At 41.2% G+C, this 72,089-nt stretch overlaps 1 protein-coding gene across 2 annotated transcripts; it reads right to left on the bottom strand.

Moving 5' to 3' along the window:
- Positions 1-17,657: 17,657 nt before the first annotated feature.
- Positions 17,658-68,279, bottom strand: LOC121285063 (ras-related protein M-Ras). Of its 2 annotated transcripts, none has more exons than XM_041201186.1 (6): positions 67,655-68,279; positions 56,722-56,927; positions 39,217-39,370; positions 28,337-28,436; positions 23,597-23,676; positions 17,658-21,032 (listed from the first exon to the last, which is right to left on the bottom strand). In XM_041201186.1, exons 2-6 carry the CDS (start codon positions 56,912-56,914, stop codon positions 20,936-20,938), a joined length of 624 nt encoding a protein of 207 aa, XP_041057120.1. In that variant the 5' UTR covers positions 56,915-56,927; positions 67,655-68,279; the 3' UTR covers positions 17,658-20,935. The 2 variants fall into 2 exon arrangements, with proteins under 2 accessions (XP_041057120.1, XP_041057121.1); XM_041201187.1 differs by lacking the exon at positions 67,655-68,279 and adding an exon at positions 58,081-58,173.
- Positions 68,280-72,089: the final 3,810 nt, after the last annotated feature.

Raw genomic sequence — 72,089 nt, 5'->3', positions numbered from 1 at the left:
CCTGCAGGGTCTGTCCCACTGGTGGTGATGCTGGTGTCTGGGACATTATCTGTAATATATGATTCCATGACGATGACAATGTCAGGCTGTTACTTGACTATTCTTTGAGACAGCTCTACAAATTTTGGCACAAACCCCCAGATGTTAGTATGGAGGACTTTGCAGGGTTGACAGGGCAGGGTTTGCCATTGTTATTTGCAGTGCCTAGGTTGATGCCAGGTGATCCGTCCGGTTTCGTTCATTTTTAATAATGCCTTCTAGCATTTTCCCAATGATAGATGTTAGATGAAATGCCCTTTAATTTAGTTTTTCTGTCTCCATCCTTTTTTAAATAGTGGTGTTACATTTGCGGTTTTCCAATCTACTGGGACCTTTCGAAAAGCTAGGGAACTTTGGAACATTATAACCAATGCAACCACTATGTCTGCAGTCATGTCCTTTAAGACCCAATAGTGAAGACCATCAGGCTGATGAGACTTGCCAGCCTTTAGTCCCATTAGCTTTCCTAGTACTTTTTCTCTCGTGATTATGATTGTTTTAAGTTACTCCCTCCTTTTTGCCTCTTGATTTTCTTAATATTTTTGGGATGCTTCCTGAATCTGCTACTGTGAATACAGATACAAAATACTTGTTCAAAGTCTCTGCCAATTCCTCGTTTCCCTTCATTAATTCTCCAGTCTCACCAACTAAGGGACAAACACTTACTTTAGCTACTCTCTTCCTTTTTATATACTTGTTGAAGCTTTTACTGTCTGTTTTACATTTCTTCCTAGTTTTCTCTCATACTCCAATTTCTCACTCTTTATTTTTTAGTCACCCTTTGCTAGTTTCTAAAATTTTTCCAATATTCTGACTGATCACTAACTTTGGCAGCAGTATACATCTTTTCTTTCAATTTGATATTATCATCAACTTCCTTAGTTAGCCATGGATGATGCATCCTTCTTGTAGTGTCTTTCTTTCTCAATGAAATATATCTTTGTTGACGTTGCATTCCGTCATTTTCTGTTGCGCTGTTGGTACTGGATCGCAATTTCTCAGATTTTGCAGGAGTGATGATGGCAAAACTGTCAATGTTTACTGTTCTTACTCCTCTGAAACTGACAGCAAATTCTGGAGTCTGCACATGTGTAACATAATGTGGAAATCCAGAGGTTGCTACTGGTGATTCTATGCTTCTCCAGAGGATGGTCTGTTGAGGCCCCCTCCTTCCCCATCATATTCCAATATGATTGTATTATCCAAAGCCACAGGTTAGTGATTCAAATGACTCAACAACACAGGAGGAGTTACTACCTCAACAAAAGCTTATGAAAATCAAGGGCCCATTGAAATTTTCCAAACTTTAGTCACAAACAAAGATAATGGTTGGTATGGAGATCGATGTCTTCACTTTCAAAGTAAGCTTGTTAGAGCACAGGCATGACAGTCAAATTCATCACATTGTGACAGACAAAAAGGCCAGAAAAGATGAAGCAATTTTACTCTGTGATGAATATGATGAATAGCTGAATCGGTGGCTTCCATGCCACCCACGCAATATTAACCAACATGGTGACGGCAACAGAAACTTCAGCTTGGAGAATGAATATTTTGGTTGGAAAATCTGTTGTATCAGTAAAGTTTGTTTCTGTTGCTTTTGATGCGGTTGCATTTGCAACCGCTAAAAAACAATGGAGCCTCTGTGTTCTGGCTGGACACAACAAGCCTGATTAGAGGTGAAGTCCCTGCTTCATGTTGGGAGTCTGAACCTCACAGTGATTTCAGTTTTGATTGCTCTCTTGTTTCAGGTGTGGGAAATCCCTGTGGAGAAGATAATTATTTCTTTTTTGAATGTGGCTGCAAGCCTGTCAGATTCCAAAGTATCACAAGAATAAAGCCTAAAATAAGACACAGCTTCATAGTTAGACCCAAATGCTTCCAGCCAACATAATTAAAATTGAAGTTTGTCAAACAATAACAGTACTTTAAATTACATGTTGGGTCATTACATTGCATCCCAGGAGAAGAAAAAGGAAACTGTATTTCTATTCCATTATCTCCTTCAGAAAATTACAGAGAAGCACTTTTCTAAAAACAAATCGAGGAAGAAGGTCTAAATATAGTTGCACTTTTTTTGCCACGTTGCATCTAATGTGAAGAGAGGTCAAGGCATAATCATAAATCTGTCAACATCTTGGTATGCATTGTACTCAGTGGAGCTATTAGTGCACATGAAGAGGGAGAACACAGTTAATCTGGAGCTCAGTGCTCACCCACATCATAGTAACAGCAAAGATGGAAAGCATTGTGAGCTTTCCATTCACCTATATCCACTTCATAAAGTAACTGCTTTGCATCATGCTTTATTTAGTGCCAATGCCAGAAGGAAGGATTGACAATTAAACCTTCATCAAAGATAATATGCCACATGGCGTGATTTTTGTAGAAATAGAACCATCCTTAGATAGGAAAGACTCAACAATAAGGCACAGGCTCAATGGGCCAAATGGCTTTCTTCTGTGTTGCATATATAGCATCTCGAATTTCTGAAGAGTAGGTGAATTTCAATGGGTTGCATTGTTTTTACACCAATGGGAAAAGATTCGTGCCTGCCGGTGGTACAGAAAGGCACTCACATATAAGTTTCCCCTGTCCACTCATTTCCATATCCTTTGGAGTAGTGATTTTTGTAAATCCTCTGTCAACGGGTTTAATCTTCTAGACTACATGCAAGTTAGAGTGCAGCTTTTAAAAATCAGTTTTGACTCAACACTGCAGCAATTCTTTGAGGGACAAATAGAAGGAGTAGTGTTTGGCTCATTCGCCTGACTTCCAAGTCAACCTCACTGCGAGTCTCATCAACCGTTTTTTGAAACTTTTCAGGAATGCCAACTACAGGAGTAGGCAGCACTGGTACAGCTGTAATTTCACTCAATAAGACTTGTAAATCACCCTCAACAACAACAAAAACAACAACAACATGTATATATAGAGCGCCTTAAATGGAATAAGATATTTCAAGGCACTTTACAGGTGCGCTATAAAGCAAAATTTGACACAAAGCCACAGAGCAGGTGACCAACAGCTTGGTGAAAAAGGTCATGTTTTAAGGAGCATTGTAAAGAAGGAAAGAGAGGTACCGAGGCAGAGAGGTTTAAGGAAAAATGTTTTGCTTAGGGCCTTAGCAGCTGAAGGCACTACCACCAATGGTGGACCAATTAAAACCGGGGATGCTCAAGAGGTTGGAATTAGAAGAGTACAGATAACTCGGAGGCTTGTGGACCTGGAAGAGATTTGGAGATAAAGGGGGGCAAGAAAAAAGAGGGATTTAAAAACAAGGATGAGAACTCTAAAATAAAATAAATAAAATAATACTGTTGCACCAGTAACCAATGTGTGTCAGCAGGCAGAGGGATGATGGATGAGTGGGACTTGGTGTAAATGCAAACAGGGGCAATAAGGTTTTGAATGTCAACTTTACAGAGGGTAGAATGTGGGAGGCTGGACAAGAGTGCATTAGAATTGTCAATTCTTGAGATAACAAAGGTATGGATGATGGACTCAGCAGTTGATCAGTTGAGGCAGGAGTGGTGTGGGGTAATGATGCAGTGGTGGAAATAAGCGGTGTTAATAATGGTGTAGATATGTGGTCAGAAGCTCATCTCATGGTCAATATGACACCAGTATTGTGACAGTGTGGTTCAATCTCAGACTGTTGTCAGGGAGATGGAGCTGGTAACTAGAGGATTAAGTTGAAATGGGGACTGAGGACAATAGTCTTGGTTTTCTCAATATTTACTTGTAGGAAATATCTGCTCATCCAGCACTAGATGTGTGACAAGCAGTCTAATAATGTAGTAACATTGGAGGGGTCAAGAGCTGTGAGGTAGAGCTGGGGTGTCATCAATGTACATGTTAAAACTAACACAGTGATTTGGATGGTCATGCTGAGGGGCAGTATGTAGATTCAAGGAAATTAATATCAGCCGACACAGACAGCTGGCTGATCATCTGGGGTGATCGGTGTGATTAACTGGCTGCCTGTGGCAGCAAATCTGCCAAAAATATTACTGTGCCATATGGAGGGAGCTGGCATTGCCATGAGTGCCAACCTTCTCACCGGCAGAACTTCAGAGAGTGCAATGAGAAGTCCAATTACCTCATTAAGGGAGGCTTGGAAAATAATCTGTTTCGGAATCACAGAAGGAAGTCGGGTTGGAAGGGGAGCGGGTTATGAGTGGTGAGAGATACAGGAAGTGGCCGGAGATGGTTTTGACACTGATTGAGACTATGGCTGTACCCTGGCTGCCGTAGATGACATGTTTAAAGAAAGTGGGCATGAATGTAGATAGGAGAGTTTATATGAAGGGAGGGCTTTAAGGAAGACAGGAGAGCAGTGCATTCAGAGGAGAGAATGGAAGCGGAGCTGAGAAACAGATTGGAATCCTTGATGAAGAGTTTTGCTTAGCGCAGAGTCTGAGGAAAGAAAAGAGGGAGGATACTGAGAAAATCAGATAGATCTTGGGAAGGCAGGGAACAATGAGGATTCTAAAGAGACAAGAGAGATGGAAAAAGGTAAACAAGATATGACTTGGTGATAAGGATCATGCAGCAATGGCATTGATTTTGAGCAGGGTAAATGCTGGGAAACATAGCAGGGCAGGGAGGTTTTGGTAAGGGCAAGACTTAATCACTTGTGACTCATATTTCAGTCAAAGCATGGATGCCAATGCAATCGCTCACAATAAGGTCGATGGCAAGAGTCTTCTTCATGAGTGAGTGAACATCATGGAAGAAAATACAGAGCAGGCTGTGACTGTTGATCTACTAACAGAGCCTCAGGGGGAATTAGTGAGTGGTCCGAGAGGGATGAGAAACAGATTGGTGAGGTTATCCCCCAGTAAGCACACTGGATGGGAAGGCCTGCAAGAGAGGATGATAGATCAACCAGGCCTGCTGCTCATAAGGAGATATCGACACATGTGCCTTGTTTAGCTTTTTGGAATCTGCCAAGAGAGGAACAGAGGATAATTCTGGGCTTGCATGAGGAATTCAAATTTAGGACTTTGGCAGAAAGTAGAAAGGTAATTCAACAGAGATAGTTTATGGTGGGGATTAGTGAGAACAAAGAGGGAAGGCTGGAAGGGCTGAGGGGAAGTGGAGCCCACCTTGAACTAGTCAGATATTGCTAGTGGTGGGAACAGAACTTGGGATAGCAAGAGACTGCCAAATGGAAACACAGACATAGTCCCTTCATTCAGGAAGTGGAGGATGGCAACTGCAAGATTAATAAGCCTCAGGAAGATCTGGAGACTTGAAGGTTTTTTATCCCACCAACAATGAATAGTAACAATATGGAATAGACTCATCGCTAAAGTAGTTAATGCTGCACCAAATCATACCTTTAAAAAATGAGCCAGATAACTATTAATTAGGAATGGGTTAAAAGTTAGACAGCTAGGTACAGATGGAACCAAATATTGTATGGAACATGACGTTTCCCAACTGAAATATTCTGGGTTTATTTAGCAATCCTATAGTCTCATGAGGAAACATGTCACCAGTCAAGTCAGGCTCCCTACAAGCAGCACAGAATTGGTGAATTGACTCGACCATGCCAGGGAAGGCGACTGGTTAAGGTGATTAATGCAGGTTGTAAGGGTGGTCAGGTACCATCAGAGGGAGAAATTTGTCCAGAATAGATGAAATGAGAAAGGTGCAATCCACAAGAGTGTAGATTGTACAAGGCCTGTGGAAGAAATCAGCTTGATAGGCTCAAGTTCTTTTCTCATGCCTTTGCTTTCCTTTGTTTCTCAATGGGAGCACATCAGGAAGGGGGAGGGGAGAGTCAAACCTCAGCTACTATCACTGATTTTATGGTTGTCTGTGAAGCAAAAAGGTTATAGGAAATCTCAAAGGACATATTAAATACTACATTACAGTCTAGGCTACAGTCTAAGTAGCTCCATTGATGGTGCCCATAACACTAACCTTTTAAATGCACAGTTTCAAGTTTGTTGCTACCTTTCAAAGGCTCATGTTACATTATGCTTCAACTCACCCATTCCACAGAAAACCATAAGAAAGATTATTATCATAGCAGAGTAAGACATGCCTTTGAAATTGTAACGTGTTCGTTAATCATAAGCTGCTGTGTTTTCTTGTTTGACAGCCGTGATAGGGTAGAACACTGCTCTATGGGCTTTGCGCATCAGTTTAATGATTGCAAATTATGATGGCATTGCAAAATTGTCAAACAATTGTGCCCCTGGGAACATGAGATCTGTACTTTGGAGGTACCTTTGAGGATTCCATAATATGCCAGGCTGACAAACTCCAGGAGTCTAAGAGCAAAGATTGCTAAAACCCAATTGTTCAAATTTGAAGATACATTAACACTGAATGACTCAATTAATAGGAACACTTCAAACACATAAACCAAACAGTTCACTCTGATGTGGGATTTTGTCCCCACTCTTTGACTGCAAAGTCAATTTTTAAAGACTCTTTAACAGGTTCACAGAAATATAACCTCGGGATTCTCTGACCTCAGGGGCCACATATAAAATTTTAAATTCTTGTTTCTATTAATGTGTGTATCTGTCAAGTTGCTGATACTAACAGACCTTGGTGTTCCAATTTCAGGTTTGTTTGGCAATGAAATTACAGCAGTGGTTCTACAAGCAAGAAATAAAGCCTGATCCCAATCTACTTGTACAAACACTGGCTTTGCTCATGTTGCCATGGAGACACAGCTGCCCAACTGGCTCCAGTTTTTGGAAACTGTTCGTTCAGAACATTTTGTTTGACATTGCCACTGAATATTTAGCAGCTTGTGTTCTTCTGCACCAATTCTGTTAACCTTTTCTTTTCGAAAATCTGTCCACTAAAGCAAATAGACTTACCAAAAACATTACCTATCATTGTAACAGTCACTTTCAGTGTCATTGACGCAAGAGATTATATAAGAAACTGACCTCAAATTGGAGCTGTGGGATTGCGAATGGCAGAGAAGCATCAAGGGATGAGAAAGTAATTTTAGTTTTTCACTATGTAATACTTTCTCTGAAGGAATATTTCAAGATAAGGCTCACCAAATCTGTCTTAGAGAATTTGTTCAAAAACATCTTTCTTTTGTATCTAATTGTTTTTTTATATATATAAAACACATTTAATGACTGATCTCCAAATTAAGGCAGCCATCATGTCATTACAACAACAACTTCTATTTATATAGCACCTTTAATGTAGAAGAAAACATTCCAAGACATTTTACAGGAGTGATATCTGATATAAGTTAACATTGAACCGAACAAGGAGACAATTGGCTAGGTGGCCAAAAGCTTGTTCAGAGTGGTAGGTTTTAAGCAACATTTTAATGAAGGAGAGTGATATAGGGGTGGTGAGGTTTAGAGAGGGAATTCCAGGCCCTGGGGCCCAGATGGGTAAAGGCATAGATGCCAAAGATGGAGTGAAGGAAGTGGGGTGCACAAAATGCCAGAGCTGGACAGTTCTTGCAGCATTGTAGCACTGGGGGAGGTTACAGAGATAGGGAGGGATGCAGTCTATTGATCTTAAACTTGAACATTTCAGCAGATCTAGCATCCACAGACTTTTGGAAGAGCTCCAGATTTTCACTGTCCCTGGTGTGAGAAAGTGCTTCCAGATTTCACTCTTGAATAGCCCAGGCCTAATTTTAAGATTATGTCCTCTTGTACTGGATTGTCCTACCAAAGTGGTTACCTGCCTTATCAAATCTTTTCATTATCTTAAACACCTTGAGTTTAGAAGGTTGCTTGGCTATCTAATCAAGGGTTTGTAACTCTTTCGAGTACAAACACATCTCCATCTGTTCCTATTCAGATGAAGTTACATTGTTTCATAGTTTGCCATGGTGAGATTTGAACTCTTGATCTTGGGATTACAAGCCCAGTACCATAACCACTTGGCTATTTAGGCCATCAAGGGTTTGTAGGCCAGGTTTATGCAATGTCCTCATAATTACTTTAAGGTCCAGTGAACTTCTGTCCCACAATGGCCTAGGAACTAACCAAAGCTGGGGCTGTTGGAAAATGATTCAAGACAGTGGCCCTTAAAAGGCACATTACATTTGTGGTGCTTCAAAACTAGCTAACAGTCATTTCAATTTCAAACACCTCTGCTGGTCTTTGCAATAGTGCCATTGGGTCTGTTATGCCAACCTGGGAAGGCAGATTGGACCTGGGTTCAATGTTTTATTGTCCAAAGCCTGTTCCCCTTTAAGAGAGTCATACTACATGAAGCTTCTATTGTGTTTATTCAAATGGACTTTGAAGGCAAAAAGCGCAATCTAAACATGGACATGTTGTGATGATTTCAGTAATTTGTAGGTAATCTGGAACCCTAATGAGGCTTGGGCCCCAGAGGATAAACACTGGGATCATGTCAACCGCCCTTTTACACCCCTCCGAATTTAAAACAGATGGCTGATCCAATCCAGCCACTTTTCTTTTTAGGTGTATGAGGTTAAAATGACTCCATTGGTTTTGGTTGAGATGGTTCATGGTCTACATGTAACCACACTAGCAGCTCAGGCCTGCAGTGGATTATGTGATGGGAGACCCCATCCCACTAATTTAAATAGGCTTACTGACGTGAAGATTGCCCAGGGAGCTTGCATATGCCATTAATGCAGTTCGTTCAGAACATCCAAAGTAGTATCCATTCTTATAGTTTTACACAGTATATTTAAATACCAGAAGCAACCATAACAAATGAAGCTCAGTATAGGCCAGAGAAAAAAAAAATCCCCAAAATAGAAGACAATCCAGTGGAACCAATTCACACACAAAATGTATTCACATGCAATGGATAGCACCATTTTTCTTTAAGAAGGCACCTCCTGGGCTGGGCGGGTCCCAGGATTTATCTATATGCCCAGTTTTTCATTGGAGGGTTATCAGCTCTGGTTGGAGGTTCACAGATATATGTAAAAATTACCATGGGCACCATTTAATATATTTTTCTGGATTCCAGGAACACAGCCTCCTCTCACCATCTGACCCAAAATTGAGCATTGCAAAAGACTGAGCGCAATGACTGGACGCATGAGGCCACATGTCCCATTGTGTGGTCCTCACCTGCCACCAGCAAAGCCCTTCTTTGGTTTTGGTTTACCCTTGTTACCCATCCCTGCCCACCCCCTCCCCACCTCACACAAGTGTACACCAACACTGTAAGGTCTCTTTCCAAATTTCCTTGTTCCAATTCAATTATATTCATTGTCAACTCTAACTTTTTTGACCCGTGTATTAGTGAGTATTAGAATTAATCTGTTCATTGCATAACAATGCAATTCTTTCCACAAATCTTGACCTCTGTTTCGAATTCTTTCCCTAGTGTTGTGTCATCATGAAATTTGACTTTTGCTTAATTAATCCTGGTCACATATGTGTACGGATTAGAAGCAACAGGAGTCTTCTTTAAGCTATTCCCTGTGGAACTTTATTAACTCTTTCCTTACCTTTCATATCTGTGAGGTCTCTTGGTTTCCTACTATGTAGTCTATGTTTAATCTAGTTTCACACTGTAACCTGGATTCTCATGAAATTTTGTCTAAGCACAAGGCTTTCATGCTGATTCTCGTCAAAAGCTTTCTGAAAGTCAAAAATAAACTCTTGTCATAAGGTGGTCCACTATCTAGCTCATCTGTAATGTCCTCAAAGGTTTGACTGGCAAAATTTATCCCCTGTAAATGCACATTGATTATGTTTGCTTTTCATCATTTGTTTTCCAGAGAACCAGCTCTATGTAAATACTCCCTGATCCTCAATAGTTTTGAAGGAAAACTCCATGAAAATTATCCATTCTCACATCCACGCTCTGATCAATCTCAAAGGCAGCAACACACATGATAACCTGATCCAGACCCCATTGCTCTGGTCCACTGTGTAAAATGTATTATTTTTAGAAACAGTCTATTAAAAAAAGTTCTATTTATATACATGTGAGAATATAAGTATGGATGTATTAACAGCTTTATCAGCATCGGGCTGCATCACAAAGTGAATAATTTAAGAGGTGGCAGCTCCAGTTAATCCACGCATGAGGATTTGAATGCTGAGTCTAGGTTATGGCACTGGGTCTTTGCATTAACATGGGCAGAAGAATGGATAAACCTGCTCTAAAGCTGGAAAAATAAAGAACACAACAAAATAGAAATTTAGGTCATGACCCATTTGAAAATAGCTCATCTGAAAAATCAATTCCCATTCTCTGGAGATAGAAGCAGATATTAAGAGGGTGTGGGCTCAGGTGTGCATGAGATTGAACATGCTAACACTTACACCCCCACATTGAGGCAGGGGGTCAGGAGTTTAATTGATTAAGGTTTAGCTTTACATAATATTCATGTCTTCAGTGTCTTAAAACACAAGCCGATGAGGTTATGCTTGGCCATTTTCAACCACATACCAGAAGCAGTAATTCCATTAACCTTCTCCATTGTTCAACTCTCCAGGGAAGGCAGATTTACTGTTTCACATTGGGTTATCAAATACTGGCTCTGCAACTACTAGCTTGTACTGCCTTTATCTACAGCATCCTTATAGTTACAAATAGATTCATCTTTAAAACTTGATGTGTCCATTTGTCTTGTTCCCATTACTATGTAGACAGTTCTTCGCACTCTGGGAACAGCACTTTGTAAAGATCTTTGTTTAGAGGGGGAGAATGTAGATATCGCCATTGCCAGATTTTATTACAGACCTTCAACGATTGTTAAAGGAGATTTTGGGTTGTACATACATTGGGCCCCCGTGATTCATTTATATAATTTTAGCCAGCCTTGCATAAACCTCAGCTGATCAGCCAATCGATAAGACACAATTGTAAGGCTCACCCATCACTATCAACCCAGTGCTTCTAATCCTTTAGGACAGTTAAGCACAAATCAGCAGTCCGCCCACATTTTCAACCCCTTGCTTGAAAAAAATACAGGGTAAAATGTTTAGCTCGGCGGGTGGGTGCGCACCTGACCCGACTGAGCGTAAAATGATGCGCGATGACTTTAGGCGTGCGTCCCAATGTCATCATGCACTCGCCTGATATTTCGGTTGCGTTCCCACCGACAATTAAAAGGCCTATTAAGGCCATTTAAAAGTTCATTAAAAGAAATGTTTCGCTGCCCATCCAACCTTATGGTTGGTGGGCAGGCGAAAAGGCCAAGTGGCCTTTGCACTTTTTAGGAAACCTCATCCACCGACGTGATGAAGTTTCCAAAAGTGAATAAAAATCAAATGAAAACTTTATTTTTCATTAATAACACGTCTCTACTCATGTGACAGACAGAGTCACATGAGGGAACATGTTTCATCTCATTTTTTAATAATCGGTTCATCTCCCTGAGGCAGCTGAGCGCTGCCACTCGTGTTTCATATTGGGCAGGCCTTAATTGGCTCGCCAGCGCAAAATTGCCTTCTGGGCCTGATCGCAGGTGGCGGTCGGCTTCCCAATTGCCCCCCGTCCCCGCCAAGCCCACACGCCAAGGGCAAAACCCTGCCCATATACACGGTTTTGGTAGGTTAAAAATGTAATGCAATTCTAACCCTTTGCAGTTCAATTTAGTTCTTTCAAAGATCAAACTTTCACTTATTTATGGGAGCCAGCCATGTCACAGTTGGATTGTTGGATATTAACTTGTAAGGCAATGTTAACATTTCAGCAGCAGCAATCCACAGGATGTCCAAACCTCATTTATGGCAAGGCTGAAGTGAACTCAACAGAAAGGTGAAGCTCCTATGGTTTTTATACAATGTTTCTGAGAACTGGCCTTCCTTTGATTGTTTAAAAAATATAAATCTGCCACCTTTTTTTTAAAAAAAAGCTGGTTCTTTAATACAGACTTGTAAAGCATTTGGTTTCTGCTGCCAGTCTACTGACCATGAAAAGGTGGTTGTCAAAGTCCTTGGGGATCTGGCGTTTTTCCTGTGCATTTTTGACTTGTTATGGAGGAAGCCTTTATTCAAAAACTCTGGAATAACAGCCCCAATCAAAACATAGGTTCCAAGAATCATTTTGCTTGAACATAGAGGCATCTGCTCTCCGAGTAAACATTTGGATCGAGGAACTTATCAGCTTTAGAAGATGTGACTAAGCTGAGCAGTTCAGTAAATTTTGAAATTGCGGAGATGTCCGTTAAATATGCATTGTAGCCTGCCTTGCATAGATTAGGACTGCTTGTTATTTTAATTCTTTTGAAACAAGTGGGAGTTGCATTTTCTATAGTTCTTTATTAGATCTTAGAATTATTACATCAATACACTGCATACACTATTACTTTGGAGTGAAATCACTGTTGGTACGTTACAAAATTTTCACAGAAATCATCAAGATACATAATTGGTTAATCTGTCTTTGGTGGTGTTGGGAAGAGAAAGAAATGTTGCCTACTAATTTTCTTAATATTGATTCCAGTGGATCAGTGTCCAGGCAAGTGGGACCTTTAATTTCTCATCTAAAGACTGACATCTCCAGCATTTCCTGAAGAGTTAATTTAGATTATAAACCAACTCTTCCAGTCTCCAGATGGTCAGAGACTGGACGTACAACTGAAGACGCGTGTCACGATCCTGTGAAGCTCCTGACCAACGTGGGAATTGCTTGGGAAGTTTCAACTTTCCATGGGCTATTACCCTGCTTCCCTGGATCCTCTGCGAATGTCTCCGACTCTAAGCTAGAGTCAGAGGGTGGAATTTTACAGCCCTGTCGTGGCAGGGGCAGGGCCAGAAAATGCAGCAAGCTGTTCAAAAGTCCACTGACTTCGGTGGAACTGGAAAAACCCACCAGCGGGGGGGGGTGGGGGGGGGGTGCGTAATATTCTGCCCAGAGACTTCGGACAGTTCTGCGGTACTTAGCTGCGTTCTTACCCAGGAAACGTTAGACAGATTAAAACCTAGTCTAACACCTGGGTAAGTACACAACTGATACATTTCCACCCCCCCCCCCCCAACCAACAACAAGACCACTGGACTACCCTCCCAAGTCTACCCAATTGGTGCCATAAAAAGGGGGCATGTCCAAGTTCCCCAAGGGACGCTGCACTACACATTCCTGTGACAGCTGATATCGGAAGAACCGTGCAACATTATCAAGTTGGGGAAACTTTGAGTGCAGCGGCAGTCAGACAATCATTGTCACAGCTCGGAAGATCCAGGCCTGTGTGCTCAAGTCCTGGAGTGGGACCAGACCTACAACCTTCCAGCCTAAGGCAAGAATGTGCCCAAGAAAATTAATAGTCAGTAATTTTTATATGATCCATCATTAAAGAATTTTGATGTAAACATCAAAACAGTGGTTTCCCAGAAGGGGGAAAAAATACAGTAAAAAAGAATACTGGTCCGAACTGTTCTTTCCTTCTCAGTTGGTCTCAACTGGAGTACGGTGTCCATTTCTGGGCACAACACAATAGGGAGGATGTCAAGGCTTTAGAGAGGGCACGGAAAAGATTTATGAGCATGATTCCAGAAACGTGGTACATTAGTTACACAGTTAGATTGGAGAATTTGGGGTCATTCTCCTTCAAGAGGGTTGGCAGGAGATTTAAGCAAAAAACTGCGGATGCTGGAACTCCAAAACAAAGGTAAAAATACCTGGAAAACTCAGGAGGTCCGGCAGCATCTGCTGAGAGGAACACAGTTAACGTTTCGAGTTAATTATACTTAATTACTTAGTTCTGTGGAAGCGTCATCGGACTCGAAACGTTAACTGTGCTCCTCTCCGCAGATGCTGCCAGACCTGCAGAGTTTTTCCAAGTATTTTTATTTTCGTTTTGACAGGAGATTTGATGGGGATGTTTAAATCATGAAGGGCCTAGACAGAGTGAGAAGACAGAAACTGTTCCTATTGGCAGAAAGGTCGAAAACCAGAGGGCATCAAGTTAAGTTGCATGGCAAAAGAACCAACGGTGACATGAGGAAAACCATTTTCATGCAGTGAGTGTTAGGAAGTGGAATGTACTGCATGAGAGTGGAGGCACCTTCAATTGTGGCTTTCAAGAGGGAATTTAATAAGCACCTGAACAGCTAACGTTTACAGCACTACAGGGAAAGGGCAAGGGATTGGGGCTAGCTTAGTTGCTCTTGCAGGGAGCCAACATGGACATGACAGACTGAACAGCCTCCTTCCGTGCTGTAACTATTCTATGAACATTTGTACAAGGAGGTAACATTAGAATATTAGCATGAATTTTCCAAGTTTGCTCTACCGATAGGGAAGCCTTGCCCCTTGCTGCCCCTCCACCTATTTTGAATCATTGTCTTTGTGTGCACTACATAGTGGAAACAACATTGAAGCACCTTTTTTTTAAAAAAGCAAAAGGATATTCTGACAGAATCTAAACAGTAGTAAATAGGTTTAAAAAAAAATCGCTGAACAAATGTACACAAATATAGATTTATTTAAATATATATTTGCTTAGAGTGCACGCTGAGAAAAATGAAACGGTGATCCTGCAATATATTTTGAAAGTGGTGCAGGAATACTGCCTAAGCTAATGAATTAATTATATTGGACCTGCTGCAGAAAATCAGTTGACAGCGCACGCCCTTTTTGGAAAAGCTGCTGAGAGCTCCAGACAACAGGAGACATGAGGTTGTTAGTCATGTTCTATGGTCTATTTAGACACATGAAGGAGGGGTGCATTCCATTCAGATACCACACTGGTGCTTAAATGCTCTGCGAACAAAGACTTTAGATTCCTACTGCCTTACCCAAGAGGAATCCAGTGAACAGAAACCTTTGAACCATCAATCGCACAACATGGTCTCAAGTGTTGTTCATTTTAAGATTTGTATTTAAGCTGTAAAGCAAGATTAGGATATTAATTCATTTCAACTAATCAGGCCTCCTTGTATCAGCCATGAGGGAGGTACAGTTTCATGATGATCTTCCTCCACATCTGAAATTGCAGTCAGTGCAGAGAACTTATCCTCAGTATTTAACTGTCCATGTCTCCTTAAATTCTTCCTCCATTTGACCTTTCCACTATTAGCTAGCAAGAGCATGTGAAGGTCATAGATTTGAATAGCTTCCAATTACATCACTATTCCATGCTCAGCAGACTGTTGGTATGTCATTTTTAACTCAATTAACTATAATTTAAAAAACAAACAGTAAAGCATCTTGATGCAAAAATGCTAATTATCTTAACAAGCAAAGTCCATTCCTGCTCTGGTAATGGATCCATACTCTCAATGCAGTACATTCTGCTAAATGAACTAAAAAGCTCCCATTAACCTCAGAGAATTTAAGATTTCACATTCACTGACTCACCAACATTTACAAATCTTTAGCAGATGATGAAAAGTATTTGCCAGTCTCGTGCTATTTTATTTCAATGCCAACATGAAAGCTACTTAATGAGAAACTGGTGAGAAAAAAAAAAGAGCATTTTGCATGACTAAAAGCAAATGCTGGCAGGTATGGGAGAAAATGCCAGACAGGAAGGAATTTCCTACTTAACGTCACTTGCAGTTAAAGCTGAAGCTCAAAAGGGAACAGTGCACCATAGCTGAAGTGGGTCGATGATACAGTCAAAATTGCTACAGTTGTAACAACAATCTGGGAACTATGTTTTTGTTACCCAACTCTGCCCATTGTAGCCGAAACAGCAGCTGCACAGTCCTACACTTGGAACCTGGGCTAGTTTCCCAGGCCATCTGCAACAGAGTAACAGATGTGATAGAGTCAGCCGTCTACATTGGCACTTTGCCTGAACTACGGAGGGCATTGCTGGGTAACAATGGCAATAGGCCAAACAAAAAAGTAGAATCATCTGCAGACTAAGCAATAAGCAGTTCAACTTTTTAATTCATTTTTTAAAAAAAAAATATTCTCACAAGAGTGAAATATCTACTTTCAAGCTAAACAATGAGGTGTTACTCTCTCACTTGCTCAGCAGTTGAGTGAAGGCAGACCTGCCACGTGCCACTAAAAGTGGATCTTTTCCAGCCACAGCAGAGACTTGGTGCCAGAAGAAACAGAATGAAAGACAAACAACTGAACTTTGTGTTTATTACACTCCAGGGTGTGGGTCTTGACTTTGCATGATAGTGGAAAACAGGCGATAAGAGTCAGCACCCTATTGTGTCTTGATTTATTCCCATCGATCCCTAGATATGACAGGTCGACATGAGCAAGACATGGGCAGAATTCTCAGAAAAACATAAACGCTTTAGCCAACTGTCTTAGGACACGGTCTAAGAACAAGGGGCAGGCCGTTTAAGATGGAGGCGAGGGGGAATTGTATCACTCATGAGGGTGGTGAATCCTTGGATTTCTCAATGCCAGAGAGCTGTGGAAGCTCAATCATGAATCATGTTCAAAACGGAATCAATAGATTTTGGGATACTAATGAAACCAAGGGCAGGATTTTCCCGTTGGCAAGCGGGAGGCGGGGCCTACTCGCCAACGAGTAAAATGACGTGCGGTGACATTGTGCGGAGCATCTGACATCACCGCGCCCCATTTAAATTTTCTGGTAGGTGGGGCTCAGCAAATTCAGCTGCGCGCCCACTGACATGTCAATGGCCAATTGAGGCTATTGTCAGAGCAATTAAACTAATTAGTGGACCTGGCAGACCAGGAGCCCCGGAGGGAATTAGAAAAAGCATGAAAACTCATCCATGGGCAGGATGAGGTTCCATGTAGGTTTTAAAAAATTCTAAGGTTTCTGTAAAAATTATGGACATGCGCCAACTCATGTGACAGTATCACATGAGGGGACGTGCTAGGGAAATTTTATTTTTCTATTTTCAGCTTTTTTACATTTAGAGCCGATCTCCAAGGCTGCACTTAGCCTCAGGGAGATGAGTGCGCTCTTTTGTACGCAAGCGCGAAAGAGTGCACTCTTGATTTGGGATTCCCCCTCCCCCACCTGCACAGGAAGCGCATAGTGCTTCTGTGTGGACATCACGCTAGGCAGGCCTTATGTTGAGTTCAGAAGGATGTAAAGTATCCAAGAAAGATGGGCTGCTGTCACCTGAGCTTCATTTGAACAGTGCAGGAGGCCGAGGTCAGTGGGGGAAGTGTGTGGAAATTAAACTGATCAATGACCAGAACCTCAGGGTCACACGTGGAGACTGAAAAGCGATGTTCCACAAAGCAGTTACCCAATTGGGATTTAATCTCCTCAATGTAGAGAAGATGCACTGTGGTCAGTGAATAGACCATACTAAATAGCAAGAAGTAAAACACTGTGCCTCTTGGAAAAAATTGGCCTGCCTACGTAAAATGGCGCCGCGCCCCTGATTGGGGGTGCCGATCAGAAGCGTGCCTGCCCTTCAACTTCGCCCCCGATGGGGAGAAAATCCTGGCCCAAAGGATTTGGGGAGCTTGTGGAAAAATGGTATATAGGTAGATGATCAACCATGATCTGTTTAAATGCCAGAGTAGGCTCAATGGGCTGAATAGCTTACTCCTGCTCCTATGTCTCCAGCATATACCAACAGCAGAACTTCAGTCCCGGACAGTTTAGACAATTAGTTTGGTATTATGATTAAATTCACATAGATGATGCGAAGAAAAATATCCCATGTCAAAACCCAAGAACAGGTTTGACAGAAATGAGATTTGGTTGATTCAGTCTACTCATAACTGCTCATGTAAGTTACTCAAAACAATTTCACAGATACCAGTTCTCCAGTTAGAATTTTATTAAAATATTACATCGCTTGTTTAAAACCTTTTTTTTTGCAATGAAGGTCACAATATTCAATATACCACACACAAGACTTCTAAGTCTCCAATGAACTTGGAAGTACAGCAGTAGCCAATAAATTCAGATGGCTGTTGTCTTCATACCTGTTCAAATTCATCTTACGAATGAATGCACACGATGCCATGGTTAACCTTTAAATGTCACTTTTCACTAGAACGACAATCCGCTACGAGGAACAGTTATGGCAGTGGAGTCAAAGAGTTGGAAACATGACCTTCTGTGGGTTTTTCCACTAGTGTGGTACTCAAACAGTTAAGGTGCAAGTCCAAAATTCCAAGCCCTTTTTCCTCTCTGGTACCAGATACTGAAGGGGTGTCGTCATCCCTTTAAACTGTTATGTAAACAATTTAATGAATGGATATAGATACCAAATTGCACTTTAAAAAGGTACTGATGTTCTGAAGACATCACTGTGTCACTTACTGAATTCACTGGTATACTGCAACCAACAATTAGTTGGTGCCAACAATTCATGTCACTTGGTAACTATGCAGCAATTACAAAATACAAGGAAAAGCTTGGTTGTGATCACGCAATCTGCAGGCAACTCTTCCAATCCTACTATGTAATACAGGGACTGTGTTAATAAAGATATGCCACAACATCATGAATCTTAATAAATTATTCTGGCAGAAATATGCCAACTGAGCAGAAAGATCCAATTACCGTATTTAGAGTTGTACAGCAAGTCAACTCTACTGTGCCCCAACAACACAGCTCTACCCTAACATCAAAACAGTGTTATGTAAGCCATCATTTTGTATTCCCCACAGCAACCTGTGGGCTCTTGGAGTGAGATTGCCAATGGTTACTAAGCTAGGGCTAGTTTTGTGCTGATGGTTAGTCTGTTTAAACTTATTTCAAATCAAAATCCTGCCAGCCAACATGAAGCAAACTTCTTGTCGGTCTGGGCTGGATTTGAACTGTCAGAGATTAAAGGCCAGCATGGTGATTGTGCAGTGATTGCACTCGCACCTCTGTCTAAAGGTCATTGGGACATGACCTACGTCAGTGACCTGAGCACATAAGCTCAGCTGACAGCCCAGTGCAGTACTGTGGGACAGCTGCACTGTCAGTTATGCAAACCTTCAGATGAAATGTTGAGCAGAGTATGTCCTTTCTGGTGGATGTAAAAGATCCTATGCAATCAGAGCAGGGGCGTTCTCATTGCCCATAGTTATCCCACTATATCATTAACAGATTAGCTTGTCATTTACCTACTTTCTCTGGTGTCCTCTCTGAGCACAAATTGGCTGCCATGTTTATTTACAACAGTGACTACACTTCAAAATGCTTCATCGACAGAAGCACTCTGGGGCACCTCCCACTTTTGCATTTTCATGTCTGTCCTTTTATGGGCATTAGTGGACAGTCAGTCATATAGCAATTAGTGTGTACTCTTGTGCAAGGCATAGAAACGGTTGTTCAGCTAAAAGCAGTTAAATGTAAAATTAGATTGCAGCAGTGTGAATTTTCCCAGCTCTCAACTGGCAGAATCTTCAGGTGGTAAGGGCTGGGCCTGGAAATGAAACCGAATCCATGTGATAAAACTGCCAGAGTTTTATAAAAAGGGCAACAACACTTGTAATTCTATATTTTCTCAGGCCAAATTCAGTAGCAATTGCATGATTTCCCAATTGGACATCAATGACTTCAAGGGAAGAAGCTGGACATCACTGGAGTGATGGCAGCCACTGGTAGAAGTTTCATACAGCCCTGGTTACATAACATTAATGTAGTGACATCTCGAGTAATGCCCTAAGCCGTTAGTAAAGTCACTAACAATTGTAACAGAATATTCAGTGTGATGGGTCAACAAACGTTCATTGGAAAAAAAAATGACCAAAGCATGGACCTAAATAGTGTGAAAGCCATAAGATGTTGAAAAGGCCTCAAAAGACTAAGTTAGCACTTTCCATTTCACTTGGAGGCCACTGTAAAGATCTCAGAGGGCGAGTTGGCTTTTCCATGTGTAAGCTAGCTCCTGCACGTTTCTTGACATGCATCCAATGTCAGACTTCCCTGCTAATATTGCAGCAATTGAAACAGAACTTCAAACACAATTTGCCTCCCATCCGTGCATTACCCACTTTATGGTGGATAATTCCACCTTGTCTGTTGTCATGAGCTGAGCTCAGCTCCAGCTGCTCAAGTTGGAAACAAGTCTGTGGCTTGCTGCTCCTTTTCTCTGGCTATAGTAAACTGCATGCCAGAGGGAAACACACGAGAACAAAGATTATTTTCTGTCGTTTGCTTGCTTTCTTGGGAAAGGGAACATTTTCCTCTTGATCAGTTTGAACAATATCCTTTTCACATGTCTGGTACCAGAAAAGGTGCCATTTATACAAACACTTCCTTTAAACAAATTAAATTGCAGTGCAGTTTTAACAGAGAGTATAAAATGGGCTTGTAAACCCAACAAAAGTGCAGATATTTTAAACAATTACATAAAGAAAAATCAAGACAAAAGAGCTGTTTCAAACCCCTCCTCTTCTGTGAAGGTCTTCCATTTTGCATTGAGTAGTTGCAGACTATGGGCCATTGTGCAGCCACAATTGAATGGGTCAAGTAATGTGAAGCTTTTCTTTATATTTAAAAAAAAACTGGATGGGGTTGGGGGAAGAGAAAAAGAGAACTGCAGTTGTTCAATTTATGGACTGTAAGTCTGCTGTGTGCCAAGTTTGAAGCAGTGTCCAGGAGACAACTGCAGATGGATTTAATTCTCTCATTCACATTCCAATCCCCTTTCCTTTCTCCACCAGGCGGTTTTTGTGACTTCGCCCTGAATCTTGGAAAATGAGGCAAGGTGCCACATCGCGCGTGGAGTTGGACACATGACAGCTCAGTTCAGTGCAGCAGTTTAGCTTGATGCACACCATAAAGTGAAAAGGTGAAAAAAAACGTTAAAAGTTAAAAAATGAAAGTGGCTTAATCTCTGCCAAATTCAGTTCGAGTGAAGTCAGACGAGGTGCCTTTGCATTTCACAAGATGGGTCCTTATCCAGAGTGCAAACCTGTCCCACGGAGGGGGAGAGTGTTCCCCCACAGCCACCCTGTCGCATACATAACACTGCTACAGTTTACTGCACACAGTCTGAAAGGTCCTTGTGTAGCACACAGGCAGTACATAGCTTAGCATTGGCTTCAATGTTCCTATTGAATTGAACAATAGCAGCTTTCAAGTAGGCAGAGAGTTTGGTCACATGACTGAGCATTGCAGTTTGTTAGAGCCAGCTGTCCTGTCTCCACGCCATTTTGCTTTCTTCTTTTTCTGGCTTTTCTCTGGTATTTGTTGCCTGTTTGGAATTAGATACAAAAGAAAAAGCACATCTTGAGTTAATGCCCAGCCTTTGCCAACTGTTTCATTATTCTCATACCTCAGATCAATGGGCTCCTTTGTTCTCTTATTGGGGAGAAGTGGGTTGGGGGAAGAGGGTGGGGGGGAAGGGGGTGGGATGGTGCATGGTAGGGGGAATACAAGAAAATTTGGCTCCTGCTCTTATTAAATGTCAGAGAAGGGTGATATGTAACAAGTCTAATAAAAGATCTAGGAGAAACTTCTTTACCTAGAGTGCGGTTAGAATATGGAACCACATGGAGTAATCAAGAAAATTTCAATATACATTGTAAAAATGTATCTGTTCATGGGATGTGGGTGTCACTGGCTAGGCCAGTGTTTATTTCCCATCCCCAACTGAAGGTGGTGGTGAACTGCCTTCTTGAACAGCTGCAGCCTATGGTGGTGTTGGTATACCCACAGTGCTGTTAGGGAGGGAGTTCAAGGATTTTGACCCAGTGATTGTGAAGGAACGGCAACATAATTCCAGGTGAGAATGATGTGTGGCTTGGTGGGGAACTTGCAGGTGGTGTTCCTATGCATCTATTGCCCTTGTCCTTCTAGCTGGTGGAGTTCGTAGGTTTGGAAGGTGATGTCGAAGGAGCCATTATAAGTTGCTGCAGTGCACCTTTCAGGTGGTATACACTGCTGCTACCGACAGTCAGTGATGGAGGGAGTGGATGTTTGTGGATGGGGTGCCAATTAAGCAGGCTGCTTTGTCCTGGATGGTGTTGAGCTTCTCAAGTGTTGTTGGAGCTGCACGCAAGCAGGCAAGTGGGGAATATTCCACCACACTCTTGACTTGTACCTTGTAGATAGTGGACAGGCTTTGGGGGGTCAGGTGGTGAGTTACTGTCCACAGAATTCCCAGCCTCTGACCTTCTCTTGTAGCCACAGTATCCATATGGCTGGTCCAGTTCAGTTTCTGGTCAAAGGTAACGCCCAGGATGTTGATAGTGGGGGGTTCAGTGATGGTAATGTCATTGAATGTTAAGGGGCGATGGTCAGATTCTTTCTTGTTGGAGATGGGGGGTTCAGTGATGGTAATGTCATTGAATGTTAAGGGGCGATGGTCAGATTCTTTCTTGTTGGAGATGGTCATTGCCTGGCACTTGTGCAGTGTGGCATGAATGTTACTTGCCATTTATCAGGCCAAGCCTGAACGTAGTCCAGGTCTTGCTGTATATGGACACTGACTGCATCGGTATCCGGAGGAATTGCAAATCATGCTGAACATTACGCAATTGCCCGCAAACATCCCCATTTCTGACCGTATGATAGAGGGAAGGCCATTGATGAAACAGCTGAAGATGGTTGGGCCTAGAACACTACCCTAAGGAACTCCAGCAGAGATGTACTGGGACTGAGATGATTGCCCCCCAACAACCACAACCATCTTCCTTTGTGTGCTAGGTAAGACTGTAACCAGTGGAGGGTGTTCCCTGATTCCCACTGGCTCCAGGTTTGCTAGGGTCCCACTGGCTCTAGGTTTGCTAGGGCTCCTTGATGCCCCATTTAAAAGGATGAATGAGGGAGAAAGCAATAGGAAGATGTGCAAGGAGAGTTAAATGAAGCAGATGGGAGGAGGTTCATATGAAGCATTAACAGTGGCACAGGCCTGTTGGGCCAAATGGCCCCCATTCTGTACCGTAAAATCCATGCAATAGAGTAATCAGGGTGTGGCAGAGGAATTACTCCATGCCTGATTGCTCTACTTTTTTTTGGGAATCAAATGGCCAAGTCAAACAATGAAAGTTTTCATCACCATAGCAACAACTTTTAAAAAAAAAAGTTAAACTTCACTGTCTTCAAATGTTTTTACTTTCAAGTGCCCAATGATAGTAGACAGCGTTCCCAGTTTTATATTGTGTATAAAAATGAGGGGTTGAGATGGGCCGACCCTATTTACTCTATTTACCTTAGCGGGGGCGGGGGGGTCAAAAACCAGGGGGTAATGGGTTTAATGCAATTGGTAGAAGGTTTAGAGGTGAGGTGAGGAAACATTTTTTTCCAGCCAGAGGATGGTAGGGACCTGAAACTCACTGACTAAAAAAAAGTGGTAGAGGCAGAAAGTCTCACCACACTTAAAGTGTACTTGCATGTCTGCTTGAAGAGCTGGAATCTGCAGGGTTACAGGCCTACTGCAGGAAGGTGAGATTAGGCTGGGTGGTTCTTTGTCAACTGGCATGATGGGACATTTGGCCTCTTTGTGTCGTAAACTTTGGACGATTTCTATGATTTTAGGTTGAAGAATAAAAGAAAACACTCCAGAAAGTGAAGTTGGTTTTTCATTGTAACTGGTAGCTCATAAGGAAATGCCCAAAGGCCTGAACTTAATGTGAGCTTTCCCTCAATTATTCTTTTAAATCTGGAGACACCATCCACCCAAGTTCACATTGTATAAATACTATCTTTCATCTATACATCATCAAGGGGTCTCTGCATTAGAAGGATTCCAGCAAATCACACCGAATATGGAAAAGATGAACGTTACTGTAGACTGAACAAATTTCAAGTGCCTACCTTATGACTCGAACAAGATCGTGAAAGGCCTTGTCAACATTCAGAGGTGGATCCTTGGCACTGGTTTCTATGTAAGGTATCTTGAGCAAAAGAAAAAAAAAATTACCATTGAGTACCAAAACAAGAGCGTGATTACTGAATCTTATCGAGATATTGCAGTTAGCTGGTGTGGTGGGTCAAAAATTCACATGGAGGACAGTATTAAATTCATTTATGTGCACACAAATTATCTGATGCCTTCTAGGGTCACAGATGACATTCAAAATAGAAGTTCAAAACACATGTCTGTCCAGTTCACTGGAAACAAGGACCCATAAAACAGATCAGCTTTTAATTTGATAATACAGCCCCCACCACTTATATTATGGTATTAATAGCAATTTTCCCATTCCATGAGGCAGATAGTAATATGGCATTTTTACTACTGGTTATTCTAATGGCAACACTCTGGAGGGAGGCAGTGCATATTTTGGGAAGTAGGGGAGCCACAAAAGCAAACTGGTGCCTGCCAAAGAGGGTTAAACAGCATCGTCTGTTGCAAGTCTTTCCAGGATGGTCTTTTAACTGCACTCCAAGGTAAAGAATCCTGAGACTGCAAGGCCAATCTACCGAAGGAATCAAAGGCGGGCCTCAACCAGTAGGATGCCATCAAAAAAAATGAAAGGGGTGACTACCTTGAAGCTCCTGGTCCAGGTATGTTGTTTGGTATACTGTGCAAGATGGCAACCTTCATCACTGTTGACTGAAATGGCCAGTGTGAGATAAGCTATGCCTTTGTAATTGACTTCAATTGAAATGACAAATGGTTAGTGCCGTTTATCAATGTAGACGGCTGGCCTAAAACTTATATCTCTTTTCGGGCCTTAAACGTAATAAAGTGTCCCATGGTAGCACATCTGCCTCTCAACAAAAACAGGGTGAATTTAGAACACTGGCACCTTTATCAGTTGGAGAGAACATGGGAGTAGAGTAACAGGTCTCAGGATGGTGGTGGAGGGAAGATCATTACTGTAGTGAGTATCATCAAGAAAAGGCAACAAGACTAGTCTGGCCATATGCTAAGGCATGAGAACTTACTGAAGGAAGATTAGAGGGATGTAAATCATGAGGGATAAAGAGAATGATGACCCATCTTGGGTAGATCACTACTACTACCTTCATCAGAATTGAAGTGACCCACCTACTCTTAACTCAATTTTGCTGAAATTGTTGCCATGGCCACCATGGTGGCTGATTTAAGTGGTGGGGAGTATTATTAGCACTAAAGTTGGCAATTCCATGGGGAAAAACTTATGAAGACTGCTGTGGGAAACAGGCAAACAAAATAACCTACATTGTTAGTGCAAAAAGAGGAATATATTACTCTATATCTAAGACATGCTGTACCCTAACCTGGAAGTACTTGATACTGACACTGTACCAGGAATGGTATATAGTGCTCCAAATTTCGGCAGTGACACCCTTCACATTGGCAAGTGCACAGACTCACCAAAAGCAGAACGAGGAGATGCATTTGTTACACATGACTCTTAGACTCTACATCGATTAGTGTGCCCAAGAGATTAGAATATTTGTTTAATATTCACATATGAAATTGGTGAAAAAAAAACAGGAAAGCAGGCTAATTCTAGTCAAGTTCAAACTTTGTGACCACTAGATGGATTTTGCATTCAAATAGGGAGAACGAGCACAAGTGAAAGCACTGAGCTAGGCAGCTAAAAATAGCATGGTGTTGAAATAAATTGGTGGCCATAGCAACAATGCAACTTTGATGTGATAAAACTTGCATTAAACTCGCACACAGAATCTACTGCACGGCAATAATTAAGTGATCTTTTGTTCAGTAAAATAGTGTTGCAAATGGGTAGATCATTTCAATGCTGATGAAGGTGCCAGTGTTTTAAATTCACTGTTTGTGCTGTCAAGCAGACTTAGGGAACTGGCGGCAACACTCGATCAACGCAGTGGTTTTAAAGTCATCACTCAATGACTTTGGCTGTGGACCTTCCTGCATGTTGATCTGTCACAGTGCTGTGCTGAACAGGCAGGTTGCGAGCTCAGCATGCATGCAAATCAGAACAAGATGGTGGCACCATTAACAAGTAACATCTCATTTACTCTGCCCAAAGGTACAGAGCAATGTGGTTGTTTCGAAAACACGTATGCAGCTACATTTAAGGTCAAGTGCTGCTTCTGAAGACAATATTGCAACAACCATCTACAAGGATGAGTGCAGCTCCAACATCATTCAAGAACTTCACCACCATCCAGGGCAAATCAGTCTGCTTGATCGGCGTCCCATCCACTCCCTCCACCACTGATACACAGTGGCAGCAGTATGTACCATCTACAAGATGCACTGCAGCAACTCACCAAGTCTCCTTCAACAGCCCTTTCCAAACCCGTGACCTCTATCACCTAGAAGGAAAGAGGGCAACAGATGCATGGGAACACCACCATCTGCAAGTTCCCCTCCCAAGCCACACACCATCCTGACTAGGAACTATGTCGCCATTCCTGGACTGTCACTGGGTCAAAATTCTGGAACTCCCTCCCTAACAGCACTGCGGTTGTAATTACACCATACAGGCTGCAGTGGTTCAAGAAGGTTACTTACCATCACCTTCTCAAGGGCAACTAGGGATGGTCAGTGAATGCTGGCCTAGCAGCGACATCCACATTCCATGAATGAACAAATAACAAAACATTTATATAGTTCCTTTAATGTATTGAAACTCCTAAGGCACTTCGCAGGAACATTATAAACATATGTAAGCTTGATCAAAAGTTAGATTACAAAGGAGTGTCTTAAGGAAGGAAAGCAGAGGCAGTGAAATGTATTCGAGTGCTTAGGGCCTAGGCAACTGTAGGCTGGGCCACCAATGGTGGAGCAATTAAAAAGGAGGATGTTCAAGAGGCCAGAATTAGGTGGACACATATCTTGGAGGATTCTGGGACTGGAGGAGGTTCCAGAGACAGTGAGGGGTGAAGTCATGTGAGTATTTGAAATCAAGTATGGGAATTTGAAAATTACGTCAATGCTTGACCAAGGGTCAATGTAGGTCAGCAAGCACAGGGGTGAAACATGACCTGGGCGAGGGTTAGAGCACAAACAGCAGTGTTTAGGATGATCTCAAGTTTACAGAGAGTAAAATGTGGGAGACCAGCCAGGAATGCTTTGGAATAGTCAAGTCTATATGTATGAATGAGTTTCAGTATCAGATCAGCTGAGGCAGGGCATAGTCCCTATTTCTGTTCTTTCAGGCTGGTAAGTCTGGTGCAAATTAAGCTCTGGGTTGTTGATAACAACAGTTCCCATCCATCATACAAAGCATCAAAAGCTCTCTCCATTCAAACAAATGTTCATAAACAAATGATAGATAACCAGAAGGTCAGAGCTGGAAAATATATCACTTGGGCTTTATTATGACGCAGCTGATGATAAAGGCTGATTTGTAAATTATGAGAGGAATAGATGGAGTGGACAGTATAAAATTGTTTCCCTTGGAGAATTCTAGAACCAGGGGACATAGATTCAAGATAAGTGGCAGAAGGTGTAGGGGGGACATGAGGAAGAACTTTTTTTTTTTAAAGCAGAGGGTAGTGGGTGTCTGGAATTCGCTGTCCAAGTTGGTGGTAGAGGCTGAAACTCTAAACTCTTTTAAAAAGTACCCGGATCTGCACCTTAAGTGCTGTAAGCTGCAGGGCTATGGGCTGGGTGTAGGAAGGTGGGATTGGAAAGGGCACCTGGGTGTCCTCGGGCTGGCATGGAAAAGATGGGCCAAATGGTCTCCTTCTGTGCTGTAACTTTTCTATGGCTTTATGGTTCTATGTTTAAAATCCCAGAGGGAAACAACTGCCATAGCCCATTTTTGCAATTTGAATGTTTCGAGATGCAGGCTTTGAATTCAGTAGAAATAAGACTACCGACTCTCAAGAGGTTTTTTTTATAAAACTAAATTAAACATTATTAACACAATAAAGATTGTAAACACAAACATCTACAAAATTACTATATTAACTACAAAAATCCCCTAATTAACCTCTCAGTTACACCCCCATTAAGGCAACAGTAAATCTCAGATTTTAAAGAGACACCTGGCAAAGCACACCCTGGACAGTTGCATTCAAAATGAGTTTCTTTCAGCTCTGGGTCCTTCCAGACAGCAGCTTGAGACTTACAGGCCGCAGGCTTCTCATACTTGTTAGATCTCACCTTATATACAATCTCCTTTCTACATATCTTTCTCTTTGAATGTAAATTTTCCATTGTATCACCAGGCTTTTAACTTTACCTCTTCTAAAAACAACATCCTTTCATCCCACCAATTATATTAGTAAGCTGGAAAAAATAAACACATTGCTTGGCATCCTCTAGCTAGGTATAAGATTTCACTCGTAGTCTCGAATGATTTCTTTTAACAAATGCAAATTTACATTTTACCTTCAACCCTCATGTTTATCTAATTGACATCTCACAACTACTATACATTAAAGCACCCAGACTAACTGGTCTTAATCCAATTAAGACACACAGGCACAGACCCCACTAGAACTCTGTTTAACAAATAATTTCCAATAACAGTATTATATCTTCTTGACAGGCTTCACGATATTAAGAACCTCTCATGCAGATTGAGACAGTAGCAATTTGTTACTAATAAAACACTAAATTCAAAATTTCTAATCTAGTTAGGAAGAATTGAAAATGAAGCTCCCTTTGATAAATTCCAGACTTACATTGTACTTAGCAGCCATCTCTCGTCCTTGTTCACTTGTGACTTTCCGCAAGTGCATCAGATCAACCTTATTGGCCACCAGAATCATGGGGAAAGACTCTCTGCAATAAATAGAAACACAGGTTAAACTGAAGCAACAGCATTACATGCTCGACTACTCTCAGGAAGAAGAGTCACATAGAAACTAAATGACTTTCCTCCACTCAAACAAAAGCAACAAACTGTCAATAAAAAATAACCTCTGCATTTATAGAGCCTGTTTCACATCAAAGTATCTGAAAAGCATTTTACAATGAACAATTTTACAATGAAAAAGCATATGCAACACTGACTGGTGTAGGCAAAAATCAGTCTCAGGCCTCAATCCATTCTAAATTGATAAAACAAATTAGCCCTTCCTCCAAACAATAGCTTAATTCACCACTAACAGTGCTATTGAACCATGGTTGATCGAAAGTGAAGCAGTTGAGTGGGGTGACACCATTTTTTGTTCGAGTAGATGAAAATCACAGCAGATTGTCCTGCTGCTCATGATCCAAGATGGAAGTTGTGTCTTTGGAAAATGGGTTAGAAGAGGATCAGGGATGACCACCAATGTCAAGTAACCCGTGAACGTTTCCCTTCCATTCTCAAGTCATCGGCAAGAATACCTAGTGAGGCACCAGATGCCACACACGGAACCATAATCAGCACAAACCACAATAGAGGGGAGAATGAATAAACGGGGTTTGGGGGGGGGGGGCGGGTGTGGTTGTGAAGAGACAAGCAGAAGGAGGGAAGAAAATGCTTGCACATCAGTAGAACCACACACCTTCACAGCAATAGCCAATAACATGGGGTTGGAGCAATTTATATAAAACAAATGGTTATACATCATCAGAACCTACTTCCTATTTGGACATATAACCATAAATCATTGACCTAGGCACAAGATATTGAAGTTTAACAGTGCCCTTTTTGAGAGCATTTCCTTTGTTTAAAACTGCCATCAAACAAGTTTAAAATTGTCTTTCAAACTGAAACCAAAGGCAAAATTGAGCGCCATTTCCAATTAACCAGCTGTGCACCAGTTTTTACATTCCATCTCCTTTACTGGAGGAATATATTACGCATCAGTTTTTGCTGCATTCACGCTGTGACCGTGCATTTATCTTGTGAAATACTGCTGGCCAAGCAGGATCTGCACAGCCGGAGCTGATGACACAATACCAAGTTGTAAAATCTTCAGCAGATCTCCCAAATTATCAAAGCAATTTAGTTAGTTTGCTGTCAGATCACACTGCATTAAAAGCAAATCGAGTTCTTTCTTGCTGCTAAAAGCATCAACCAGAAGGACAAGCAGGCAGAGGCTTGTGTCAGCGTTGCTCTGCTTTCAACCAAGTGGCTCTGTACCATGGCTGGTGTCGTCAGTGGGAAACAAACGCTACCCTGCGGATTCCCAATATCATTTAAACCAAATTGATCAGCAGCCTTGATAAGTCTTTTGTTTTTGTTGAAAATTTTATTTGTATTCTTGCCCTCAAATTATTTCCAGATGGAAATTTTAATGGATAGGCCTCAATTCTCTCTGCTGCATGCCTTCTTTATATCCCCATTTCAATCCCCCCTTTCCCTGAAGCTGACTAATACAAGATACAGTCTGTGCGTTTCTTAATACATAATCCTGGACAGAGACTGTTGTCTATTTGACAATGTGGAATATCATAGCCAAGTTAATCCTACTCTTGACTTGAAGACTGTGGTCACTTGGTTTTAACATTTCCACTGGCTGGAGGGTCTAGGACTAGACATCATGGGTCTCGGGATAAGGGATTAGCCACCTAGGAATGAGAAAAGGAGATACTTCTTCACTCAGAGGGTTATAAATCCTTGGAATTCTCTATTCTAGAAAATCAGGGGGATGCTCGGTTGTTGAGTATATTCAAGACAGAGATCAATAGATCTTTGGACTCTTATGACAATCAATCAAGGAACATGGGGATTGAGCAGGAAAGTGAAGTTGAAGTAGGATATCAACCATGATCTTCCTGCATGGCAGAACAGGTTCAAAAGGCCATAGATCTACTCCTGCGCCTATTCCTTCTGCTTTTTTTAAAAAAGCTATTCCATGGAAGGTCAAGATTGAATGCAATGACTAACTGTTGTCCAATTGATACCAGCCAGCTCAGCAGATTGGGAATTAAACATGCAGCTTCTCTGATGGGTATATCTCAGTGCCATAACCAAGGTAGTTGTTCATTTACTCATCAGATAAGTGGGTGGTTCACTCCTCCATCACCCCCTACTCCTCAACCTCCACCTACGGCACCTCTCCATGCATACGCAAAATATGCAACACTTGCCCCTTCACTTCCTCTCTCCTCACTGTCCAAGGACCCAAACACTCCTTTCAAGTGAAGCAGCATTTCACTTGCATTTCCCCCAACTGCAGACTGGGCGATCGCTTTGCAAAACACCTTTGGTCTGTCCGCAAGAATGACCCAGACTGCCCTGTCGCTTGCCATTTTAACACTCCACCCTGCACTCTTGCCCACATGTCTGGCCTTGGCTTGCTGCATTGTTCCAGTGAAGCCCAATGCAAACTGGAGGAACAGCACCTCATCTTCTGACTAGGCACTTTACGGCCTTCTGGACTGAATATTGAATTCAACAACTTTAGATCTTGAACTCCCTCCTCCATCCCCACCCCTTTCCGTTTCTTCCCCCTCCCTTTTGTTTTTTCCAATAAATTTATATAGATTTTTATTTTCCCACCTATTTCCATTATTTTTAAATCTATACCTTTTATGCCCTTTTAGTCTTATTTCACCCCACCCCCACTAGAACTATCTGTACCCTGCCTATCCTGCTATCCAATCTTAATTAGCACATTCTTTTAGATAATATCACCACCTTCAACAACTCTTTATTCTTTTGTCAGTGACATCTTTTGGTTATCTGCTCCTATCACTGCTTGCTTGTCCCTACAACCACCCCCCCCACTTCTCCCCCCACCCCTCCCACCTTAAACCAGCTTATATTTCACCCCTCTCCTATCTTTACTTAGTTGTGTTGAAGGGTCATGAGGACTCAAAACGTCAACTTTGTTCTTCTCCGCCGATGCTGCCAGACCTGCTGAGTTTTTCCAGGTATTTCTGTTTTTGACCTGGACAACTCTCCTGCTCTTCTTCAAATAGTTCACCTGACAAGGTGGATTGGACTTCAGTTTAACAATCATCTGAAAACTAGCACCTCTGACCATGCAGCACCCTCTTAGGACTGCACTGACAGCCTAGATCAAATGCTCAAGTCTCTGGAGTGGGGTTCGAGCTCTCAACCTTCTGACTATTGCTGATAAAAAGGGACATGTCAAAGCTTCATGATGGTAACCGACAGTGGGACCGACATTTATCTGCCAATTTCAAATAATGCTTCACAGTTAACTGTCAGTCACCAATGGTGCATTCTCCATGGCAACATCTCTATCAGAGTCCATGTGCCAACAATCAACACTCTCTTCGCATACAGTATAAATTGTTGTTTTCACCTTATATCTTGCGATTCTTGAAGTGTCCTGTTGAGTGCAAGATGAAAAGCTTTGACATATCTTTTTTCAGCAATACTCAAGTTTTGTACTACCAAGCAGCCTTCAGACTTAAAGCCAAAAGACATTGAATCAAGGCTGCTACTTAATTCCATCTACAGGCAAGCAACATTTTTCAAAGTAAAAAAAATAAGTTTTCAAGCACATTACTGGAACAGCTAATTTTAGTGACATACAAGTATAAATTAAAAACAACTTCACTGAAATTTTATTGCGATGGACAAAATTTGCTGGCGGTTAGAGAGACTGACGTGAGCGGCTGTAAATTTACACTTAAAAATTTGAATGCACAGGGTCAACAAAAAGCAGGCCTGTTGTAGTTCCAGGTTTCTGAGTACACAATAAGCAATACAGAAAAGTGAGGAATTTGGGAGAGATTTTAATTAAGTGAGAAAGTGATCTCAAGTTCCACAAAATTCCTGAAACCCAAAAGGGGAAAAGGGGATTTTGGTAGGGAGAACGTTTGAAAATAAAGTTCATCTTGGTAATAAATGTGGGCAAGAATAGGAGTCAAATTCACGGTGAAAATCAAAAAAATACATTAAACTTACACGTAATTAAGTATCTGGGACCCCAAGATCCTGATATTGGGTGACCCAGACCTTGTCCAAATTGAGGGAGTCATTTTCATTGTCCAGTCAGGAGAGTGGGCCTGTAAAGGACACAAAAGGCAGACCAACCCTGGTTTGCCAATGAAGAACAGAGCTGTTCAAAGCTATGCTTCTTGGATGACTTAGGTTTTTCTGGGTTGAAGAAACATTGAAGAGATAGTTTCTGTAGGAGCTGAAAATATCTACCAATGGTTACAACTGCTGCAGAGAACTGCCGCAAGTTTGATGGCCTGCCTTCTCTGCTCAGAGATGCTACACATGATCATTCATGTCAATGACTATGTAACATTAGAATTTATGAAAATGAAAAATAAATTAAACTGCTCATAATTAAACTTGTGCTCTGAATTACTAGCCCTGTAATATAACCACCCAAACTCCCTACCCAACAACATTGTGGAAGTACCTTCGCCAAAAGGGTATACCTGCATCACAAGGACAAACGTGGTTCAAAAAGCCAGCTTACTTTTCCCTTCAAGGGTAACTAACCATAGGTAATAAAGGATGACATTGCAAGTGACACCTATATCTCAAAAATGAAAAACTTTGCTACTTGTACCTGCTAATGTCTATTGCATTAAAATCCCTCGTTCAAGGTCCTCGAACCATATTCTAAATATGACCGAAGAGGATTCCAACAAATGACTCAACTGTCTGGAAAACGCTTGACAAGCTGCTGAGAGATATAATGAGGTGCTACACTTCATTTTCAGTGCACACTAATTTTGGAATATACAAAAAAGGATTATTTAGTTCACAATGCTGCAGTCCCAGCATTAGACATGCTCCGCACGTTTTCTATTCAGCTTGTGTTATCGTCCAGTAGATTAGTTTAGACAAAAGAAGTGACAAGAATAGTTATTTTAAAACCAGTGCATTTAGATTCCCAAATGAGGATTTTGAAAGAGACATTTTAATAAAATAGACATTAAACGGGTCGTAAAATTTTTCTCCTTCATTTTTGGAATATGGGCCTTTTTAGCAAGGCCAGCACTTATCACCTATCCCTAATTGCCCTTGGGAACGTAATGGGGAGTTGTCCTCTTGATTGCAGTACTCTGTGTGATGAAGGGGTTCCCATAATGCTGTGGGTGCTCCAAGGCTAGCAATGCATATAACACAAGTTCAAATCCCATCATGGAGGCTTGAGAATTTGAATTCTGATTGAAAAACTAGTAAAAAGCTGGTACCTGTTAAAGTAACCCCAAATCTGTCAGATTGCTGTAAAAACCTAAACTGGCTCATTAAACATCCTTTGGCAAAGGAAATTTGCACTCCTTATCCAGCCTGACCTACATGTGACTCCAGTCCCATGCTAATGAGATTGACTCTCAGGTACACTCTGAAGTGGCCCAGCATATTAATAGGACCCAAGCTGATTGGTGAAGCTGAAGACAAAACTGAGAGCTTTCCTTCGCCGAGAAAGTTTATTGACTTGTTCAGTCTCCCAGCTCTCCTCTCTTACACCCATTCTTCCAGCTATCCTCTATTTATATGTTCTCAAAGGCAATTAATGCCCATTACCTGTTTCTCTTGACCGTAACAATGTAATTGACAAGACATTAACGTAGCAAGCCACCAGCTGTGTCAAACCACTATCTGCAGCAGTTAAGGTGGCAGTCCACCAACCTCCCAAGGGCAACTAGTGATGGACAATAAATGCCAGCCTTGCCACAACCCAAGAGAGAGTGTAAAACAACATTCATACAGTTGGGATAGCTTTTTTTTTGAAAATCATTTGAGAGTTGTATGCAGAGAATGAAAACAAACCTCAAAACTAAATGAGAAGAAAGTTGGGAAATACAGGAGGACAGGAAAATTGAATTAGGTGGATGTCTCCTTCAGTGAACTGGCACAGACAAGATGGGCTAATGGTCACCTTTTGCACCATCAACTTCTGTTTTAAGAACAGAAACTCTGCCAACGTATTCCTACTTAACTTGTTTTCAAGTGGATTTATAAAGATGTGCAGTACAACAACTTTTCAGTTTAAGACCAACAGTTCAACTAATGGGAAGAGAAGAGGCATTTGACAACTTCAGAATGCTAGATTTTCCATTAGCACCTACTTAGTTTCAGCAGAGAAGCTGATCATTGGGGTGACTCTAGATTTTAATGTAGGTGACAATATATAAATTAGAATCCTAAATTGCCAATCATTGCCAAAAAAGTAGTAAGCCTGAGGATTGGGAACATTGTTAAGTTCAGCAGAGAAGGACCAAGAAACTGAAAGAAAGAGAAAATAGAACATGAAAGCAAATTAGCAAGCAACAAAAACAGAATAGAGAGGGTTGGAGAGATTTTTTCTCTCTGAGAGGGACATGAGTCTTTGGATCGCTTCCTCAAAAGGTGGTGGAAGCAGATTCTTATGAATATATATTTTTTTTTATAAAGGCAGTGCTAGATAGATTCTGGATTAACAAGGGGCTGAAAGGTTATGGGGGGGTAGGTAGGAATGTGGGGTTGAGGTTACAATCAGATCAGTCATGAGCTTATTGAATGGCAGAGAAGGCTTGAAGCCACAAGTGGCCTACTCCTGCTTCATATGTTTGCATGAATATAAAAGCTTCTGTAGGTATATAAAAAGGAAAAGATTAGTGAAGACAAATCTGGGCCCACTACAGGCAGAGACAGGAGAACTTATAATGGGAAATGGGGATTAAGGAAATGGCAGAGGAGCTAAACAAATGTGCGTGTGTCTGGTCTTCATGGATGAAGATACAAAAAACCTCCCAGGAACACTAGAGAACCAAGGGACTAGCAAGAATGATGAACCGAAAGGGATTAGTATTTGTAAAATATTAATAATGGAGAAATTAATGGGACTGAAAGTTGACCAATCTCCTGGATCTGATGATCTGCAAGAGAATGTTGAAAAGAGTTAAGAGATAGTGGATATGTTGGTGGTCAACTTCCAAAATTCTGTAGATTCTGGAACGGTTCCTGCAGATTTGAATGTAGCAAATGTAACCACCCTATTTAAGAAGGGAGAAAGAGAGAAAACAGGGAACTACAGACCTGTTAGCCTTACATCAGTAGTAGGGAGAATGCTAGAATCTATTATGAGGGATGTGATAACCGAACACTTGGAACATAATGGTAAGACCGGGGAGAGTCAACATGTATTTGTGGAAGGGAAATCATGTTTGATAAACCCGTTAGTGTTTTTTGAGGATCTAACTATCAGAATAGATTGGGGGGTGGGGTAGAACCAGTGGATTAGTGTATTTTGCTTTTTAGAAGGCTTTTGAAAAGGTCCCACATACAGATTAGTAAGAAAAATTAAGAGCCATGGGATTGGGGGTAATACACAGGCACGGATTGAGAATTGGTTAGTGGACAAGAAACAGTAGAAATAAACAGGTCACTCTTAGGTTTGGCAGGCTGTGATGAGCGGGGTACCACAAGGATGAGTGCTTGGGCCTCAGCTATTCACAATCTATATCAATGGTTTGTATGTGGGGTCCAAATATAATATTTCCAAGTTCATGAATGACATTAAACTAGGTGGGAATGTGAGTTGTGAGGAGCTTGGAAAGAAGCTTCAAGGGCATTTAGACAGGCCAAGTGAAAAAATGTGAACTTATGAACTTTGCTAGAGAAAACAGAAGTGAGAGTATTTCTTAAATGGAGAGAGATTGGGAAGTGTTGATGTCCAAAGGGACCTCGGTGTCTTTGTTCATAAATCATTGAAAGCTAACATGCAAGTGCAGCAGGCAATTAGGAGGGCAAATGGTATGCTGGCCTTTATTGCAAGAGGATTTGAGTACAGAAGCAAATAAGACTTGTTGCAATTGTATAGAGCCTTGGTGGGACTGCAGCTGGAGTATTGTGTACAGTTTTTGTCTCCTTACCCAATGATATACTTGCCATAGAGTGTGAGTGCAATGAAGGTTCACTAGACTTAATCCCTGGGATGGTGCAGTTGTCCAATGTGGAGAGATTGAGGAGACTAGGCCTCAAGAGTTTAAGAGAACGAAATGTGATCTCATTGAAGCTAACAAAATTCTTACAGGGCTTGATAGGCTAGATGCAGGAAAATGTTTCCCCTGGCTGGGGGGCATCTAGAACCAGGGAACAGAGTCTCAAAATAAGAGGCAGGCCATTTAGAATTGAGATGAGGAGGAATTTCTTCAATCAGAGGGTGGTGAATCTTTGGAATTCTCTACCCCAGTGGTCTGTGAGGCTTAGTCATTGAGCATATTCAAGACAGAGATTGAAAGATTTCTAGATATCAAAGACATGGAGATAAATATTGGAAAACGGCACTGAGGTAGAAGATTAGCCATGATCTAGCTGAATAGCTGAGCAGGCTCAAGGGGGCAAATGGCCTCCTCCTGCTCCTAAATGCTAGAAATCCGAAATAAAAATGTATATTTTGATAATGGTCCCACCTCAAAAATGTCAATCTACATTTACCCTGTTGGGTGAAGACTGATCCTGCCAAGTACTTCCCAGAATCTGTGTTTAGGTTAACCTTCGTGCTTCTGTTCTTACTTTTTTTCCCAATTATACCGAGCTTGAAAACATGAGTGGCAACTGTTATCATTCAGAGCACTGGCTTGGGAGAGATACTGAGCCAGACAGTGCAAGAAAGTTGGATTAGCATAGCACAATTGATGCTCTGTCATTCTGAGTTTCCAATTGTATCACTACAAAAATTCAGCTCCATGCAGGCTACTTTGTCAACTCCTCCAAGCCAATAATTCCAGACCAGGGCTCACCATTCTTTTATTAAAGGGCTTAATAGGACCAAAAAAAAAAGTTCCTAATAATAATAAATGAGAACATTTGACACATTATTGTAACATCACTGTCTACTATTTAACATGGAGGCATTAGCCCATTTAGAATTAGACTAACAACTGCATTAAAAAAAGCTGGTAAAGAAATGTAATCGAAGCAAGTTAGTGCTTAGCTTTCAATATTAACATTGCCAATTCTCTGCACAGTGCCAATTCTCTGCACAGTGAAAACCAGTCCAAAAAAAGCTTCCAAAAGAACGCATATAATAAAAATATTCCTGAGGTTTTTGACTAATTAAGCATTCATGCTATGATGGAATCCTTGATTTCAAAGTTTTATTTCTTGAGACAGGCCCAAACCAATATAAAAGGAAATCGAAACTTCTGGTTTCTTGGGAAACGAAAACTGAAGCGGAGATTGGGAATCAAAATTTCTGGGGAAAATGAAACTGGCTGAAACCAGATAAAAAAAGGTCACAGCCATCCAAGCTTAGGTCCCAGTGAGGCAGTACAGGCAGGCTGAAGAAGGTGGAGGTTGGACCTAGGAGTTGGGTATAGGCAAATATACAGTTGCTGCAACTGTTTCTCTTCCTTGAAGATCATTGTAAGCAGAGTTGCGAAGGTTCTACAGATGTGTGGTGTTTTGGTGAAGAGCGCCCCCTGGATCTCAGATTGGTTATGCACTACTGGGAAATCAGGTTAGATCCTGGAAGAATAGGAGCTGAAATTCTTCATGAGAATGAGTTTTGAAGGACTTTGGGGCTCAAATGGATGACATATTTGCTGGGTGGACTGCGGAGTAAATTTGAGAGATCTGCCTTAATATGCTACTTAATGTGTAATTTATAGTTTAAAAGCGACTGCAATTTTCCTGTTAATTTATGTTGAATTTTGGTTTGACTGTTACAGTAAAAATTTTAAAAAGTGAAATCTTATCCATTGGATTTTCCATTAGATTCATTTGGGAAGTTCAGTTCTTTCACATTATTGGTCTCCAAGGAGACCATTACAATACTATAGCCCAGAAATTCACTGTTTGCAATATTGGTGTATTTAGCAGTTGTGACTTAGTGGTAGCACTGTCACTCACCATGCCCCACCATGGCTTCAAACCCTACTCCAGATACTGCAGCACTGTCAGAAGTACTCCCTTTCAGATGTGACGTTAAACCAAAGCCCCCTCTGTCTGAGGTGGACGTAAGGCATCCTATGGAACTACTTGAAAATGAGCATGGAAGCTCTCAGGATGTCCTGGTCAACATTTAGCTGTCAACATACTTCACTAAACAACCAGCAATCTGTTTTAGTGAAGTGTTATTTGTGGGATCTTGCTGTGCGCATAACAACTGCTTTCCTCGCAACCCCCACATCAGAGAGCATTTCAAGAGTACTTCATTGGCTGTGAAACACTTTGGAATGTCCTGAGCTAATGAAAGGTGCTATATGAATTAAATTACTTCCTAGGTCCAGCCATGCTCTTACCGGATGGCGGAGCAAGCTTGATGGCCTGCTCCTGCTCCGCTTTAGGATTTGATTTCTCTATTGGTGTGATGATATATGCATCTATCATGCATGGCTAACATTCCCCTGCATTTTAAAGGAAGAACTAATCAGTTTAAAGTGAATGGGCTAACACCTTTGTTAGAATGGTAAAGGAATATCAACATGTGTCAAGCACTGAAATGCTAATATTTCAAGCCTTAATTCTAAGCCAAGCGGTAGCTTTTAGGCAGTGCTGAGAGAGACGGAGAGAGACAAAGTTTGAGGAAAAGCAAAAAACTGCGGATGCTGGAAATCGAAAACAAAAACAAAAATACCTGGAAAAACTCAGCAGGTCTGGCAGTATCTGTGGAAGGGAGCACAGTTAACGTTGAGTCCGCATGACTCTTCAACAAAAGCAGCTTGCGACACTTACTTAAACAGCAGTTCTGCAGACACTCACCTGTCTTTGACCCGTAGGATCAGCTGGTGAAACCTGTCCACATGTTCAAAGCTGGCCTTGTCAGTGACTGAATACACTATGAGAAACCCATCCCCCGTCCTCATGTACTGCTCCCTCATGGCACTGAACTCCTCTTGACCCGCAGTATCAAGCACTACAGTCATGGTGAGAGAACACAAAGGCTGTTATTGAGAAATCACACAACTGGAATTACAGCAGTTTGTGAAAGCCACACTTCGGACTTGCCATATTTTAAATACACTTTTCAGCCTTGTGCTAAAGTCTCAATGCGGTTTGCTAAAAGAATAAAACATTTCTATTCAACTGCAAAGTTACTACTACAGTTGCTGCACAGAATGAGACATCTGCTCTGTTTTGGTAACCCTGTTGACATTGGTATAGAGTTCAGAAGCAAAAAGACAAAAATATGTAAACTTCAAAATAAGAAAAAAAAGACAAAAACACTTTTAAGGAAAATTAGCAACAAGACTCTAAACAAAGCTTGCAAATTCTCAATTCATTGCAGTGGCCGTCACTCGGACAGACAGTCAGATGGCAATATATTAGCACTGGCGAGAAATAGAAAGGAACTTCACACCCAAAAGTGAAGATTTTCCCTTCGAGCAATCAAGATCCTTAAATAAGTTCAGTAATTCTGAGTGTAACAGTTGCACTTAGTTCTTTATCAAGTTCTATCAGAGATGTAAATATTTAAACATATTTATAAGAATAGTCGTTTGATAGGACAGAACTTGAGTATTGCTGGAAAAAAAGACATTTTTTGTCAGTTTTTTTTGTCTCGCATTCAGAGAAAAATTCGTAAGGAATCTACCATTCAGATTCCACTTGTCACAAAGCAACTCTCTTCTTATACAGCATAAATATCTTGTTTCTCCTGATATTGGTATTTTCTTGCAAATTGCCCCAATGAGTGAGATGAAAAGCTTAGACCAAAAAAAAGTCTCTCTTTTCAGTGATATTTATAGTAATTACATCATTCACAGTTTCAATGTGAATACATTTGTAGCATTTTTGAATGTAAAAGTACAAAACTGGACAAATGTCAGTAAATTCTAATGAATGCCTATTTTGCTTGTGCAACTGAATTTCATAACTACAGCGTTTAGGATATACCTTTTCACCAAATTATACATGGCCTAGTTCAGAAGAACCACAGTTGCTCAAGTTCCATGTAAACGGAGCCGCAGGCTCCCTAGGATGTTTGAAAAATAATGATGAGCATGATACATTACTGCACCGCAATCTCCCTTATTTCAGGAAATAGCTCTTGAATGTCACTGCTACCATGAGAGTCTTTCTCTGAAGAGCACAACTTGAAGTTACTCACCCTGTCCAAATGGATCGGTGGTGAATTGTACAGCTAGAAACAAGAGGGTGGCTATTCGGCCCCTTGAACCTGTTCCACCATTTAGACATAACTAATCTGTATGTTAACTCCACCTATCCACCTTGGTTCCTGACCAAAAAAAATAAAAATCCATCAATCTGGGCTTTAAAAACGTTCAACCGACCTAAGCCTCAACAAGGTTTTTTTTTGGAGAGTTTGGGAGGAGGTGGAAGAGAGTTCCTGCATTCCCTTTGTGTGAAGATGAAATTTGCATTATCTGCCCACACATAGCTTTCAGTGAAAAGTAAAGTATATCTCCTGTCTTCAGGCCTGCCTGATCTTCAGACCAGAAAATCTCTCATTAGGATATAGGCTCTTTGCATATTGATTTTAAAAAAGCAATTTGTTCTAGTGTGTCTCTCGCTTAAAACAAACATAACATCTTTGTCAGACTCCCCATGGAACTGAAGAAATATCAAGCACGAAATTAAAGGAAAAGCAAATGTAAATTCTATTAATACAATACTAGCAGATCTCCCAGTACTGCTCACAGCAAGTTGGTATTTCTGTCCTTATGAAACAATCATCCATGTGGTGCACTGTGCATTAATCTGCTGACAAAAAGAGTGGAGTCTCTAAGAATTGTAACTGACTAACGCACCCCCTTCCCATGTATTTCACTTAAGCCAAGTCTGCTCTGATGTAGACAGGATAACTTAAGCAGGTTAAAGGAGCTGTGTCGTCTTCAAAGCAGAGACCATGTCAGGCGAGTCCAGCATGCCAGTTATCAATTCTGTCTCACAGAACTTGTCATTTAAAAAAATCTAAATGACATTTCTGGTGCTGATTGGGAAATGAGAATGGGAAGTCCATTGCCTCTGATTTTAAATGGATGGAAAATTAATGTGCTCTACGTTGAAACTCCACAATATATGCTTCCCCTGATGTGAAACTCTGACAGAAAGGCTAAAATTGTGAACATTCCCTCCCTATCAAGGATTATTTCAACAGGAACTCTGCACAAATATAGCCATTCGAAACTTAAGCAAGTGTCCCCTAGCTTTGTTACCTCTGTTGAAGGAGGCTATCAGCAAGGCAGATCTTTCCTTTTCACATCACCCAAAGGAACAGCTTATTGCTCAACCTGCTTTGCACCAAAATGAATTTCACTGCTTTGAATAAATCCCTTCAGCATCTGCTTACCGAGGGTTCCACTCCAATGCTTCGGTTTCTTTTTAAAAGGACACTCCTAAGGCAATTTGGTGGCGCTTTCACAGTGCAACAATCCAGAACTTGCAATATGACTGACTTCTTTCTAAATAAAGGATGAGGTCCTGGAGTTTCTGGCCACTGATAGGAGGCTACCTTGAGTTTGAGGTATTAAGGGGAACAAATTAGGCAGATTGGGAGAAACTATTTTTGCTAGTTATGGAGCCTAGGACTGGGGGCCACAGTCTAAAATTAAAGCCAGACCTCTCAGGAGTGAAATTAGGAAATATTTCTTCACGCAAAAGGGCGGCAGAATTTGGAACACTCTTCGCAAATGGCATTTGTTACTAGAATACGCGTTAATTTTAAATCTGAGATTCATAGATTTATGCTAGCCAAATTTATTAAGGGAGACTCATTATTACAGTATGTCCAAGCTGCAAGTGACTTCATTGCTTGCTGTGGGTCCTCAATGACTGAAGAGTCCGGTCGATGCTAATCTAAAGTGAGTGTAGGTCATCTAGAGAACCAGTCTGGGGAATTAATAATGGGAGTGAGTGTAGGTCATCTAGAGTTAGTCTGGCGAAGTAATAATGGGTAATAAGGAAATGGCGGGTGCATTGAATAGATATTTTGCATCCCACTTCACTGTAGCAGACACAAATAACACCCCAGAAATAATTGTAAATCAAGAGGTGAAAGGGAGGGAGGAACTTAAGGAAAGGGTATTGATAAAATTATTAGAACTAAATGCCAACAAGTCCCCAGGTCCTGATCAACTTCATCCTAGGGTTTTCAAAGAAGTGGCTGCTCAGATATGCATTGTAATATTCCCAGATTCTGGAAAGGTCCTATCAGGTGGGAAAATCACAAATGCAATTCCCCTATTCAAGAAAGGAGGGAGACAGAAAGCAGATGCTACAGGTCAGTTAGTCTAACATCTGTCACAGGGGAAAATGCTGGAATCTATTAAGGAGGTTAGAGCAGGGCACTTAGAAAATCTTAAAGCAAGCAGGCAGAGACAGCATGGCTTTGTTAAAAGGGAAATTATGTTTGACTAATGTTTTTAGAGCCCTTTGGAGGAAGTAACAAGCAATGCAGATAAAGGGGAATCTGTAGATGTGGTGTACTTGGATTTCCAAAAGGATTTGACAAGGTCCCACATCAAAATTTACTACATAAAATAAGACATCATGGTGTAAGGGGTACATATTAGCATGGATACAAGACTGGTTAACTAACAGGATAAAGAGCAAGGGTCATTTTCAGGGTGGCAAGCTGTAACTGGAGTGCCACAGGGATCAGTTCTGAGGTCTCAACGATTAACAAACTATATCAGTAACTTGGGTGAGAGGACTGAAATGTACGGTTGCTAAAATTGCTGATGACTCAAAGATAGTAGGTGAGTAGGCTGTGAAGAGGACATAAGGAGTTTGGTAAAGGACATAGACTCAAGGAGTGGGCAAAAAATTGGCCGATGGAATATAATGTGGGAAAATGTGAACTTCCCCTTTTGGCAGTAAGATTAGAAAAGCGGCATATTTAAATAGAGAGGGGTTGCAAAACTCTGCAGTACGAAGGGTTTTGGCTGTCCTGGTACATGAATCACAAGAGTTAGTAATGCAGTTACAGCAAGTGACTAGGAAGGCAAATGGGATGCTGTTCATTATTGCAAGGGGAATGGAATATAAGAGCAGGGAAGTTTGCTTCAGTTGGAATACTGTGTAAAGACCACATCTGGAATACTGTGTAAAGTTTTGGTCTCCTTATTTAAGGAAGGATATAATTGCATTAGCAGTGCAGAGTAGGATCACTCAGCTAATTCCTGGGATGAAGGGGCTGTCTTACAGAGGAAAGGTTGGACAGATTGGGCCTGTATCCAATGCAGTTTGAATGAGACTGAAACACAAAATCCTGAAGGGACTTGACAGGGTGGATGTTGAAAGGACGTTTCCCTTGTGGGAGAGACCAAACTAGGGGACGCAGTTTAAAAAATAAGACGTCACCAATTTATGACAGATGAATAGAATTTTATTCTCTCCAGAGGTCATTAGTCTGTAGAATTCTCTTCCCCAGAGAGCAATGCAGGCAGGGTCATTTGAACATTTTTAAGGCTGAGTTAGACAGATTCTTGACTGACAAGGGAGTCAAGGGGTATAGTGGTAGACAGGAAAGTAGAGGCCACAATTAGATCAGCCATGATCTTATCAAGTAACGGAAGAGGCTCGAGGTCTGATTGGCCTTCTTCTGCTCCTGACTTGTATGTTCATATGATGCAAGGTTGGTAAGGATGTTCAACAAACTGGCAGCTCATGTTATTGTTGGTACTTGGGAAGGGTGGGAAGAGAGAATACTTCTGCAGCTGCGCCACCTCTGGCTTTCCTCTAGGCATGTTGGATGTTGCGAGTTTGGCGTAGATGGTCATTGAAACTTGCTGAACCAAACTTTAGTGTTTGCCTCCACATGACGTGGTTGGCTGCAGTATTTTTCCCCAACAGAAGTGGTCTGCAATGTACTCTTTTTAGGGTGTCCTTGTATTGTTTTGCGAACCATCTTGATGTCATTTGGCCTGAGACAGTTCCCCATAGAAGATCTGCTTGGGGATTCTGTAGTTATGCATGCGGGAAACACGGCCTACCCATCTTAAGTTGAATTTTCTGGAGGCTGGTCTCCATGCTGTTGAGCCTAGCATGAAGAAAGAACTTCATTGTTTGAGAGTTTGTCCTCCCATCAAATGGTGGAAGCATTCCAGAGCTTTGATGGAATATGGGACAAAGGTGGATATATGGGGATAGGTTGCAGCTCAGCCATGATCTCATTGAATGATGGAATGAACTGGAGGGGCTAAATGGCCTACTCCTGTTCTTATATTCCTAGACAAGAGTAATTTCACATACATTCAGGTTAACAGAAGTTATGGCAGCCAGAGTGAAGAAAAATAAATGTTTTATTAGAGTCCCCTGGCATTTTGCTGGACTGCTCTTAAATTTTTAATGGTAGTGAACAGTATTGAGACAACAGCGAATTCAACTCTTCAGGCATATGAGTTAGCTTACATAAAGCTCCACTTTAGCTGAGCAGTGAATGATGGGAGTGAGGAAGTATGACTGAGCATTATCCCCTTGCACTGTTTCCAAAGTACGTCTGGCAGCTTCATTTCATATGGGGATATTTCACTAGTCATTTGCAGGAAACAGTGTGGGCACACAAGTCATTAACACAGCCTGTGAGTGAGGCAGTGTTTGTCACACTGGCAAGGTTTCCATAGTTACATTTTCAGTATGCAAATGCTATTGGTAGAGAGATAGTCTTCAGAAAATGGGAATTTGTAGCATCACTGCAATTGTTTTAAAAAAATGGACAAATGAAATAAAACACTTCATTAGTTATCACGTGGTGATGTTAAACATTAAATGTAAAACCAAAAGGAATGAGGAAGCTGAATGGATGAAAGGGAAGGAAGGTAGAGGGTACGGAATATTGAAACAATTTTAAATAATAATAAATGATCTCAGCCTTTAAGTGTGTAGGATTAATATTACTGCAATACAGTTCAATGTTAAAAGCAGCTGAGTGACTGGAATCCATTGGGCCCACCAGCAGTTTTAAGAGTTAATGATAAGTTTTCAGAATCAGGTGGCAAATGGATTGGATCTTCATAATTATACAATGAACAAATTATTTCAATGCATAATCCAGAGTACTATTTAAAAAAAAAAAGCACCAAATCAATTGACAAGCTTGATACACTGCCCAACAAATGAACATAAACAGGGGTCATGGAAGTTCATGCTATAACAGCTGAACCATGGAGCAACACAGGAGCCAGTGATCAGTCAATAGGTGACATGTCTCCTCAGCCAGCCACTCTACCCTTCAGCTGCAGAAGGTCAGCCTGAGCGTATAGAGTCAATTGTTCACTGCATTGTCAAACAAGGTGACTACAGTACCCCACAGCCAACCAGTGATTTGCCAACATATGTAAGTGATATTGGATATGTAGTGTCAGATGTGGCGAGTCAGACGGTTGTCCTGCTCCAGGACTTCAGCACAATATCTAGGCGAACACTGCAGTACGATACTGAGGGTGCAGCCCATTGAAAGAGACATTAAGCAGAGACCCTATCTGTCCCTTCACGTGGATGTAGAAGATCCCACGACTCTATCCCACGAAAAAATGGCGAGTTTTCCCTGACATCCTGAACAATATTTATCCCTCAACCAACACCGTTAATTAGTGCTACTTTCGTTCTCAACTGGAAAACAATTTACAAAGAAAGTGGTTGTGAAGTTTGCTACTCTTCCCTCACCACTCAGTGTTCACAAGAGATGAGAAATAGTCAAAGATCTTCTCCCTTTTAATTTCACGGGATTTTTTGCATGATAAGTGAAAGAATTCAAGTAAAACACATTCAAAGTTACCACGTATTGCACACAGCTCGTGTTCAAATCAGACTCACTATGTCTCATTATGAGGAGAAACAAAGCCAGCAGCAATGCTTATGGTCAGACAATTGCAATCTACCCTCAACATTAACATAAAGGGAACATTACAGCAAATGCTTTACCCTGAGGCTGCATTGTCATGTGATTACTCCCACACCCAAAACCTTAAATTTACCAACTTTCTCTACCTTATTCCATGTAGAATGAAGTCAGTTAATGCAATTCCTCTTTGGCTGCATGTTAGATTATTTTATAAATTCAGTAGAGAAAAACATGCTTATAACTGTAATCATTCCTGTGATCTAGGATGGATAGAACACAAAAAAATAGATATTTAAAACGCAAGAATGGACCACATCCCTAAATTCTCTTAATTATGGAAGAGGGAAAGAGGGACACATAGGAATAACAAATATTTTGTTACTTTGCTAAGCAAAATAGCTTTTCAGAGATTTGGAATTATAGCCGGAAGGATCTCAGCCCCACTTCCTATTCACTGCGGTTAGAGCAGATGTCATGATGCTGATGGCAGGCATTAAAAATCGAAAGATGCAGTGGTTTTCCTCCTGCATATGAAAAGAGGCAAACTTGGTTTATATTCTGACCTGTCTGCCACAAATTAGTATTAAGTATCTCAAAATTAAGCCACAGGTAACCTGACTGCACTATGAAAATATGCCCAAGGTGGTGTACAGAGTATACTAGATGTTAAGGTGAGTAACTCACTAATGGTGCAGGCACTCTTGGACACTGATTGGCAAGGAAGTACAATACTGTGATGCAACTTAAGGTAGGACACGACAATGAAGGGGCCAAATTTCTTCAGTGAAGCATGCTGCTGGTGTCCATTCTGACATGGACAAATGAGCAGAGATGCATAAGCCAGATTTCTGCTCCAGGGGTGCATGGGTGGGTAGAAGCAATGTTGGAATATGTGCTCTTGACATGTGCCAGGAGCAGGCCATTTTTTCTCCTTTAAAAAAAGCACACAATTTATACCACTTTGAGGAAACTTGGTAATGCTTTAATAGTGCATTTAGATTCTGCAAGGTTAGTGCAGAGGCAAATCTAGAGGCAAGGCTAAACTTGTAAATCAATTGTGCAAGCCCAGTCTGATTCCTACCTTTCGGATGACCTCAAGTGCAGGTTGTTCAGCTAACAGGTCGGGCTCAGTCATCAAACTCTGAGGTGACATGTACATTAGAGCTACAGCACTGCTGCAAAGCCATTCACTGCAGTTGTAGTCTAAACGCTGATTTTACAACTAAGCGATTGACTCCAGTTTCCAGAAGAGTGGCTCCAGCACTGAGTTCCTCACCAGCTAAATGTAAAACTGCTGAGATCGATGGCATAGAAGTTCGCAGAAAATTAAATGCCTTATAGATCTGAAACAAATTTCTGCATTCCACCTCAATCTTTGGAGCAAACATTTACTAAGTATTATGGCTGATTTTAATGGGTTAGATAAAATTGATCCTAGAGTTTAAAAAAAAAACCACAGGTCTAGAATTACTATTTGTGTATTGCTGAAAAGAGAGTCATGCTGTCAGAACTTTTCATCTTGCACTCATCAAGACAGATTTTCAGGAATATTGAATCTCAAAAGGAACAACAATTTACACTGCATGAAAAGAGTGCTGACTGGTTGGCAAGCGAACTCCGATTGGTAGAGGCATTGCCATGGAAAATGCACCAGGGAAACTGAGGTTCAACTTCAAACTAGGCAGGGAACCAAGGAATGGCTATCCCCAAGCCTCTTGTTTAGTTGAAAAAGGCACAATGCGCGGGGAAGGATTTTCAAGTCGGCATGTGGGGATGAGCCTGGCACGCTGATGCGTAAAATGTCGGGCGTGTCCCGACGTCACCATGTGCCATTCAGATCTTTCGCTTGGCGGGCACATGCCGGAGGCTGCTGCGCGCCCGCCGAGCTGTCAAAGGCCTGTTAAGGACATTAATAAACCAATTAAAACTAGTTCTTAACGCTGTCCTCCAACCTTAAGGCGAAGAGCCCAAGCATCCTTCACGTTTTTCAGGAAACCTCATCCATGGGAGAGATGAGGTTTCATGAAGGTTTTATTAAATAAATAAATATTTTGTCCACACTTCATAAACTTGTCCCAGCTCATGACACTGTCACATGAGGGGACATGTTTGAATAACTTTTATCTTTCTTTATTTCAAACTTTCCATAAGAGCCGCCTCAGGGAGATTCCACCGTTCTTTTGCGCGTATGTGCGAAAGATTGCAGGCCCCGACTCTCCCTCCTGCACCCCTGCCTGCACAAGTAGCGCTGAGCACCACCGGACACGCGTCACGCTGGGTGGGCCTTAATTGGCCCGCCCACATAAAATGGCGACGCGCAGCCAATCGCGGGTGGCGATCAGCTCCATGCCCACTCCCGGCTGGCCCGCCCGACAGGGAGGAAAATTATCACCTTGATGTCAAGTTAAATAGCCAGACAATGTAGCCATTGGCGTTGAGGGTGGTGGGAGGGGCACAGCTTAGCATTAAGTGGAAGCTGGCCCTTTGTGCGTGAATAATGATGCTGAGGCTCAAGGTGACAGCAGCACATTAATTCAGTCACTAATATCACCAACAGTGATGCCTATACTATGCCTCATAATTTTCATTTGAAAGAAAAAAAGTGATTTATTTTGCTCAAGTCGCCATGTGTCCAATATAAACAAGAACACGGAAGTAAAGTTAGAAAGGTTTGCATGCCCAAATTCCCATGGCAATTGCTTTACTAATGTGCCTTCGCTGCAACTGTGAGATCATCAAACAAAACCTTCCTGATTCAACCTTCACATGTCAGCTGCCTCAGGACTGACAAAACTCAATAGCTTCTCAAAAGGGGAGGGAAACTTCAGAACCGAGTATTAGAACGCTAGGCACTTAAATCAGAAGTAGGAATTCAAGAGGACATTAGATGATTATTTGAATAGAAACAATGTGCAAGGGTACGGGGAAAAGGCAGGGCAATAATGGCACTAGGTCATAATGCTCATTTGGAGAGCTGGTGCAGACATGATGGGCCAAATGGCTTCCTTCTGTGCTGTTAGGATTCTGCGAATTAGACCTATTTTTAAGAATGTCACTAGTTCAGCTTCCCCGAGGACCAGGGTTGTGATTTTTCAAATTTACTTTGAGACTATTATATACATATATTCAACAACAAAAAAAAAATCTCCAGTAAGAGCCCTTCAAAACAAAGCTCATATACAAAGATCGTATGCTTGTGTGACAACTGTAAGGCTGTTGCTCACCAGTAGAAGAACCTAACCAGAGAGCTTCTTTCCTCTTTAAGGCCGCCAGGTGAAATTTCTGTTGCTATAACAAACCTCAGTCCCAACCTTAGTAGTATTTGATTCACAATTCCAGCTATTCCAAAGTGATTTCAGAGAAAGATTACCAATTGTGTCAGATGACAAATAGGTAATTTATGTTCAGCTAGGAATAGGATTAATCACCCGAGGACCCTCACCTTGATCAGCTCATCATCCTTTGATGGAATCAATGCACCGAGATGAAAAGGGTAAAGTTTAATTTACTGTTTCACCAAATCTCTGAAGGTAGTTAATAGAATCATACAACAGCTGCAAGACAGGGAGCCATTTGGCCCATTGTGTCTCTCTGCAAGAGCAGCTCAGCTAGTCCAACTCTCCTGCCTTTTCTCCATAAGCATGGAAATGTTTTCCCTATGGATAATTATCCGATTCCCTTTTGAAAGCCACAATTGACTCTGCCTCCGCCACGCTCTTTAGTCAGTATATTCTAGATCCTAACCGCTCGCTGCATAAGAAGGTTTTTCAAACATATATACGAACATATGAATTAAGAGCGCAAGTAGGCAACTCGGTTTCTCGAGACTGCTCTACCATTCAATAAGATCATGGTTGATCAGATTGTAGCCTCGACTTTACATTCCCACCTACCCTGATAACCTGTCACCTCAAGAATCTATCTAGCTCTGCTTTAAATGCATTCAAAGGCCCTTCCTCAAAAAGGCAGTGGAAACAGAGTGCCAAAGACTCACAACACCACAGAAAAAAAATTCTCATTTGTCTTAAATGGGCGACCTTTTGTTTTTAAACAGTGACCCCTAGTTTTAGAATCTCCCACAAGAAGAAACATCCTTTTCACGTCCACCTTGTCAAGACCCATCAGGATCTTACACCTTTCAATCAAGTCGCCTCTTATCTTCTAAATTCCAGCAGATACAATGATTTTCCTTTGGTTCTTTTGCCAATCATCTTAGAATTGTGTTCTCTGTTTCTCCTCCATCTAGTCTGTCCAGACCCATTATGATTTTGAGCACCTCCATCAAATCACCTATCTTCTCTTTAAGTCCAGTTTCTCCAATCTTTTCTTGTACCTGAGGTCCCTCATCCCCAGCACCATTCTTGTAAATCTTTTTCTCTAGCTTTCCAATGCCTTCACATCCTTCCTCAAATATAATGCCCAGAATTGGGACAATGCTCCAGAGGAGACTAAACCAGGTGTTTTAGAAAGGTGTGCCATAACTATAATTATAGAACATAAAAGCAAGCAAGCTGTGATGGTATACAAAGCTGCTGGCTGAATACTTGAACTCAGGAAACCACACATTGCCTCTGGATTTAAGTCAATGCAAAACATCACATTAAAAAGGAGCTTTGTTGCCATGGTAAAAGTGTCTTGCAACACCTGTGTATAGATAAGGAGGAGACAAGATCTGCAATACAGTGATTGGAGATAATTTCTAGTTGCAACAGTTGTTTCTCACAATTTAAAATAGAACTGAGATTGAAGTGTAAAATTGGAAAAACAGGTTTCTGGAGAAAAATCTGCAGCACAGACTTAATCCAGCACTGATGTGTGTTAAATATCAGCAGAATGGTGATCCCATCCCTTTCCCAGAATCTTACAGCACAGAAGTAGGCCAGTTGGCCCACTGTGCTCGTGCCAGCCCTTTGAAAGAACTATTGATTAATCCCACTCTTGTTGCTGCACAGTCCTTTCCTTTAAGAACAAAGGGAGCCCCTCAAGCCTGTTCTGCCATTCAATGAGATCATGGCTGATCTGTGAACTAACTCCATGGACCCACCTTAGCTCCATACCCCTTAATACTCTTTATAGATCTTTGCTAACCAATCTCTGTTTGAAAATTGACAACTGACTGAGGAGCGACTTTTCAACCATATATCCCCAATGAATTAAGAAGAGCCCCTCATTCTGCCGGGTACACTGTAACCCCTCTGAACAACATTGCCATTTACTGCTGAACTAAGGACCAGGAACTGTATGAAGACAATTCAAATGGCATTACAAATCTGATACAAATCAGGGCTGGATTTAAATCCAGGCCACTGGGGTGAAAGGATGGTACTGAAACCACATCATTTATTGGTAGGGTGGCTGGGGGGGAGGAAATGGCAAACCTCCAACCACCCACTGCAAAATGTCAGGTCATGAGAACATAAGAAGTAGGAGCGAGTTACTCAGTCCTTCATGATAAAGGATCTTAGTTGGCCTTATTCATTGCCGTACACTCTCAGCAGTCCAACCTCCGCTTTTCATGGGAATTATGGCATTTGGGATAGAACATGGGAAAGCAGTATCATGAAGTACAGGAGGCCACTCAGCCTGTCAAATCTACACTGACTATTTCAAAGAGCCATGATCTTAGTGAATGGTGGTGCAGGATGGTCTACTCCTAATACTTCTTATGCTCTTAACACAAGCACATGCACTGCTGCACTAGTGGCTGCCGGGAGACAAATGCAACATTTTAATTCCTTACAGGAAGATAATCCAAATGGGGAAATCGCACAATGCTTCCTGAATTAAATCTTCTGTCCGCCATATTAAAAGTACAAGATTGAAAATGGCAGACTTCTCCCTATACTTTGCAAGTTTATTGAGAATACTTGCAACTATTAAAACGACAATGGTCTGCAAAATTGCAGAACTTAAAAGTACCTTATACCCAATGCATAAAATAATCTGTTGCAAATGGATGTAGATCAAGATTTAAGGTTTTATATTTGAATTGCATAGTTCACTAGGTCAGAATTATTTTCTTTTATTTCTGGGGTCTGGGTTCAGATCAAGCATATACTATTGGTATTAATAGAACCCCTCTGGTTCCAAAACCTTTGGACAGCCTCTGGCAAGGTTCTAGTATTTGCGAGTCCAAGCAAACGGGCAATAAGAATATTGGTCTTACTTGGAGAAAGTAGAAGGAAGGCTGGTACGAGATATAAAATATTGTGGTTTTGTAAACCTGGGGTTGAGAGCTAAGGCACATACATCTTAGAAACAGAGAAGAGGGAGCCTTAATCGTCACTAATGTTGTTTTAATAACAAATGTCATAATCAGTTCCTGGATTTCTTTGTGAATGGGAAAGGGGTTAGTAAGTCAGTGGAAAAAAAAAATCCTAGTTCTGCATTTTGAAAACTGGGTCCAAAGATGTACTGTATTACACTCAAGTCATCATGTACACGGCATCTTCTACATGGCGTGCATGATGCAAAAAATGCAATGTTAGTCCAGTCACAAAAGCAATTTACAGGCATAATTTTCAGCTCCAACTTCAACTGAGCTCAAACTTTCCACAATGTTTCAATGCTTATCAAGAATACATTTAGAGTGTGTTAACTTGCTTCAAGCAAAATTTGATTACAGCTGATTAAGTATCTGATTTGACATGCTTTGCACTATTATAGAAGCCAAACAGACTTTAATATGGAAATTGGCTACAATTATAATTTTTAGAATCCTCAGGTTTGTACAAATTTGACTTTAAACACACAACTTCAGTTTTGCCCACAGTCATATTTTAATATATGTTGGCATCTATTGCAAAGGGAATGGAATATAAAAGTAGGGAAGTTTACTACAGCAGTACAGGGCCTGGGTGAGACCACATCTGGAATAGTGTACAGTTTTGGTCTCCTTATTTGAAAAAAAATGCATAATAGTATTAGAAGCAGTTCAGAGAAGGTTCACTCGATTCATTCCTGGGATGGGGAACTTATTTTATGAAGAAAGGTTGAACAAGTTGGCCTTTACCCATTGGAGTTTAGAAGAATGAGAGGCGATCTTATTGAAACATACAAGATCCTGCAGGGATTTGATAGGGTAGATACCGGGAAGATGTTTCCTCTTGTGGAAGAGACTGGAACTAAGAGACACTGTTTAAGAATAAGAGATCTACCATTTAAGATAAAGATAAGAAATTTTTTCTCCCAAAGGATCGTTAGTCTGTGGAATTCTCTTTGTCAGAAAGCAGTGGAGGCTGGGTCATTAAGTTTATTCAAGGCAGAATTAGACAGATTTTTAATAGACTAGGGAGTCAAGGGTTATGGTCGCAGATGGCAAAGTGGAGTTGAGACCACAACAAGATCAGCAATGATCTTACTGAACAGGCTCAAAGGATTGAAAGGCCTACTCCTGCTTTTAAGTGCTATGTCCCTTTTTTTTTGGAGAAGGGATATTGAAAATCCATTAAAACTATGTTTGGTCATACAGAACTTGAGTATCTCTGAAAAATAGAGACATGCTGTCAAAGCTTTTCATCTCGCACCCATCAGGACAGATGCAAGGATGCCAAATTTCCTAAATTGGTCATTAGTGTTGTTCTTAGCCCACTTGGGATTGCTCAGCAAGAGCTGCCCAATCACATCTAAACATTACCCACTACGTTCTGGGAATTGCAAGCACAAGTTGGCTGAGTACATCTACTGCAAACTGAAGGGATGTGCTGCTTAATACTATCTGCTAGTCATCCGGATGTACGGCCTACGTATCTGACATCACACTGGCACTGAAATAGATTAACCACATTACTCATAGGCAGGACATCTTTTTGGGTTGACGGCAGCATCCTGAGAGTGGAGAACGCCACTTGTGCTGCCACTACATAGTGACAGCGTAGAAGGGCTGTCTTGGAACTGTTGTTCAAATTTTTAACGTTAGATATGATTCCATGATTGGGCATTTGCTGAACAATCCTGAGTGTGCCAAGGTTTACACTAACTACCATTTAAAAACACGAGCCGAGGCAGCAATGCAGTTCATTTCCATATGCTAGGGACTACATGTATTAAAAAGCAGGGACCTGTCCTGCAAGCAAAAGGAGTATGTCTTGACATTGTTCAAAATGGTACAAACAACAAGCATGGGAGACAATAGCTCCATTGTGCATTTGCCATGACAATATCTCAACCAATCAGCACCCCTTTTGTCATGCGGTATAAATTGTTGTTCCCTTTGAAGTTTGGCATTCATCCCTCTCCCTGGAAACCGTCTGAGGCCGAACCAGGCTGTTTACAAATTTGGTGTCAAATTTGTCCCCGAGATGAGCTTCTGACCACAACTGTGCCCTCAGTAAGATCACCTATTTGCACCTCTAACATTGCTCCTGTGCTGACTTATCTGCTGCTGAAACCCTCATGCTTCATTACCTCTAGACTATTTCAATGCATTCTTGGTCAGCTTCCCACATTCTACCATCTGTGAACTCGAGGTCATCCAAATCTCTGTGCCAGTGTCCTAATTTGCACAAAGTCCCATTCACCCATTATCCTTGTGCTTGCTGATCCACATTGGCTCCTGGTTAACAAATGCCTTGATTTTAAAATCATCCTTGTTCTCATCCTGGTTTTTAAATCCCTCCATGGACATGATCCTCCCTACCTCTGTAATCTCCTACAGCCCCACAACTCTCCAAAATATCTGCACTCCTCTTATTCTGGCTTGTTGAACATATCAGGCTTCAATTGCTCCAATACCGGCAGCTGCACCTTAAGTTACCTCAGGAAAGTTACGGCACAGAAAGAGGCCATTCAGACCATTGTGTCTGTGCCGGCTGAAAAAGAATAAATAAAAAACTAGCTCTCCATTCTAATCCTACTTTCCAGCAACCCATCCATAGCCTTGCAAGTTACAGCACTTTAGTGCAGATCCATGTAGCTTTTAAATGAGTTGAGAGTTTCTGCTTACACCACCAAACCAGGCAGTGAATTTCAAACACCCACCACCCTCTGGGTGAAGAAGTTTTTCCTCATGTTCCCTCTAATCCTTTGACCTTAAATATGTGCTCCCTAGTAGTTGACCCCGCTGCTAGGGTAAACAGGGCGTCCCTGTCTACTCTATCTAAGCCCCTCATGATCTTGTACACCTCAATCAGGTTACCTCCTCAGTTCCAAGGAAAACAACCCCAGCCTATCCAATCCTTCCTCACAGCTGCAATTTTCAAGCCCTGGCAACATTCTTGTAAATCTCCTCTGCACTCTCTCCAGAGCAATTATGTCCTTCCTGTAATGTGGTGACCAGAACTGTACACAAAATTCCAGCTGTGGCTTAACCAGCATTATACAGTTTACACAGTTCCAGCATTACATTCCTGCTTTTATGTAGGCCCTAAGCTCTGGAATATCCTACCCAAGCCTCTCCACCTCTCTTTCCTCCTTTAAGGCACTTCTTAAAACCTAACTCTTTGACCAAACTTTTGGCCATCTGCCCTAATATCTCCTTCTGTGGTTCAGTGTCTAATTTATTTTAAAACTCTTCTGTGAAGTGCTTTGGGCCTTGTATTTATATAGCATCTTTTAACATAATCAAAGTCTGGAAACTAATGACATGAAGGGATATGGGGATAGTGGGAAAAATGGCGCAAGAGGTACATGATCAGCCATGATCTGTTTGAGTGGTGGAGCAGGCTCAAGGGGCCGAATGGACTACTCATGTGCCTGTTTCTAAGTTGTTGCAAAAATTGAACCTATAAAAATACCTGAAATAACCTGAGGTTTTAAGTAGGCAGTAAAAAACTAACAATTCTTATTTGCTCTGTATCCTAGTGACCAACGATAATTGATATGGTTTTGTGGGGAGGGGGAAAAATTGTATTTTTATTTACAGAAATAGTTGCAATGTCGAGGAAAAATAAACATTAAATCTAATGTACAACCTTTTTAAACACCTACAGCAAGGATATGATTGAGAAAGTGAGAAGATGCCTCAAACAGAAGGGATATAATTTCCTCTGATTGCAAAAAGAAATATCACCCAAAGCACATCTGTTGGCACAATTCTAGATCACAGCATTACACAAGAGTGCATGGGGCAGTCATTACTGGTAACACTGGAGGCAAAAAGGGAAACACTAAATGCTTTGAAATCGAAACAGAAAATATTGCAATGGGCAAAAGCAGATTGACCTGCTTCAGCGACGAGAACAATAGAACAAATCTTCAAACAATTTCTCTGCCAGAAGCTCATTGACCTATTATGTCCGTCCACTACAATTTTTTGACACACAATATCTTTTGGGTAAAGGTCTGGAAACAAGCCATATGAAAAATAAGTTTATAGAAAATATGTTACAATATAAACAAAAAGCTTTTGCTGTACAGAATACAAGGCTCATCCCAAATCAATATATCATTAGCCTTTCAGTAAGGTAGAAAACTGCACTTTAAGAGTTGGATAAATATATAATTCCTCTGACTAAACTTACCATCCAGGATGGCCCACTGTCCATCGATTTCTGTGTGTTTCAAGTAAGAGTCTTCAATCGTCGGATCATAATCTGGCACAAAAATCTTTTGGAAGAATTGGATGGTGAGAGCACTTTTTCCAACACCACCGTCTCCCACCACCACAAGTTTATACGTGGGGAGGTTGTCACTTGGAACCGCACTTGTGGCCATGTCTTAATTTAACCTGCAACATAAAAAGGGACAGAACAGCGTTAAACTCATAACTGTTTTTTTAAACCATAAAGGAAATTGCTAAAGGCAGTTTCTTTTCAATGCCGAAGGGTTCAAACACTGGGAAAGGCAAAAGGAAAATAAAGATGCTAAAAAGGGGAGATACAAGATGATACACGTTCATCTGAAATTGTTTAATTCTCATCCTTATACCTCCATGGCCTTGCCCACCTCTGTAAGCTCATCCAGTTCTTCAACCCACTGAGATATCTCTGCTCCTCCAAATTTTGGCCTCTTGCACATCCCCCAGTTTTCACTGCTCCAGCTTTGGCAGCTATGCTTTCAGCTACCTAGGCCTTAATCTCTAGAATTCTATACTCAAACCGTACCACCTGTCTACCTTCCAACTTCTCAATTTTTTTTTAAGAAAAGGTTTTCATCCTGATGTTTCAATCATCCATATCCTTACCCTACCCAATTATAATCTACAACAAACTCCCACTGAACTCACAGGGCTTCATCCAGTTGCCTACCCTCTTCCCTTAGCCTGAGCATTGCCATTCCTTCAGCAGCCTTGGCCGCAGGCTCTGGGATTTCTTCCCTAAACCACTATGATTCTCTACCTCTCTCTTCCACTTTATTAGAACTAGGAGTCACTGTTTAAAAATAAGGGGTCTCCCATATAAGACAGAGACAAGAAGAATTATTTTCTGAGGTTTGAGTGTCTTTGGAGCTGTTCCCCAGAGAGCAGTGGAGGCAGGGTCATTCAACACTTATAAAAGCAGAGATAGATAGATTCTTGACTAACAAGGGAGTAGAAGATTATCAGCAGTAGGTGGAACGTGAAGTTGAGGCCACAATCAGGCCAGCCATGATCTTATTGAACAATGGAGCAGGCTCAAGGGCCCCATTGGCCTACTTCTACTCCTAGTTCATAGGCTGTATGTTCAGACTCTCCCTAAAAGCTTTCAACAAGACTTTGGCTACCCTTTCCCATTTCGAGTCACAAGGAAGTTCCATTGTTACACACTTGAGTCACACTATTGCACAAGTAGATATCAGGCAGTCAGAATCAACAGCCATAAAGGCAAGATGCTTGAACCACTTGAGGGAGCAACTGATGCCACTAAACTAGGAGAAGATATCTCCAGAAATTCATAACTTACCTTCTCCTGATGGCAATGTATAGATTTTGGAAAGCATTCAGCTTTTGGAGACAGGAACATTGGGAAAATATTTAACTATCAAACTATGAAATTCTGTTCAGCCATTTCTGGACATGAGAAAATGTACAGAGTTACTGATATTAAGGAAGTGTTAGGGGTAATATTTGTGCCTTGTGATTCAGACAGATTGCAAATCCACTTGAGCATTTAAGGATTGCACACAAAGCAGTTCCCTTTTTAAAAGCCAAGTGACTGCTGCTGGTAACGAGTGATCGTTGACAGGCTTAACTGTACGCTTTTGAAAACATCTTGAGGAATTATGCAGTGTTTGGGGTATACGGGACTCAAAAAATAGTTCAATGAGCAAACTTCTTTGGAATTGCTCAATGCCATTAAATACCAACAACACATCTACACTTTTCAGCATTAGGCAGTAATCTAAAATTAATGCTTGAAAAAAAAACCTTACACAAACTAGAGTGCTTCAGAAGCTTCACAGAGTCACATTCATGGGTCTAGTGAAAATTGGCAGACTGAGAGAAACACAAGTATTACTGAGGAGTCTGAAGTACACTGGATAACTTTAGTATAATAGTGTCTTTGTGAGCTGGGCAGAAATTGTGCTAAGCAGATGGCTGTGTTGTACGGCTTCTCTATAACAAGAGATCCATTAACAATGCAGGATATATAGGAGGCCCATGATTGCAGCTCATGTTAGGATTTACTGAATTAAGAATCTACTTTTAAAGAAAAACTTTTGATCACTTTTCTCTCCTTTCCAATCTTTGCTTAGTTAACTGAAGGAAGCATGCAGATACTACGCGCTAATATTCCAAGTGTGTAATTGGAAGATACTTTGCAATAGGGAAAAAAGAATTAATGCAGCAACTCTGCACCACCAATTGCTCCTAAAGTTTCAAGTTCAATAGGAGTTGGTCACACTCTAGTTCCTGGTTCTCCCAGTTGTTACAAGCAACTTTCACCAAGTGCTGATTACCAATGAGGTCACGTCCTCATTTCTTTCCTCACTTTACAAGTCCCTATTCTCTGCCTCATTAAATCTCACAACTCACCGACTTGGCAGCAAGGGGGATTTGTTCTCAAGAACAAGTTGCCAATTCCACCAAGTAGCATACAAATTGGTATACATCAACTTTGCCCTCCCTCTGGCTGAGCCAGCTGTGATTAGGGAATTCATTCAGAATGGGGAACTTGCTGAGGAGAAACTATACCACCAATCAGAGGTCATGCATGTGGTATTTCTGAAGGGCTTTATAATAGTGTGTACAATGGATTCAAGTGCAAGATTCTTTTACATTCAAAAGCATAAGACAATGTTCCATGGATAAGAATAGAGAAATAAAGTAACCATTGTGGTCTCCACTATTCAGCGCCTACTGGAACTCATTATACACTAACCCTGATCAGTCTCCATTATATGCGACATCATGTTTTAATTGATTTACTTTGCTCATTGATTTACTATCTCAGCCTGCAACACAACATTCACTCCCTCCCCTTGATGTAAAGTTTCTCAGGTAATTTGATTCATTATAAAAATTGGTTACACCTCATTGTTCAACCTGGAAAATCTAGCCTGCCACAATATTCAGCTCTTCAATCCAACATCAGTAATGGATAAGTGACCATAATACACATCAAAAAAATACTCACCTAGAAAGGCATACGTTAACAAAGGTTAGTTAACACAGATTTGTAAATGACATGTTGCTGCTGACAAATTTATTCAAGTTCTTTGAGGAAAGAACTGCAATTCATGAGAGAAGAACGATAAAGGAAGTGCAAATTGAGTTGTGTATGAATTTTGAAAAGGTGTCTGATAAGGATATATATATGTATAGAGGCTTATAATTAAATTGTACATGGTATTAAAGGGAATGCATCAGCATCAATAGGAAGTTGGTCAAGAGACAGAATAATAGTTAACAAATTTTTTTCAAACAAGATTGACTTGAATAGCAATGGTCCTTCTTCACTTAATGTCAAAACCATTGCACTTTTCAATAAACTTGAATGTAGGGGGGCACAACCAGAAAATTTTAAACCAATGTAGAAATAAGGAATATAATAACAAAAAAATGTAAAAAGGAGAAGAGCAGAGAGATTAGATTCAAAGCTTTTAACCCAGCTGCTGGGAGTGAGTCAGGCTGGACCAGCTATTTGATAAATACTGTGGCTACAAGACCAAGTCAGAGACTGGGAATTCTGTGGCGAGTTAACTCACCTCCTGACTCCCCAAAGCCTGTTCACCATCTACAAGGCACAAGTCAGGAGTGTGATGGAATACTCTCCACTTGCCTGGATAAGCTTGGTTTCAACAACACTCCAGCTAGACACCATCCAGGCCAAAACAGCCCGCTTGATTGGCACCCATTCCACCACCTCTAACATTCCCTCACTCCACCACCAACACACAGTAGCAGCAGTGTGTACCATGTACAAGATGCACTGCAGCAACACACCATGGCTCCTTCAACAACACCTTCCAAACCCACGAACTCTACTACCTAGGAGGATAAGGGCAGCATGGGAACACCACCACCTGCAAGTTCCTTTCAAGCCACACACCATCCTGATTTGGAACAATATTGCCATTCCTTCACTGTCCCTGGGTCAAAATCCAGAAACTCCCTAACAGCACTATTGGTGTCCTTATACCACATAGACTGCAATGATTCAAAAAGGTGGCCTGACACTATGTTCTCTAGGGCAATTAGGGATGGGTAACAAATGTTGGCCTTGCCAGTGACAACCACATCCTATGAAAGGATGATCATTTTAAAAAGCCTATAGCAGCTGCGCTCCTGCTATTTTAACTGCCAGGATTCTAGCTGTGTGGTAGGTGGGGGCCTAATGAAAATTCCAAAGTCGTAGTCCGATGGAGATGACTGAAGCCTTGTCACAATTTTAACTTAAAGGTCAGAATAGCCAGAAGAGGCCAACAAGGCACGTTGATATTTTTTGTGAGGATTCCCTGTGAGTCAGCATGTAATCTTACCAGGCCCCAAAAGGAATCCTCAGCCACAGCCCCTTCCCATTCCCTTCCTCCCACCGCTGGCAGCACTTCAGAAACCCCCAGTCCCAGCACTTTAACTTGTGCGGTGGAATATTCCCTTGGGACCCAGCGGCATTGACCTCCTTCCCGCCAACACAGACCATCAGTCCTGCTGGCTTTGCGTGGGAGATAGCATAATCAGAATTGACAAATGGGGCCCAGAAGTTAAAATGGCTCAGGCCTCACGGCGAGGAGTTCAAGGAGCACTCTGCATGGCTCAAACCTGCCAAAGGTTAAAAACCAAGGCTTTAGGGGCTTGGATATTTAGATCTGTGAAAGAGAGAAGGCAAGTTGCTAAATAAAACAAATAAGATATATGCCATCCTGGGTTATTGCACAGATACTAAAGTAAGGATGGAATACTAAAGCTATACACATAATTTTAATGCCACAGATAGAATATTGTGTTCCGCTTCAAGTGGCTTCTTTTGGAAGAATGTCAAAGGCATGGAAAGGAAATTTACCAGAGATGAGAGACTTTAATTATGAAGAAAGACATGAGAAACTGAGGCTCTTTTCACTAGAGCAGCTGAAAAAAAGAGGGTTTTTGGTAAGATAAATAGATGGTGGCTTAACAGTTAGGATGTGGAATTTCTGACCATAAACAGATAAGGGAAGCAAAATCTACCGTAGCTTCTAAAACGGAAGTGGGTAAATATTTGAAAGATTTGAAGGATCCAGGGAAAACGGCAAGGGAATATGACTAAGTGAGGAGTTCTTTCAGAGATCTTGTATGGGTACCATGATCCATAAAGCCTCCTTCTGTATTTCAATTCTATAATTAAGGTGATATGCACATTAGCATAGTTCAATCTCTATCGTTTAATAGCTTGAATCTAAGGAGAAATGCTTTAAAATACTAAATGAATTATATATGGAATTATTTATTTGTGATTTTGACTGTTACATGGGGACTCCCTCCTCCTCCCAAACACTCACCCATTCTGAACCAATCGAGATGCCCTATTGGATCCTTAGTGAAGTTCCCAACCCCATATCATCTCCATTCCAAAGACCACCTACTTCCAGCTTATAATATTGCATGCCTCCACCCTTATCTCAGCATGTTATTAAGCCTTTACCCTTGTTGTTGTTGTTGGAGTAATGGAGTCTGAAGGTGACAAACTCCTGACCCATCTTCCACAAACCTCAATTCATCCAAAACTCCGCAGCCTGAACCGCATTCTGCACCATCCCCACTCGGTCCATCGTCAATGTCCATACTGATCTACAATGGCTTCCATTTCCCCTAATGCCTTAAAATTTATCATCATGTTTAAAATTCCAGAATGATCTCACTCCTCATTCTCTGTATAAGACAGTTCAGTGCTACAAGCCCATAGCTCTTCACTAAGAGCAGCAGACATATAGGAACACTACCACCTGGACATTCCCCGTCAAGCCACTCACCATCCTGACTTGTCTGTCGCTGGGTCAAAATCCTGGAACTCCCACCCTAACAGCACTGTGGTTGTACCTCCCAAAAAGAGAAAAACAGTTTGGACCAGTACTCTTATTTCCTGTTTTTACTGTATTTCCCTTCTGGGCTACACCACATGCACTTCAGCAGTTCAAGAAGGTAGCTCACTACCGCCTTCTCAAGGTCATTTAGGGATGGGCAATAAATGCTGGCCTAGCCAGCGCCCACATCCCACGAATGAATATTTTAAAAAATCTCATGGGACCAGCAAAAACATCATTACTATGACACATACTCAACCACCAACAGGCATTACTTCACCTATTTGAAGAGGTACAACATTTTAAAATGTGTAGGTGGAAAAGACCTGTTACACATCAAGAGTGCTAAGTTGCATACAACACTTATCAGTTACGTAATCAAGCCCACCTTTATAAATACAGCCAGTGAATGTCTACCTGTAATGCACTGAAAGGATAGAATTTAGATTGGCACTTTACAGTGCCCATAAAACCAATACTGTTGATTTGGGAGTTTTGTGCAATGCTTCAGCTTTTCTCAGCAACGATGTTTAATATAAGATCATCGTAATTGAAAAGGGGACAGCAAAGGAGCACAACGTCAGTACCTCGGGTAATAGTCAGAAATAGCATCCTACCAAAAAGGCAAACATCCAGTGAGATTTTCCTGGATTCCAGGAGCATAGTACCAACGCACACCAGAGCCAAATTCACACACTCCAACTTGCATTTATTAAGTGCCTTTAATGTGATAAAATATGTCCCAAGGCATTTCACAAGACAAAATGTTGGTACTATGACAAATAAAGAGATAATACAACAGAAGACCAAACATTTGTTGACAGAAAAGAGAGGTAGGTTTTAAAAGATCGAGGAGACAGGATGTTTTTTTTTAAATGTATTCTTTCATAGGATGAGGGCATCGCTGGCAAGGCCAGCATTTGTTGCCCACCCTTAATTGCCTTCGAACTGAGTGGCTTGCTAGGCCATTTCAAAGTTAAGAGAGGTACTGTCATTACAGTTTGGTCTGGACTCGCATGTAGGCCCATCCAGGCAAGGACAGGAGATTACCTTCCCTAAAGGACATTAGCGACCCAGATGGGTTTTTAATGACAATCAACAATAGTCAAGAGACTAGCTTCTGATTCCAGATTTTTAAAAATAAATCAATTGAATTTAAACTCTACCAGCAGCTGTGGTGGAATTCAAACCTATAGTCCCAGAGCGTTAGCCTGGGCGTTTGGATAACTAGTCCAGTGACATTACCACTGGAGAAGTGGTGGAGAAGTTTAGATTTAGAATCTAGTCCACTAGAAACTCCAGCGTACCAAATTCATTCTTAGTTTGTTTCTCCTTTCGGCAACAGACCAAAGAAATACCATTGATTTAATAGGCACAATCTTAAAACATTTAGCGGACATCAGATTAGGAGGACTCTTGTGGGTCGGGGGGGGGGGGGGGGGAAGAGAGAGAAAAAAACTTAATGCGATGGTGGGAATTGGTCTGCCATTGTTTTGGGGAACTGGTGGATTGGTCGCAATCAGGGTTCAGGCATCTCAAGATCAAAATATAAATTAAATCCAAAAAATGGAAGCCATTTTTTTATGGTTTCATAATTACTTGTTTCCTGTTCAGTATAGCACCCAAAGGCCATATACTCAAAGGCTGGACAACAAAAAAGCAAACCTGGGGCGACTACAGAAAAGAAAATCAGAGCTCTACAGGAATTCATCGAGCCCGAAGCTCCTAAGAATCTCTCACAATCATTAAATTTGGGAAGTGATATCTTGATGTTCTGTCCAAGCAGCCAAACAGAAGGATTATAAAACTGCCAAATCAGTTTGTCACTTCGACGTGCACTGAAAATTTTTTAGGTCTGCTTATTTTGATTTAATTAGAATAAATTCTTGCATGTAAGATACAAAGAGCAGCCAGGATACACAATCTTGTGTCTCTACATTAATAAACAAAGCTGTTTCAACATTAATAAACTAAATTCCATTTTCATTAGAATTAACTTACATCCCCTGCATTCTTTTTTTTTAAATTGGAGCCACCTGAGCCTCATATTCTTGGTTGGTGTACTATTGATTTCACGCATGGCTGGGGTCTGATGAAGGGTCACGTTAACTCTTTCACTCCATACAGATGCTGCCTGACTTGCTGAGTATTTTCAGCATTTTCTGATTAGATTTCTGATTTCCAGCATCTGCAATATTTTGCTTGCTTGTTGCACGGGCAAGATCAGCATTGAATAGCTGGCCTTTCATTTGACAATTGTATTAGTCAAGGAGATGCACAGAATTTGCAGAACTTTAACGCACAGAGACTCAGCAGACACTGAAGGACACTGGAATTTGTTCAATAAGATTGTTTCTTGCTGAACAATGCAACTATTGTTTTTCTTTCTGGACTATTGTTCCATTATTTTGTTAAGCCTCTGTACGTACACACACACACACAGTATGCTTTAGCTCTCAATGACTCAACATTCTGTCATAGTTTTGAACAGCGAAATCTGACACTGGTCAAGCAAAAACAACTCATGTTATGAAACAGCTGAGGATTCACCTCAGCCTTGAAGCTTCATTCCATGTCTGATATAATTCACAGCACCATGTTTAAAAAGAGAATTTCTTATAATAGTTAAGAGCTTTTTAAAAGAAAATAATAGTTACCCTGGAGGGTAAGGAAAGCACAATGACCCAAAATGATCTTACAAGCTACTGAGAAAGCAGCTTTACATTTAAAAAAAATATATAGGCAAAAATAACTGCTGCAGCTACACTGACCCCCCAGCACTCCGCCGCCCCCCCCCCCCACAATCGACATCCTTACAACAATTCTCGGAAAAGGATAGTTTCCTGCTCTTCTCCACATAAAAACTAAATTGTCAACAATCTCGCATTTTTCTTGCAGATCAGAGTTTTTCTTTCTTAAAAAGAAAATGCTACAATATTAATAATCAGAAACCCGAGTTTGAAGAGATGTTCCCAAAGCTGCAAAACCCCTCAACTAGTGTGGCCTGGTTTCAGAAAGCCAAGGCCGGCGAATCATTGATTTCTATCAGCAGTCACATCCAAACCCACATAATAGGGGCAGGCCATCCTGTATAAGGAAAACTTTCAACAGAAAGCAAAGTTATCATAGATAGAGCACTAAAGTGGTGGATTTAAATTGGTTCTGGTATGGTACACTCAAGCTTAGTTATATGCAAATTAGTTTTTCACCCCGTTATGTTGGCCCTTTGAATAGGAGAAGGTGACAGCACAGTGCATAGATTAATTCAGAAGTTTGACTTGTTAAATTTCACTTAGGGAATGAGGACAGACTGTAGAGAAAGACTAATTTAATACATACTGCATCACAAGAAAATGTTCTAGAATGCTGCAATATATTTAAACAAGGCTTAAAATACTACTTTTCTCTTTCAAAACAAAAGATACAAAAATAGGAGCTAAGGCGGCATGGGTCTGATTAAGAATATACTTCATGAACTTCTACATGTCAGTTACACAAAATGGAAATAAAATGTAGTATATGTATATACTAACCTTTAAATACCTCGAAATGCTGGTTAAAAAAAAAATTCAGGAAAAACAATAATTAAGTGGTCCAACTATAGAAAACTGTTGAACATGGCATAATACTGTTTCAAGTGCTGGTTAACTATTATATTAGCACAACTTAAAATCAATCAAATATTCAATTGCTCTATTACTGTTCTCTGACCTAATTTAGAACTGGGTTAATTCCTCTTGATTGAAGTTAACCTAATTGTAACCTCTCTCTCCTACCTACACTATAATTGCCAGAAAGAATGGGAAGCTTGAATTGATGATAACTGCATAAGTGAATTACAAGACAATCATCTAATCAAGGGGTTCAGAACATCATTAACCATGAGAGTAATCCTGTGCTACTCAGGTCAATTATCTGAACCCCAAGATTATTTCACTCTCTTGTACTCACTTTTACATTAACCACACTTGCAGTACATATCAAAAAGTGCTGTTTCATTTTATAGTTTTTACTACTGGGACAGTCCCATTTCCTAGGTAGGTTCTCACCCCAGGCCTGACGATGTCACTACAATTTGGTAATTCCCTATATCTACCTCTCTCTCTCTCTCTCAATGTTATGAAAAGATCAGAAAGCATATTGGATCATCGCACAACACCTCAGTGGTGGTTCTCAATTTTTCACAGTGACAGCCACCCTGTGAAAAATAAATCTAACACCCAAATTTGCTTTTAAGTGCTGGTGTAGGGTTACTTTCTCAGTGTAAATTTTAAGCAGCTCTTTCAAATTCAGCATGAACCAGCCAATGATCTCAGTGTCCTTCGGCCTTTTTTTTGGGGGGGGGGGGGGGCGGTGGTGAAGGTTGGTGGTCTTGGTAAGCAGCCAACTGCAATGAAGTTTAGAGCTCACCAAAAAAAAATTAAATATTCACAAAAATATAAAGTGAAAAACTACATTACTGTTTCAGTGAAGCCTGAAAGCAGAGGCCTGAGAACTGATTGATATTATATCGGCCAGAAATTAAAGTGGACCTGCTTCCATAAAATCAGCCATCCTCTCACAACTCAGCTGATGTGTTACATAGAACAAGTTACTTTAGTACCTTAATTATTATAGTTAAAAAGCAAAAGGCACAAAAATATCAAATCAAAAAGTCCTGCAATTAAAACTCAAGGCACTATCGTTCCTCAGAAAAGTTCCACAAAATTGAAATGCACAATTTTGAATTAAATAAACTGTAAGGCTAGCTAGCACGTCACATTAAGTCAAATGCACTGTGGGCAGTAAGCTTTGAAACTGTACAATATCTCGAGTTATTACACAATATGTCTGAATTGCATTTGACAACAGACAGCTGTGAAAAGGAGAGGAGGGTTCCAGTGAAAGATTGTTACTTAGGACATGAAATAGCATTGGGGGAGGGAAAGGGAGGTGAAGGGGGCAAAGTTAAGACATAAAAAACCGCAGAAAAGGTTTAAATCCAAAACTGACGCAAAATTAACAAGGGCAAGTCTTGGTTCCTGCCCAGTAACTTACCCTCAAGTCGCTGCCGCTGTCGCTGCCTCTTTCTAAACGGTACTGGCCAACATGTCAAGACTGTAATGAGCCCCCTCCCTCCGAGGGATAGTCCCTTACCGACCCCCTGCCATTCACACACACACACTGATCTCCAACAGTGATCTACTCTGCCACTAAAAGTGTAGCCGCTGTGAATGTCCCTGCTTCCCCTTTACCATAAAGGAGACCTCCTTCCTTCTCCTCACCCTGATTACTGCACAAACCTGCCCTGACTTTATACTCTAATCCATGCCTTATATTCCAACAGCTGATGCTAAAAATAGAAGGGCAGGGTGCAGGGGCGCTACTGGCCACCAATGCCCCCGTTCAGTCTGAAAATAAAGGGACGCCCGCAGCCCGGGGTCAGGAGAGGATCGGAAAGGCGAACCCTCGCCTTCGCATTAGTGAGTAGCTCTCTCCAGCGCCGCGTCTCCCCTTCCCACTTCGGCTTTCTGCTGACACCACCAGACTCACACTTGAAAATGGACTGATCCAGAGCGCAGTCAGGTGGACTGAGAGAGAGGGAGCTGTTTGGTTTGTGCCACTCGGCTCACAATGATTCTTTCACAGGAACTGTTGTCGAGAAGTTTCCCCCCTCTCTCTCTTTCTTTCTTTTTGTACTTCCATTATACTTTCAAATAAACAATGATCGCACGCCGCAGTCCCCTTCCCCCCCACCCACCCCTGCTCCCCTTACAAAGGAAAGCTCTTGAAACCATAACAGTTGCTGGAACTTATAAAGTCCCAAGTACGCAAGCGTTGTTGGTAGTTCCTGTTCTCACCCTTAAGGCTGGGTTTGAACGTGTTGGGACTTTATTTCCCTTGTATGTGTGTGTTTATGTCATTTGATTAAAACTACTCTAATATTCGCCCAAGATTTAATAGACCCAGCGGGGAAAAAATAGATTCGGTGTAACTGCCTGCACTAAATTAATCTCTTACAAATAAAATAAAATTGTGCTAACAGAGTGTTCCTAGCTTCAATACTCTCAATTCCATCCTAGGGTGCATTTGACAAATCGCCCTCCAATCTTCCATACTTAAGGGAATTCAAGCCCTATATATGCAACGTCTTCATTAATTTACTCCCAATCTGGTGAATCTGCGCTGCACTTTATGTAAACTGGTCTGTGGAATCAATAGGTTTGGTGGATCAAATCGTCTTTCGTTATATTTCCTTGTGATTCTAAGCAGCCTTCTATTAATAGGTAGTTAATGGCAGCATCACGTGCGACTATTGTCACCACAACACATTCTCAAAGCACCCTTTTTAGAAATGGCACTCATTAATTGAAATATGTGACAACGCTTTAATATTCTGAAGAAGACAATGGTGGGCTCATGCAGATCATGAAATGTCATGCTGGTGCAGTAGGGCATGCACTTCTGAGGGAGGTTGTGGTTAATATGCATTATGTAAAGGGGTTGGTAATATACATTTGACAGTGCTTTGCCTGACCTGGGAGTATTTCGATGTTGATCTTGGATGTTGATAATAAAAAAGTTCACTGTCTTTCCTTCACTTTGATGAGCACACACAGACAACATAAATGAAATTAAAAAGGAGTAAGATGTAACGGGCTGTTGAGTGCAACATGGCAAACAGCTTGTGGAATGCAATGCAATCATGCTGCACCTAGTGATCTCAGTGTTGAAGAGCAAAAACCAGGTAACATACGTTGCCTTTCCCCATTTACAGTGCATCGAGATGATCAACTGAAGGCTTTTTGCATATACTGCTAGACTGCCGTTGAAACCAGCGTAACCAACACTGTACATCACTTAGAAGCGCTGACACAGGATAAAAAAGTGCTCCATCCTCCAGTAGTGAAATTGTTCATCATGATAAGTGCAGAGAAAATGGCTCCCTATTTGCAGATTAACAGAGAGATAGGGTTATTGTTATTATGGCTAAGCTTTCATCATCCTTTTGGTGCCTCTGACATACTCTCATTTACATTCATTTGAGGCAAACAAGCAAAACAAAGTAGCATCCAACAAATTGCTTATTTGTATTGAACAATTTGTTCAAGGGATAGTTGTTGAAAAGTATGATCCAAAATATAGGGCTCTTACAGAAAGCATGTTGAATTAGATGGGGGGCAATATACCCTTGAAATCCTGGATACAGCTGGAGCGGACAACTTATAGCAATAGAGATTCTTTATGTTAAATTGGACAAAGTTTTGCGTTAGTGTATTAGTATAACCTTTGACATAAGAATGCTAGAGAAATTCCATCAGCAACACTTCTGCATCATCCGGATTCAATGGGAAGACCATCAAACAAATTGTCTACGGAACAAATTTCTTGAAGTAAGCTCCATAAACATTCAGGCAAAACTCCTGCAAAATCAACTTTGATGAAATGGGACTATGTGCAGATGGCTGAAAACCATCACCCCTGCCAGATCCTGTTTACTCAACTCTCAAATGGCCAATGTTCTAAAGGAGGGCAAAGAAAATGCTTCAAAGACACATTGAAGCTCTCCTTGAAGTGTGGCAGCATTGACATTAATGACTGGGAGGAACTTGCTACCAATCGTTCAAAATGGCGGCAACTTGTCTATCAAGCTGCATCACACTTTGGGTCAAAACATCTTAATGATAAGGCAGAGTGGTGGCAGAGAAAGGAAAAAAAGAAAAGCAAATCCTGCACTCCAGATCCCACTGTTTCATGGGACATCCTGTGCCCAAAGATATGCAGATCGAGAATCTGTCTGTTCATTCACATGACAGACACACCCAAGGCAGAAACTTGGGATCTTGAATAGACATCACCCTCGAATCGAGGTATAGCTGCCTCCGCTGCCAGTTAGCACAACCTCCTTCACCCAAGAGCTCTGCATTCCTCCAATTCTGGCCTCTTGTGAATCCTCGATTCCTTTTTCCACAACTTTGGGGGCTGTTTGTTCATTGCTCCTAAACTGTGAATTTTCCTTCTTGAACTTCTTTGTCACCTCTCTATTCTTCTTTTAAGATGCAATTTAAAATTAAACACTTTGACCAAGCTTTTGGTCACCTGCCCTAATACCTCCTTATGTGGCTTGGTATTACGTTTTTTCTGATGGTGCTCCTGTAAAGCACCTTGAAATGTTTCACTAGATTAAAGGTTAAAGACGCCATATCAATGCAAGTTGTTGTTGTCTGAAAATCAGCATCTTGTATCCTATTTGTGGGCACCATTTCAACAGCAATATAAAAGTTGCAAACAGAGGCAGGCATGTTCCCTGACCGCTGGCGGGCTGAATGGACCAGCTTAAAGCTATGGCTCTTACTGACCTTTCCAGATCTTACTTCCCTATTGTTCCAATGTCTGTGGCAGCCACCAAAATAAATACTGTTGTTTCTATAGCATCAGTACCCTGAGGCATTGGTGCAGAATGCCATCAAGAAACAGTTCTGTAATGCATAAATACCATTAATCTGGTGTCAAAGTCCAACTGCATTGAATAGTGCATTTCCAGTTGCACACACTCTAATGTTTGCACATTTGTACAAGGCAAATGCTGCATGGTTGCATAAATACATCAAATACTACATGCCAATACACATTTAAATATTTTGTTTTACATGGTGGGAGAGATAAGTTAGAATAACGAATGAGTTAAATTGATAGATTGGGATGCATGCTATAATTAAAGCAATCCAAATATAGTGAACTGTTTACACTACATTGCCTTCAAATTGATCCCAGCATACATTTTAAACCAGGTAGGAACACTTAATCTGATTATTATTAATGGCAAAGGAAAAGGCATTCCTGATTTTATGAGTCATTGCATATGGGGAAAATCCTCCCTTTTCCCTCCCTCCAAGGTCTAACCAAATCATCTGATTACAATGCCAGAGTTTTTTGTACATTTTTAAAAAAATTGTTCGTGGGGTGTGGGCGTCGCTGGCTAGGCCAGCATTTATTGCCCATGCCATTTAAGAGTCAACCACATTGCTGTGTGTCTGGAGTCGCACATCGGCCAGACCAGGAAAGGATTGCAGATTTCCCTCCCTAAAGGGAATTAGTGAACCAGATGGGGTTTTTAAAGCAATCGGCAATGGTCTCATGGTCGCTAAATTCCAGATTTTCTTATTGGATCCAAATTCCATCATCTGCCATGGTGGGATATGAATCTGGGTCCCCAGAGAATTACCCTGGGTCTGTGGAATACTAGTCAGTGACAATACCACGATGCCATTGTGCTACTGCCTCGCCCTCAAGACCTCGTCATAGAGTTAATGACCTGGACTTTCATCCTGGAGGCGGGTAGTGGGAGTTGAGAAAATCTCCTCCTTAGCCTGCCTGCCTTGAGAGGAAGTAATCTCAACGGTGGGATCTTCATTGCCTGGGAGTGGGTGCAGGCTGGAGTCGGGCCAGCCTACCCAGAAAAAAGTTTGGAGACAGCAGCAGGGGCTGCTGG

This window comes from Carcharodon carcharias, chromosome 12, assembly GCF_017639515.1.
Source record: "Carcharodon carcharias isolate sCarCar2 chromosome 12, sCarCar2.pri, whole genome shotgun sequence".
NCBI classification, from domain to species: Eukaryota; Metazoa; Chordata; class Chondrichthyes; order Lamniformes; family Lamnidae; genus Carcharodon; species Carcharodon carcharias.
The sequence above is the reverse complement of the archived record's forward strand: the minus strand, read 5'-3'. Positions and strand labels throughout refer to the sequence as shown.

What these genes read in the sequence shown, in the direction of transcription:
- LOC121285063 (XM_041201186.1), bottom strand. Translation starts at nt 56,914, where the DNA reads ATGGCCACAAGTGCGGTTCCAAGTGACAACCTCCCCACGTATAAACTT. An exon ending in ATCCTACGGGTCAAAGACAG is followed by an intron (nt 28,437 to 39,216) that starts GTGAGTGTCTGC and finishes TATTTATTGCAG; the next exon opens with AGAGTCTTTCCCCATGATTC. An exon ending in AGATGGCTGCTAAGTACAAT is followed by an intron (nt 23,677 to 28,336) that starts GTAAGTCTGGAA and finishes CTTTTGCTCAAG; the next exon opens with ATACCTTACATAGAAACCAG.